At 30.6% G+C, this 60,948-nt stretch overlaps 3 protein-coding genes across 3 annotated transcripts; all 3 read right to left on the reverse strand.

Moving 5' to 3' along the window:
• Positions 1–35,588: 35,588 nt before the first annotated feature.
• LOC121204573 (probable indole-3-pyruvate monooxygenase YUCCA10) lies at positions 35,589–38,416 on the reverse strand. The gene is made up of 4 exons (XM_041074651.1): positions 37,729–38,416; positions 37,173–37,406; positions 36,052–36,174; positions 35,589–35,970 (listed from the first exon to the last, which is right to left on the reverse strand). Exons 1-4 carry the CDS (start codon positions 38,338–38,340, stop codon positions 35,806–35,808), a joined length of 1,134 nt encoding a protein of 377 aa, XP_040930585.1. The 5' UTR covers positions 38,341–38,416; the 3' UTR covers positions 35,589–35,805.
• A 12,840-nt stretch (positions 38,417–51,256) lies between these two features.
• Positions 51,257–53,703, reverse strand: LOC107947913 (uncharacterized). The gene is made up of 4 exons (XM_016882415.2): positions 53,693–53,703; positions 53,059–53,188; positions 52,515–52,640; positions 51,257–51,859 (listed from the first exon to the last, which is right to left on the reverse strand). The coding sequence occupies exons 1-4, from the start codon at positions 53,701–53,703 to the stop codon at positions 51,407–51,409; spliced, it is 720 nt and encodes a 239-aa protein (XP_016737904.2). The 3' UTR covers positions 51,257–51,406.
• Positions 53,704–53,862: 159 nt separating this feature from the next.
• On the reverse strand, positions 53,863–57,464 carry LOC107953327 (protein NETWORKED 3A). Its single transcript, XM_041075965.1, has 4 exons — positions 57,413–57,464; positions 55,552–55,658; positions 55,324–55,411; positions 53,863–54,597 (listed from the first exon to the last, which is right to left on the reverse strand). Exons 1-4 carry the CDS (start codon positions 57,462–57,464, stop codon positions 54,017–54,019), a joined length of 828 nt encoding a protein of 275 aa, XP_040931899.1. The 3' UTR covers positions 53,863–54,016.
• Positions 57,465–60,948: the final 3,484 nt, after the last annotated feature.

Genomic DNA, 60,948 nt, shown 5'->3' on the forward strand with positions numbered 1-60,948 from the left:
GGAGATGTAAATGCGGATGAAGGTGAGGCACAGTTAAGAAAAAAGCCAGAAAAGATTTTACGATATTTTCTACAATATCGAAGCTTCAAAGGCTGTTCATGTCGTCAAAGGCAGTCAAGTCTATAAGGTGGCATCATGATCAACAAACCGATGATGGATTATTAAGGCATCCTGCAGATTCCTTAGCTTGGAAATCATTTGACAGTAAATTTCCAAGCTTTGCAAGTGATCATCGGAATGTGAAGCTTGGGCTAGCAGCTAACGGATTTAATCCTTTTAAAATCATGAGTACTTCGTACAGTACTTGGCCTGTAGTATTGGTTCTTTATAATTTGCCTCCGTGGATTTGCATGAAGCAATATGCTTTTATCTTATCTATGATTATCCCTCGAGAGAAAGGTCCCGGAAATGATATTGACATATATATGTAGCCACTTATTGAAGAGTTGAAACAGTTATGGGCAGGTGTTGAAACATATGATGTCTTTAGAAAGGAGAACTTTTATTTACGTGCAACGTTGTTATGCACTTTTAATGATTTCCCAGCTTATGCCAATTTATCTGGTTGGAGTACCAAAGGAGGTTATCCTTGTCCTTGTTGTGCGGCGCAAACATGTTCAAAGTGGTTATATAATGGGAAAAAGTTCTCTTATATGGGGCATCGTCAGTGGCTAGATGAAAATCATAGATTTAGATTTTAGAGGACTCTATTTGACGGTACTGAATAGTTCAGAGAAGCTCCTGAGTAGACCATTGGATCTGAAATATTATTCATGTTGAAATATTATCAATTTCAGTTATGGGCAGATGAATCAACCACCTAACACGTAAACAAAGAGAAGATTGATGGATGAATCTGATGAAGATGATGATCCTAATGAGGCGGACCTGTAGAAAAAAGAAGTACTTTTTTGGAGTTGCCTTATTGGGAGCATCACATTTTACGACACAATCTTGATGTTATGCATATTAAGAAAAATGTTTGCGAGAACATCATTGGAACAATTTTGAATGTCGACGGAAAATCGAAAAACAATCTTCAGAGTTGACTTGATTTAGTTGACATGGGAATTCAGCGTGATCTTCATCCCCAAGTACTTCTGAATGGGAAATATCGATTGCTGCCTTCTATTTTTGCAATGTCGAAGAAACAGAAAGAAGTGTTCTGCATGCTGTTAAATGATATAAAGGTCCCAAATGCGTATGCATCAAATATATCTCGATGTGTGAGTCTTAAAGATCGAAGACTATATTCCTTAAAATCACATGATTATCACATCTTGGTGCAAGATTTACTGCCAGTTGCTTGTTATATGTCAAAAAAAGGTGACGTCTTGTATAATTGAACTATCCAATATAATAAAAGCTATTTGTGGCAAAGTTTTGAATGTTGAAGAACTTGAAAAAGTACAAGATTGAGCCGCTTTGACTTTATGCAAATTGGAGAAGATCTTTCCACCTTCCTCCTTCACTATTACGGTGCACTTGCTAATCCATCTCCCTCGTCAAGTAATACTTGGTGGACCAGGATTCTATCGATGGATGTATCCTATAGAAAGATTGTAACATCCCAAAATAGGGCCTAGTCAGAATAGTGGTTTTGGGACTACAAATTTGACGTTAAAATATTGTTTTTATGATTGTTATGAGGTTTAGAATATGAATATATGCATGTGTTAAAGTTTCATGAAGAAATTCTAAGTATAAGGTGTCCAATTGGAAATTAGGGACCAAATTGAATAAGTTGCAAAATTTGTGTTTTAGAAGCAATTTGTATGAAATTGCTTTGGATTATTAATTAGGAGGTCTTAAAGAACAATTTTCTCAATTTCTAAGTTTTTGGACAAAAATGGGCTTGTATGGAAAATTTTGAAGGAAATGCATCAGGGGCATTTTGGTCATTTGGTATATTAATGAAATAAAAAGGGAAAATAAGCCAAAAATCAACTCATTCTCTCCATGTTGCTGCCGAAAATTAGGGTTCTCCATAGCTAGGGTTTTCAAGCTTTCCAAGCTCAATAGTAAGTGCTCTCAAGCTCTATTTTTAATGTTCTTCGTATTTTTGAAATCTCGGTAACTTGCTCGCTCTATTTCTACTCATATTTCATGCTAGGGTTCATGTTTAGAAATTTACCCATGCATGAGAAGCTTGTGTTTTGATGATTTATGGAGGGATATGGGAGTTTAAAGGATGATAAACAACTTTTACTAAGTAGATTTTCATAAAAAAGGGCTTTAAAGACTATTTTGTAAAAGTTGTAGAAAATGGTAGAAAAATGTGAAAGAAAGGAAAATGTGGGCTGCTATGAACATGAAAAATGTTTGGCTAGGCTTGGGTAACTAAGAAATCCCATATATTGTATTATCCAAGCCTAGGGACTAAATTGCAAATATATGAAAGTATAGGGATAAAATAGTAATTTTACCCAAATATGAATTTTGGATCGTTTTGAGTAATGTATGTATTAAACGAGCTAATTTTGGTATTATAGATCAAGAGATTGGAGATACGGGCCTTGATCGGGGAAAGAACAAGGTTTACGAGGTTCAGGCTTGATTTCTAATATTTTGTACCGAGGTAAGTACATATGCAAATAAATACATTAATTATTGTTATTAAATGATTTATTGATATATGTATGCTTAATATGCTTATTTGGCTATGTTGATAATATAACATGTTTTGATGCTTTGCTATATGATTATGAGACGTTGGCTATGTGAAAAAAACCATTATGCGAGTACATTCGGTAAAGGTCTGAAAGTCTAAAATCCCGTTTGAACCTTAAGAATAGTTGAGGATACAAGTGACATGTCACTAGGATAGTCATGTGTGTTATGAGCTCACTTAATATGTAATACATGCTAGGGTCCGGGTGCTGGGTATCCTGAGTTGTGTTCGGATACTCTCTTAGCTCTTTGAGTAGCCCGTTGAGAGTAGCATGTGATGCAGTGATATAAGACACTTCGATGCACTTTCTGTTAGGTAGCCAAGGCACGTTCAGGCACTTCTGTGCATTTCCTCCGTGTGTCCGAATCATATTCCAAGTGTTCAACGGGTAACGTAATATGAATTCCAGAACTAAAATTTAAGTAAGCCATATGTGTACAAGATGGTACAGGCATGTACTAGAACCCTATGAGGACTTAGTATATGATGATATTGTGAAAGATGTGTATTTGGATAAGCATGTGCATATGAATATGGAAGGTAAGTATACATATGACATGATGAAAGTATTATAATGGATAAGTAACTATGCTCAAATTATCAATAATTGCAAAAATGTAGATTATTTGTATGTGTACTTACTAAGATTTATAGCTTACCCTCCTCTCTTTTCCCTTCTCTTTAGATACGTCAAGCTAGCTCAAAGGATCGGGAGACGTCGGAGCTCAGGTTACACTATCTTCAAGGATTTTGGGTATAAAAAAGGGTTCAATTATTTTGGTCATGGCATGTATAGGAAACTTGTTTATTTTGCGTATATGCGTCATGTTGAAGTAGCCAAATGTAATGGCTCATTTGGGAATTAATTCTTTTGTATATGGCCATGTGATTTGGCCCATATTAATGATTGGGATGTATCCCTAAGTTTACCTTTGCATGCATTCTAAGATGTGTATGTGTTGGTTTGATGGATGACTATTTATTTGCTAGTATGTGGTTGCATGATTTAGCACTCATAATGGATTGATAATAAGGAATATAGAAAACATGAAATTGGTGTGGAATGACTAAAGGTTGTGTGAATACAAATGGACTAGTATAAAAAGGGGTCATAGTGATGCTATAATGTTGCATGTTTAAGTGTCCAAATATATCATGGAATATGTCATTGAACATATGGGAGTGTATGATTGTTTAAGGGTGACCAATGGCTTGGAGAGTAACCTTCAAATAGTCCACACGGGTACACACACGGGCATGTGTCTAAACTGTGTGTGACACACGGTTAGGCCCATAGGCGTGTCGTTTGGTCGTATGTCCCCTGCACCTTGAATTTTAGGTTAACATGCATGGTAGTAAACACACAGGCAGAGACATGACCGTGTGTCTCAACTGTGTGGAGGACACGGCCTCTAGCCACGAGCATGTGCTTGGTCGTGTACATCAAATTTGTATGATGATGTTTTAAACAGAATGCTCTCTAAAATCACACGGGCTACCACATAGGCGTGCCATTGGCCGTGCAAGGAACACGGGCCAATGACACGGGCGTGTGCTCAGCCGTGTGAAAACCCCTGTAGGTTCGAATTGGAAAATAAATCCAATAATTCCACACGGATGTGGGACATCGGCATGTCCCCAAGCACACAGGCATGTGCAATGCCTCCATACGGGCGTGTGAGGCTTTAACCTAGAAATTTTCTTAAAATTTCTGCAAGTTCTCGGTTTAGTCCTGGCCCGCCAATAATGTATGTTTTGGGCCTTGTAGGCCCACAATATGGACAAACCGACTATTTGATTTGTTTTAGATTGGACGAAATTGTATGGCTCGGTTTTGTATATTTGGTTCTGTTCAAGTCCGGTAATGCCTCGTACCCTATCCCGACATCGGATACGGGTAAGAAGTGTTACAAAGGTGATAATTTATTTGTAAATTATTCATTCATTCACCTCTATACCTTTAGTTACAACTTTTGATAATGTTGTAAATCGTGTTTAGGTTCCTATGCAAATTGAAGTCTTGTTGTCGTAATAAGCGTTATCCAAAAGGATCAATTGCTGAAGGTTACTTGGCAGAGAAGTGTATGACTTTCTGTTCTCAATATTTAGAAGATGTTGAAACAAGATTGAATAGACCAAGTAGAAATGCTGGGCTCACTGATCATAACTTGGCCGAAACTTATTTATTTCAAAGTTATGCAGAACCAATCGGTAAAGTTGAAATTGCAGAATTAAATGATAGATCTTGGGTACAAGCACATCAATATGTTCTTTTTCACCACGATCCAATTGAACCATTCCAGAAGTAAGTTCTAGAATTTGATAAATATTCATCTTTTCAATTTGTTTGTCTTCAAACCAATTAAACCTCTTTTTAACATAGTGAATACAAACAAATCTTGAGATCTCGTTCACACTTCCGAAGATTACAACATCGAGAGATTAATAAGTTATTCACTGAATCTTTTCATGAATGGTTAAACCAAACGATATGCAATTGAAGCCTTCATTGACAAATAATAATGTATTCTCATAACGTTTATAAGTACTCAATTTACTTTCGATTCAATAGGTTTAGAGTAGGAAGGACATCAATGACGAAGTTAAATGGCTTTCCCAAGGTCGGAATAGGGTAGTAAAAAGATATAGTGCCTTCCTCATCAATGGATTCAGATTTCATACAAAATATCGCGAGAGATTGAGGAGAAATCAAAATTGTGGAATTGTTGTTAATTCTTCAATTACAAGTTATGCTAGTGCTAGGGACAGTAATCCTATTGAGGGAAATGTGGAGTATTACGGACTTCTTACTGACACTATTGAGTTGGATTACTATGGTAAATGGAAAGTTTTCGTATTTTGATGTGATTGGGCTGATGTCTATACTGCTCACGGAATTAAAAAGATCAATTTGGTTTTACAATGGAGAATTTCTCTCGCTTGATTCACACTGGACAACAATTGATAGACGAGTCATATGTATTTTCTTCTCAAGTGAGACAAGTTTTTCATTCAAAAGATCCAACTGATGAGGGTTGATATGTTGTACTCCAAAACACCCCTAGAGACTTGTTTGACATGGGCAATGAACGTAGAGATGACATCGTTGAAAGATCAAAAACTGTCTTTTCCAAAACAAAAAACTTAAATGAAAATATCTCTAATACTAGTATACAATTTCAATGGGTTTGCCAGGATGTGGATGAAGATGTTTACAAATTATAATGTAGTAAAATTTTACGATTTTTTAATTATATGTAATATTATAATTTAAATCTTAGCCTTGTTAAATATTTCAACTATTTTATATGTACTATTATTTTTGTAATTAGTTACTAAAATTTCAACTATTTTATGTGTATTGTAGAAAAAATGCCTAGAAGAAGATTACGAGATCTAAGTATTATTCAGAATACTCCAAATTCAGAAGAAACAAATAGTGAACAACAGACTACTATTGGATCTTCGAATGTTCTGGAAACACCTGACGAGCTTACAGAAATTCAAAGTAATGTTAAATTTAATTTACATGCGTATTGACTTTTATTATTAATTTCTTTTTCAAATTCTTATATTATAATATACCATTTTTCAGCTGAAAGCGGTGGGTCGCGCAGAACTCGAGGACGTACGCTACTAAAATATTTATACGAGTTAAATCCTGTCGAGCATGTCAAAGTATCTAGAAACAATCTTGGTCAGCTTGTTGGATCAGAAGCTCGACTTTTAGCAGGATATTTGGGCATTATAGCACGAAATGTCAATATGTTGTCGATAAACTATGAATCATGGCATCAAATGCCTGATAGTAACAAAAATCAAGCTCTCGATAATATTAAGGTAACAAAATATTAATGTAATTTATAATACTTTGGTTTAAGTTTCATTTATATTTATTTTCTAAACTTGTGTTTTTTAGGAGAGATTTGCTTTAGAGGTCTCGAATGCTTATATCAAGAAGGCATTGGGAAAAACATGGATAGACCATAAAAGCACTCTAAAAAAAGAATATTTTAAGAAAGATATAACCCCGAAGAGAAATTGCGAAATGTCCCACCGGGAATGCTGTACCAATGGGAAGATACGGTTAGATTATGGAATTCAAAGAAAGGAGAGGTATTACGTACTTCCAAACTCTTATAATTATTTTGGTTTATAATATTGACTATATACATAATAATAATTTCATAATGTAGGATCGTGAGCGAGTTGGAAGAAGCAGTAGGCAAAAACAAAAATTCACGCACACAACAAGGTCGAAAAGTTTTGCTTGTGTAGCTGAGGTCGAGGTATTTTGAATTTATTAATTGTGTCAAAAATTATTTTTTTCTATTAAATAATATTTTTACTACTATATTGTAGGAACTCTCGTCTGGTCAAAAAGCTGGACGCCTTCAGCTTTTTGACATTACACAAAGGAAGAAAGATGGATCTCCAATGACTTCTGAAGCTGGAGAAATTATGGTATATTTACTTAATAAAATTTTATTTATTTTAAACATTTATAATGTCTAATCATAATGGTTTAATTATAATGGTATATTCATCGTTAGTAGTTTTAAATAATGTTAAGCTATGTTGCATTTATTTTTATTATATATTTCGTTTCTAACTCTTTAATTGATTTATTAGGATAAATTAAAGGATAAAAAGGCAGAGCATGAAGCGATAGCTTTGAGTGATAGTTCTGTTAATCTTGAGGACATTGATAACAGAATTATTATTGAAGTTTTGGGTTCTGAAAAGTATGGTCGGGTTCGATTTCAAGGATCTGGTGTTAACCCAACCCAATATTTTGGATCCAGCTCGTAGCAATACATGCCTTCGAGGAGTCAAGTTCAAGCTGAAGTTCATAGGTTAAGAGACTAGATAGCTCAAATGCAAGCGAGCACAGTTGAGCAAATTGCTCAACTTAAAGCGGAGGCAACAGCAAGAGAAGCAGAGCAAAACAAAAAATACAACGAACTCCAGCTACAGCTTCAGAATATGATGAAGATGTTTCAACAGTAGAAGAATCCACCATCTTAAACGTTTATTTTCTTATTATAACAATGTTTTAACAATATAACTTTTAATATTACTGTAAGAATATTTTGTTATTTCATTTATTAATTTAGATAATATATCGTTCGTTGGATTTTTGAAGTATCATTTAGATTTGTTGTTATTGGTTGGATTTGATGTTACAGGGAAGGTTGTATATGAATGAAAATAGGATATTAGAAATCTACTAAAATTAGTGGCATTTTTTAGAAAAGTGCTGCTAAAGGTCACGTTCTTTAGCGGCGTTTGTATGAAAAGCGTCGCTAAAGGTCACTAAAGGTCACATTCTTTAGCGGCATCTTCGAGAAAAGCGCCGCTAAATGTTATGTTCTTTAGCGGCGTTTGTATGAAAAACGTCGCTATAGGTTACGTTATTTAGCGGCATTTTTGAGAAAAGCGCCTCTAAAGGTCATGTTCTTTAGCGGCATTTGTATAAAAATCACTGCTAAAGGTCACATTCTTTAGCAGCGCTTTCTAAAAAATGCCGCTAAAAGTCATGTTCTTTAGTGGCGTTTTTTTTATAAAATCCGCAAAATGTTAGTGGCGTTATCTTTAGCGACGTTTTTTGCGGCACTTCAAATAGTTTTAGCGGTGCTTATAGGTCAAAAAAAGTCGCTAAAAACCTATCTTGCTGTAGTGTAGCCAACCTATAAAAAGTAGCCGAGAAGACAGATGAAATAAAAAGATGTCGTGTTTTCATAAATACAGAGTTAACCCCTTCCGCCAAGTTGGTGGTCATATAACCATACCGAAAGCCCTTGTCAAAACTTTGAGCCCATTACCACGACTCCATGGTACCCAACCACTGTCAGAAAGGTGTGTTTGTTTGACCCTCCATGTCATTCTTAAGTCGAGTCATCCTTTGCCGAAAAATGTGTGGCTCTAGCTCGTACGCTGTGTATGTATTAAGAAAAGATAAGTTACAATCTCGCCCTAAAACATTAAAACATATATTGAAAAGATAAGGTTATCTTTTACCTATTTTCGCAACTTATCTTCACTAGTCTGCATTCTTATAATCTTAGCAGAAGTTAGCCGCGATGTGTCGAATGCAGTAAACGGATCTCCATGGTACACCGGAACACCTAATGGCGGTAATTACTCATTTTCCTCTATCGAAGATAATGCAACTATTATCGTTACTAATAACATACCTCTGCAGGTTCATAAAGAAGAATTCTCAAAATTTAGTGTTCTCCTTATCCATAATGGCAAACGCTATTGAGAGCACATTCTTATTCCTGTCTTAAGCAACCACAAAAAGTAGGATCTGTGTATATTTTCCATATAGTCAGGTCCTATCTACTTGCACAAACTGCTTGCAATGGGGAAATGCGCACATGCATGGATCAAACGTCCAAAACATCATTTGGAAAATTCTTTTTCTTGATTGTATTTGGTCATCCGAGACATAATAAGGTCGTGTCTGCAACTCAATAATAGTCCTCGGCACTTACTCTCGCATAGCGGAAAACCATCCCTGTAGCTCATTGTACGACGCATCGAAATCTTCGTATAATTGCTCAATTGCTATCTGTTTAGCTATCCATACCTTCTAGTATAATACTCGATACTGAAATTGTACCTGCGTTTCGAAAATTAGTACCAAAACTTTAATAGTTGGCATGTCCATCACTATTGACATGATGCACGAACATATAGTTTTGGAATCAAGTTTTCTATGATCTTCTGTCATACATGCTAAAGTGCATGTATGAGACCCAACAAATTTTTGTATCTCCCACATCTGTGACTTCTAGATAAATGCGGCTTGTACCCGTCAATTGCAGCCTTCTACTTAGCTCCAACACTCCTCAATATATAATGTCGGTTTAGACACTACGACTTTGTAGTACACTGATATATTCATGCTATACCGTTTAATGGTAAATACGCACTCTTTCTTTGTAACACCCCAAACCCGGCCTAGATGTTATGACCGAATCTGGCGATGTCACATGAGAGTGTTTTAACTAAACCTTTTTGATTCATAAACCATGCCATTTGTTGTCTTTTACTTAGTCGTAAATCATGAAAAAAAAGTCGTATTGTTTTGAAAACGTTTCTTTATTGATGAAGCATTTGAAACTCAATTGTTGATTATTATCTTGAGAACTCATTTTTATTTATGAAAATTCTTAGTTTATTTTAGGAAAACCATAATATTAATGTTATATTTTATAATCCACATCCACAGTTCAAAACCCAATTAAAATCCAAAATCACATCAACCCTCAACAAATAATAAACAAACCAAAGTAAAAGTCATAACCAAAATGTATGCGGACGTGGTCACCGTCGAGTCCTCCTCTGCACCGATCCACCTACTGCTGGGGATTACCTGAACAGATAAATAAATAAAGGGGTGAGTTTTCACAACTCAGTGTGTACATCCCCACAGTATAGCATGCAAGCAAACAGATAACAAAATACAATCATACTTCGGGCCTGGGCCCTAACAGAATCATTATCAGATATAGTCTTAAGGCTTCAGCCCATGTCAGATATAGCATGCAAAATAGATCAGATCAACAGAATATGCCCACCAGCCCTGCGCACCAACTCCGTCCAACCCAACACACTATATGGGGAAAAAATCGACCCACCCATCCCTACACACCATATATGGGGATACAACCGTCTTATCCATCCCTACACACCATAAGGTACCGCAATGCAGCACATATCATAAGTATGCAGCGTAGCTGCTAGATATTAGGCTCATGAAGCCCTACAGATACTCCCTTCTCTTCATCAAATCCACCCCGATGCAATGCATCATACAAATATGGCATGTTATAATGCAGACAAACGGGTTATACATTTATTTCCACAACAGATCAGATAATCATGCCAGGTATAACATGCTAACACATACATCACAGAATTAAGAGTCTAGATAAGTAGCTTACTGACCCTACGATAGGTCACAGTCGACTCAGACGACCCGTACAACCTTACAGAACATTTCCAACAAATTAGGCTCACACGCTCGTGTGCCCTACCCTTGTGGGTCACACGGTCCAAATTGGCCTTGCCTGTGTGGACCACACGGCCTAACCCAGATTCCCACATGCCTGTGTGGGCCCACACGCCTGTGTAGCCCACACGGCCCATTTGCCTGAGCCCGTGCCTTGCACACAGCCTATAAGCCATCACACGCCCGTGTCCGTCATGCCCGTGTGGCATGCACACGGCCTAGCTCGTCAATCACACGGTCATGTCTCACTACGTGGCCTGTCCACACGCCCGTGTGGCGTCGAAAGTAGCGTTTTTAGCTTTTTCCGAAACACAATTTTGAATTGATTGGAGTACACATCTGGTTTCAATTGAAGCCTAACGCAATCCCGAGCACTTTAAGACCTATAATCAGTATATCCAACCTATTAGAACCTCATAAATGAGTCTTTTCACCTAACCTCAAACGAAAAATCCACTCAACAAACGATCAACTTACCTTTGAATGGAAAGTAGCAAACCCGAATCCTTAAAGTGTTAATGGCTGTTCTTCAGCCCCTTGATCCACTCCTATCAAACAGAATAAACCTCTTACTAGACACTTAACTCGAGCAATATTCAAATCGAGCAAAACGGAAAACTTACCAATGAGGAGAACGTCAATGAATCGTAGAAGCCCATTAGTACGAAATCAACATGAATGGGAGGAAGGCAAGGGAAATTTCAAAAAAATAGAAAAGAAAAAGAACGTGGAGGGAGGAAAATAGTAGGGAATTACGGTAGAGAGAGTTTTTTGTTGAAACCACTCAGAAAAATCTGATAAACCCTACCACTATAGTATTTTAGTTCACCTCCAATTCTATCACGTCCTTAGTGGCAAAAAAATAATGCCCAAGCCAGCATTCGAACACAGGACCTCTAACATAAACCCTTGCCACTTAACCGCTAGACCAGTAGGCCCATTCTGTTAAGTTTTTACCAAAAAATTCTTATTAGCCCATTAATCAAAAGCCAAGCTTTATTTCAATAAAAACAAAAATTTTTCTCAAGTTGAGACTTGAACTTAGGACTTCCCCAACACACCCCCAACGCATTTAAATGCAATAGCAAACAGATATTATGCAAATTCATGCAAAAACATTTTCAGATATTTTCCTATGCTACCATTTCACAAAAGCTGAAACTACAGAAATTTGGGGTGTTACATTCTTACTTTTGAATCTCTGCCCACAAACAACTCATCAGGATCGAAATCTACAGCCAACCGGTGAGCAGGTAGTATATCAAGGTACTCCGAGAACTCGGCTACGTGCACTGTATCGGGGTCTATGAGCAACATGTGTGCCCCAAGATTATTGCGTATCACAATACGTCGAATCTGATTCTCGACTGAAGACGCGTTGATGTTCCTATCATCATTCACGCATTCATCATCAATATCATTCAAGACCTCATCCACATTGAGATCACTATCACTATCGACCTCATGATTAGAAGGATCACTATTATCGTATCCATCATCACCAACCACATCAGTCTTGTGTGTAGCATTAAGATCGATGTCGATCCCGCGTATAGTCGATTAACTATCAACGTACGATATCAGAATCACCATACATGGCTCTTGAGCTGCATGTTCTTCACCTAATAGAATGAGATCTTCAGTTGGCTCCACACTAGCTAACTCAACAAATAGCTGAATTGGTGCATTTTGGTCTCTTTGATTCCCACAATAAACAGTGACCATTGTCTCCACGTCTTTATTGTTTACAAGTTCTATTTTGGTGAATTTGATGGGATCTGCCGAAATTGGAAACTTGTAAAAAAATTTCAAGATCATTCTCCCACAACGTCTAACAATTTTTTCACTAATCTTTTCTTTTATATCATCAAACAAGACATTTATATTAAATCTTATTACTATTTGTTGGCGACGTTCAAATATACATCCAACTGTTGTTGTCAAAATTACTCTATTGAAATAAACGAATACGAAAAGCTGATTATTCATCTTCAATACTAATTCTGTTAAAGAAATAAATATTCTCAAAACAATTTCAAACAGCAAAATAATAATTACATAAAAAATTTAATGAATAAAAAAGACCAAAATTATATCAATATGCAAAAGTTTTCATTCATAACCTCAAACTTTTTTAGTTCTAGTTTCGTATATTTACAACCATATTTACTTTTTTTTTTGACATTCTCTACTCTCTAACATTTATCTTTACATTTAACCACTTAAACTCATTTCTACATTTTCTTCCACCTCCGATTATGTATCTTCCTCCGGGAAATTCTCTATATTAAATTATGAATTCTCTTCAAATTCATCTTCTATAATCCAATTTGAAAATTCCTCAATATCTTCTTCCTCTTCAATCTTTATAATGGGTATTGAATTTATAAATTCTCTTGGTAATTTTCTAATAACTACTTTATCCATCCATGGCATGTCAAAGACATTTTGCTTCCCAATCAAATTTTCCAAACCTACACTTTGTCTCGCTATTTTCCTTGCTCCATAAGAGATTATAAACTTCACGAAGTATATAACTATATTCCAATAGGTTTGAGATATCAATGTCTTCCAAAGTTGATCTAAAATGATTTGATGCTCCTGTTCTATTAATGTCCCTCTAAGGGTCAAGTATTGCACTTTATTCTTTCTAATCAATTCATGACCCTTCAATAATTGCATCTTTTGATTTACAGTAATAAGCTGTTGAACAATGTCTTCTTCTGGTTTCATTTTGTAATCTTACAATTCTCTTATCATCTTATAAGCTTTCTCCCTTTGTGCTGAAGTTGTTATCTCATCAGGTAATATCAGATTTATTGCCATTTTTACCAATATCTATGATAGAAAATAATTTTTTTCAGTTTTTATCTATTTTCCTCTGGTATCATCACTAACTAATAATTAATTTATAATAGTTACTAACAAAATAACTTTCAAATAAATTAAAAAAATTAAAAGATTACATTCATAACCTAATAAATCACAATAAACTATAAACCTTAAACAAACAATTAACCTAATCACAAAACTTACTGAAAAAATAACTTTAAAATAAATAAAAAATTAGTAAAAATTTACATTCATAACCTAACAAATCACAATAAAACATTAAATTAAACAAATAATTTATAATAATAACTAACAAAATAACTTTAAAATAAATTAAAATCAACATAAAATAACAATAAACAAACTACATAATACTAACAAAATAATTTATCGTCATCATAACCATTCTATTTAAAAAAATAAATAAAAATATCTTATCCTTCTTTTTTCTTCCTATTTCTTTCTTTCTTTCTTTCTTCTCCCTCTCTTCTTCCTTCTTTTCTGCTATTTTTTTTAAGTGTAATTCTCTTCTTCACTGGGACCATTAAATAGGAGCTCAAAATTGCTTCACTAGTGCTACCTATCAAACAGGGGTCACCAGTGCCGCCTATTAGATAGGGGTCACTGGTGTCACTTATCAAATAGGCACCACCCCTATATACTAATTCCGTAGTTATACAAAGCGCATACTAGACCCGAAACTTGCATACGAATGTGGTGTCGCCTATGAGAGAAGCATCACTAATAAAATAATATTTTTTTAAAAATAAAAAATAATTTTTTTAAAAAAAAATTTGTGGTGCCGCCTATGAGATAGGCACCATCGCTACTGACATAACATTTTCGTATTTAATCCTACTGGCATACAATTTTGTATTTAATCCTATTGACATTTCATTTTTGTATTTAATTTTTTTTACAATATTCAGGTAAAAAAGCCCAAACATCCATATTTCTAAGAAAATCTTGTTATATATAATAAACCATAGGGGAAAAGAATGAAAAATCTTAGAAAGGAAAATAATATATGACATTTAAAAAATATTATTCTAATGTGCAATTCATTATATTAAGAGTTGTGATGATGCCATAAAACCCTACCTACCATTCCTTATATTGAATTGATACTAAAGAAGATAAATAAAGTGAAATATACTTAAAAATGGTAATATGTTAGTATTAGAAGCCATTGATTCTGTAATTATTTTATATTTCAAAATAAACCTCAAAGTAGTAAAAATGTATATTTTTTTTATACAAAAAAATTATTATATTCTAAAACATTATTTTTTAAAATTCTTATATTTAAAGTAAGAGATAATATAACTATAACAAAACTAAATTGTGTCTTAATACTTGATACTAATAAGAAACAATCATATTAAATGTGAATGACTACTATTTTGATATTGATAAAAGGGTTTGCAAACCACACCACGCCACAGCTTACCAACTCTGAGTAGAGAATCAACACAAAAATATTAGAAATTAAAGTGGTTTAGTTGCATGTGTAACAGATCAATTGTAATATTTGTGTTACAATGAAAATCTTAGTGGCTCTCAATGGGTTTTTTTATAGAATAGCAGCACCAATGGTGATGAAAGCACAATCAACCTTGAGATTTTTACACTTTTGAAGGTTAACAAAGCTAAGATCTATTAGATACTTTAAAGAGAAATCAAAATACAAAGAAATGTTTTTGTATCTAACTCCAAGAAAATGAAAGCTACAGTAAAAACTAAATAAACTATTGGCTAAAACTAACTAAGCTGAGAAAGGAAAGGATTCTAAACCTAAAATGAAGAAGAGAATAAAATAGAAGCTAAAAAGATGATAAAATTTGCCTCATTTATGTTTGACAAAAAAAGTGTCTTTAATACAACCAAAATTCAATCCTAAAGTTTGATAAAAATGCCCTAAGATTTTATGAGCTTATTGGAGTTGGTGTTGGATATAAAATTACCCTTATATTATTTTTCACCCTATCAAGCTTTAGTGTCGCGACACCCAAGCTTTGGTGTCATGACATCCTTAACAATAGCACAAACTTGGCTTTGGGGATTCTCGATGTCATGACAAATATCAGTTGGTGTCGCGACATCTTTAATAGTGATCTTGCTTGGTGACGCAACACAACACACCTAATGTCACGACATCCTCGGCAGACCACTCCAGGTTCGCTTCTTGTTAAAGTCTTGCTCCCCTGACCGTCGTTGTCTCCCTACACAAACTCAAACACAACATTAGACTCCCAATGACACCATTTCACCAATGATTATTAACACTAGAAACTAAAATTTAAAAAAAAACACAGAAAAGACTCATAAATTGCTTGAGAAGAAACTCATCAAATGTTTGAGAGAGCCTAATTTGATGTATCATGTAACCTCCCCAACCCGACCTAGACGTTAGGCCCAAATTCAGAAGAATATAGCCACTAAAATGGCCTAGTAAGCTATTGGGATTTATAAAATAGTCATTTTAAAACATTTATTTATCTTAGAAGTAAACTTTGTCTATTTTCAGAAAAAGTCTCGAGTTAACAAAAATTGATTAAGTAAAACATCTTCCTTGTAATGGTGACTACTTTTGAAAACTTAGTTAATTTCTAATTTAATTATTCTCCAAAATTTTATTGATAATCTAGCAACAGAAAAGTGATTTTTGACTTAGTTTTAGTTAAGTAAAGTCAGAATAAATTCTATGCAAAATTAATTTCTAAATCTATATTTTATCATCCTAAATTTAAATTAAATATCATGCATGCTAAATAAACCCCACAGTTTAAAATAAAACAATACAATCTTTAAATAATAATGATATCAAAAATATTTTAATAAACGAAACTGAGTCGAGACCTTTCGAATGTCATGTTTGTGTCCTAACTTGGTGGGTTATTTGTAGAGATGGAAATAAAAATGGAGTGAGCTATGAAGCTCAATGTGAGTTCCATTACAAGAAAATCAATGCAAATAGTAAATAACTCATACAACATAACAAGTCTCAGAATAATCACATTCATATAGTCATTCAGAGTATCAATTCTTTAGATCAACATATCAATTTCACAATATTTTAGAATTCACAGTTTATGTATGTGCATGCTCATGAATGGCGATGAACTTTTAATTTATCAGAAAAAGGTCTTTCCCTACCACTACACACCACACTATGAGTTCCCAAAACTCATCCAGTCTTATAGCTCATAAATGGCAATGCACAATATTATTGTAAAAAAAGAAAGAAGACTAGAAGCTTGAAGATGGTAGAAGCAGTTAAAGCTTGAAGATGATAAAATGGTGGAAGCTTTGTACAAGGAAGCAATTGATTTTTTTTGGGTGTTTGGTTGATGAGAAAATTTAAGAAAAATTGGTAAAAATTATTTGATGAGAAGAAAATATAAGAAAATATGGTAAAATCAAAACAATTATGTTGATAGTTGGGGTAAAATAAAGAAAGTTCTATGTGGCAAGTTGTGATTGGCTAAATTTTTTTTTTCTATCGAGACTAACAATTTGAGTAAAATAGGTAACATTTAAATAGTTTAGGTACTAGTTTTAACTAAAAAAAAAAGAATTTAGATACCAATTTAAGAAAACTACTATAATATAGATACCATTTTATTGTTTAAGCCTTAAAATTTTAAGGCTTACCTAATGCTCAAAATTTAGAAGATTAGCCTTTTTTTTTTAATTTTTGAGGGAACAGACATATATTAAGGTTGAATGGGCAAATTACCATTCTCACTTTACAAATAATTAACAATCAAAAATAAAGTTAATTAAAATTACTATAGTACCCCTATTAGTTCTAATGGCTCCCAAAAGAGATGATTTTATATTATGCTGGGAATATGATCAAACATTGCGGGGTTTACATTTTTAATGGGTTGATATATTATTTGGGGTTTTAGGTTTTTTGCATTAATAATTGTTTTTGCATTAAAGATTAAGGACTAGTTTAGTTTTACTTTTGAGAAGTGTTTTTAAAAAGTGTTATGGAAAAGTGATTTTGAGAAGTAAATTTGAAAAGTTTATTTTAAGATTTAAGTGTTTAGTATTACTGTCAAAAAGTACTTTTGAGAATAAAATATTTATTTTAGACATAATGTTATAAAGTAATAAATATACATTTAAATAATGTTCAAATTAGTTAATATTATGATATCTTAGTAAGAATATAAAAACTAATTTATTATAATTTATTATTAATATTTTAATATATGAAATATAAATTTTAAATATTTTTAAAAAAAATTAATATTAATTATTCATAAAATTTAATTTGAATATATAAACCATATTTTAAATAACAAAATATAACCAATAAAAATTTTAAAATATTATATTATATATAAAAAATAAATTTTAATAGGAAAATAATTACATACAAAATATAAATATTATATAATATATATTATAAGGGTTAAAATTCTCATTTGGTTCAAAAGCACTTTTGTCAATAGCAAAAGCTAAAAAAAAAACTACTACTGCTTTTAAGTTTAAAAGCACTTTACAAAAACACTTCTACTCCAAAAGTTGTTTGTTTAGCATTGCTTCTTACTTGAAAAGTGTTCTTGACCCCAAAAGCACTTTTGAAAAGTAATGCTAAACAAAGCCTAAGCGTTTTTTGTCCAAATTAATCTTTAAAGTTGAAGATTGTTCAATTATTGGGACTTCAACTTTTTTTGGATCAAGTTAGTCCATGATATTTCTTTTAAAAAAGGTAGGACTCAAAAAATTTAAGCCTCGATGTTGGAACAATTGTCAAGTTAAGAAACTAAGTTGGACAAAAAAAAATTCAAACCCTATTGTGAGAACAATTACCAAGTTCATACTTCATACCCAAAAAATGAATTAATCTTATAAAATTTAAAAAGCATATTTTTTATAGATTTTATATTTTTATATAATGGTGATTTTTAAATTTAAAGTTTGGATTAAAGATTTTCAACTACCATAAATGAAAAAAAAATACAATGGACATTAAAATGATTATAAAATAACTCATAGTTCTAATAGAGAATAAATTAAAAAAAAATTCAGAAAAACTAAAATGTGAAAAATGAAATTGGCTTTGTCAAAATAGATGTCCCTCTAACCTAATGTTGTAATTATTTATATATTAAAAGAACTACTAATCAAAACTGAAACTGTATATATATATATATAAAAGAAAAAAAAAGGTTACTGAAAACTGAAATATTTATTTAGAATATTTAATATATATTTAGAAAGGAAAACAAAAGGTGCTATACTTAGAGCATTCAATTATTATAAGTTAATACTAAAAAATAATCATGGATTAAGTGATATGACAAGTATTGTTTATCTTAACTAATGGTTGATTGAAGATTCAATTTTGGTCTTGATTTATTAAATGGACAAAAAAAAATAATGAGAATAATTGAATGCTACTGGTGTTAAAACATCATTAGGAATTAATTGCGATTACTGTGTTTTAATTGCAAAAATAAAAATGGATTTTGTAAGATTTTCTTGAGATTTCATGCGTGCAATGTTGGTTTGAAAATAAAATATGTACAAATCGATTTCTTTATATAAAGAATTTGCTTAATGCTATAATGGTTGATGGTATATCATCATCCAAAATAATAATTTAAAAGGAATATTATCATGTATATTGTTAAAAAAATTTAAAAACACATCAACAGGTTTGGTGCATATTTATTTACCTATCATAATTAAGTTAAATATTTAAATTATTTAACAATTCTTAAATGAAAAATATATATATAGAATATATTCAAGCAAATAATCTTATATTTAATGCATTGTTTATGTATAAATTTATGTACTGATATTTAATTATTTGGAGATGTTATTGTCTGATTAATAGTTAATTTATCTATTCATGCAAAGATAATATATTAAATACAATTTTTTTTTTTAAGACTGTGAATTAGAATCTCAAGTTATGGTCTATTGATTGAGTGTTCATTTACCAAAAAATAAATCGAGTTCCAATGATCATTGTACCAAAAAAATATATGAACTATTTATTATCACTTGAGCGTAAAATGTTATTTTTTTAAAAGAAAAAAGAGAAAAAGATTTAATCACAATATAAACTTAACATTTACATAAAAATAATTTTTGAATCTTAACTTTAAAATTCATTCAAATATAGAAATAAAAATGCATAAGATTTACTTTAAAACTAAACTAAAATGGTAGGAATTGGTATTTTTTTGAGAAAACAGCTACTAAAACTTGTATGAAATTTAATAGTCACAACTATAAGGAGGAATCACAATAATTACAAAAAGAAACCTAAATTTAGCTACCAAGAAACCTAAATAAAATTACAAGAAGAAAATTTAGTTATGAGAAAATAAATTCATGTGATTTGGAGGAATCACAATAATTTTATGCATATGTGCAATAAACTTAAAGTGTATTTGAAGTATCATTTATATATGAATTGAAAAATTTTACTTGAAACTTAACTTAAAAAAGTTTTTTTCTCATCATCCTTCTATATAAAAATTGAAATAAAATCTCAAATCAAAATAGAATAAACTTTAAAATGACTTCCAAGAGTCAAATTTTCACATACCAAAATAAAAAGGGTTAATTAAAATAATTAACTAAGAAATGAAATAGGCTTGATGGTTAAATAGTCAGTGCCCTCTTTAGAGGTCCTAGGTTTAAGCTACCCTTTTTCCATTTCTCCTCCTTTTATTTTCAGCAACTTAGGATAAAAACCATACTAAAATAAATATATTAAGGAGTAAAAAATAAATAAATAACAGCAATTTTGGGTAAATTGCCCATGCCGCCCCTAGTAATTGTAAACCCTAAGTATTTAATCAATTAATTTCCTATTTGGTCTTCACTTTCCCTCTTTTCAAATCCTAATAGAATTGCTCTTCATCTTTTCTAGTTATCATCTTTTTCCTTTCTTTTCCTCTTCTTTACACTATATTTTGCATCTTTTTGTTGTTGATAATCTTTCTTTTCCATATCAAATAAATTTTCGTTAAATCGTTTTTCTACCGGTTGTTAAATTCATCATCAATAGCCTCCATATCTTCATCAAAGTTTGGTAAGCACACCCGTTTCAATCAATAGAACTTGTAATCTCATAACCTCATTATTCCACAAAGATCTTTCACTTGATTAGTTAATCTTTTTCGGTTCTAACCAAATCTTTTGATAAATCTTGTTAAATCTTGAAATCAACCATTAATTTATGTGAACGTGTCATTTGAAGGACATGATTTAGGTGAATCAGACCAGAACCAAGCGTGAGGAACATCGATCAGACCTCCGGCGACAAGTGTGTGTTCTTTTACAATAGAATCGGAGCAAACCGTGTGTAGGATTAGGGCCACATGGTCTCCCACACGGCCCTTTACACAGCCATGTGCCTTGCAAACCCTAGGCTAGTTCGTGAACCATACGATCATAACCCTTTTACACAATTGTGTCTCCCTTGTAGGTTAATTTTTGCTATTGCCACACGAGCAATCTGTTACACTTTGTCCAAAAATTTGTGAATTGTTCTATTTAGTCCCTGTATAGACCTTGAACTATTTTTAGAGTTTGATTACTCACGTTTGGACCCCTAATAATATGAATAATTGAAAGTTGTAATCTAAATAACTGAATTACTACTTTTATATGCATAATATGTGAACAATACACGCCTATTGTCTCTGTATTACTGATTGTATGTTCAACATGCCTTTTGATATCATTAAATTGAATACATGTTAAGCATGGATTTGCTACCATACTAATTTGTTATAAGAATGTCTATTACTATCATATTGATCTATTATAAGCATGCTTATTGCTACTGTATTGATTTGTTATAAGCATGTTTATTGCTACCATATTAAACTACTATAAGCATGCCATATTGCATTGCATGGGATGGGACGATATGAATGAAGGAGGTGTAAGTATTTTATTCGCATCGATGAGTGGTTTATTGATGCGAGTATCAATGGCCAAAATAAAGCTCATGAACATGATGGACTCAAATTTTCTCATGGCACAATAACGAGGTCAACGGCTAAGAAAATTCGAGCAAGATTGAACGGGATCATTCAAGACTCTGTTACCAAGGCCTAGATGCACACACGACTGAAAAAAATCAAGAAACTGAATCTTGGTCCAATTTTGCTGTTTCAGACAATTTCAAGAATCAAGAAAATCGAGATTTTAAATCTTGGAAATCTTGGTCCAAGAAACCGAATAATGCAGCCAAGGCGCATCAGATTTCATGTACGAGCTTGAACGAGCCAATTTCAAGAGCAGACGAATCACAAGACCAAGTTCTTGAAAAATGGACCATTAAGATGTCTCCAAGCCCATCCTAATGTTTGGAAAGTAATTTAATTGAATATCAAGCCAAATTATCAAAGTGGCCCAAATTGTAAAACATTTAAACTATAGGTTCAATTTTATTTTAATAGGTGGACCATCATGTAAGAATTTAGCCCAAAGAGTCCATTTAATTCCTTTGGCTGAATTCCCATTAAAAGTCCACATTTAGTATTTTTTTTATTTGATGAGTTGTCATGTTAGTTATTCCACTAGGGTTAGGAAAAGTTATTTTGGGGGCCTATAAGTAGCATGGACGTTCACCCTTATACACACAATTGATTTATGTTTTTTTTTGGAGTTAATAATAATTCTTTTTGAGTTTTTCTTTAAGAATTGCTCTTAAGTTTTTTTTAAAAGCTATTTTAACAATCTTTCAGGTTGTGGGAATTATCTTCAAGCTTTTTCTTGCAAAGATCTCTTTCTTGGAAGGGGAATTAGAGCTATTGAAAGGAGTTGTGGATTCTTAATGTTTCCAAAGCTTCTTAGGACGCCATCTTCTCTTTTTTATCCTTAATTTATCATTTCTTGCTTATTTAAGTTAGTTCTTGCTGTTTTGGCTTGTTGATTTTTTTTATTTTCGTTTTAGGTTAAAGTTGCTTTAAGAAAAATATTCTTCTATCTTGTTCCATCAAGAAACACATCAACATTAGGAGTTTTAATCTTTTCTTATTGCTTCAAGCATTCTTGTACAAAACAATTTGCTTTTGTCTTTAAAATCACTTCTAACAAATCTGTTTGTGTTTTGTTTTTCCAGATCTGGTTGGGGCTTTTTTTTGTGGTCCAAGGACGGTTTCTTTCCATCCAAGAAACCCTAATTCGTTCTCTTTTGGACTTTTTATCAGTCTATTCATCTTTCTTTTGTTTTAATTTCGTTAGACTCTCTTTTGTAACAACTAATCTATTTTTGTTATTTCTCATTTCAGTTTACGTTCGTCTAGAGATCTAGGATAAATCTGCGACTTTGACAAACTTTACGATTCACTTCTGCATTCATCCATATCATTCTTTATCATTTATCCTTATGAGTAGTTTATCTGCACCGATAAGTATTTTATCCACATCATATTAGTAGCTTTTATCTACACCAATGAATGGTTTATCAACACCGTATTAGCAACTTTTTTCAGCACGAATAAGTGGTTTATCCACACATTACTAGCAGCTTGTCTGCAAAAACTTCTTATCAAAAACTCTGGTGGTTCATCCACCATTTTTTATTACTAATGGTTAATCCACACCGTGGTGTAAAGGTAAAAGAGTCTTAGGGAAACTCCTATTGTGGAGTGTGATGGAGTTGGGTAGGATCTATTCTAATAAATTGAAACTGAATCATCATGCATGAGCATATGCATACTTAAATTGTGAATTCAAAAATATTATAACATTGATGTGTTGATCTAAAGAATCAATACTCTAAATCGTTTTATTGGTGTGATTATTCTAAGAATTTCTATTTTGTATGAGTTATCTGTTGTTTCAATTATTTAATTGTTATATGACTCACACTGAGCTTCATAGCTCACCCCCTTTAATTGCCATATTTACAGATAATCCATCAGGTTAGGACGCAGACATGGCTTCTGGAGGATCTCGACTCAGAATCATTTTTTCTATATTTAAAAGTATTTTAGATTTATTATTTATGTGAAAATTTGAATGTCGATAATAACAATGAATCACAAAGAAAGAGAGAAAAATAGAACACACCGAATTTTACATGGAAACCCTTTCAGGAAAAAATCACAGGCGGAAAAGAAGAAAATTCACTATGTCAAATTTGAATGATACAAGAGGAGAGACGAATACATCTATTTATAGGCTTAAAAACCTTATTCTAATCAAATATCAAATAGAAGAAGTAAACTTCTATACGGATTCTACTTGTGCTACTTTTACCGTACCACAGAGGCTTCAAGCCCCCGCAACCCCGGTTGCAACCTTAGTCTAGTTTTTTGCTTATTGGGGATCTATGATGAGCTGCGGCCTTCGCCCTCATAGATCCCTCTATCTTACCACTTGTATTTTATTTTAATAAGAATTTGTGTCACACAACTCTAACAATTTAAAATTCATGATATTCAAATATGGTATTGTTTTATTTATGAACCGTGGCATGAAACTTAGGTTTTGCTATTTATATAGCATGAGACATTTACTTTAATTATAAGAATTTGAAAAAAATGGATATTAATTAGCTATGCATGAAATTGGGTTTTTATTAAAACTATGATTAGATATCAATTTTCAATTGCATGTAGACGAGGTTTGAAAGATATATTTATTTATAATTCTAGAATAAAACTTTTGCAAAACAATCATTAAGATCAACTAATTTTTTAAATTAAATCGTACTCCTGTTTGAAACACGCTAAGTTTTCTTTGGAAATTAAAGAAAATATTTTAAACACTGATAGTTCTGCTTGGCCATTTCGGTGGTCAATGTAATCTTTCAAATTCGGACTTAACATCTAGGTTGGGTTAGGAAGGTTACACAAATAAAATATCATCTTGTAAATAAGATCTCAATTCAAAATAGAAGAAACAAATTAGAAAGGAATACTTACCATAAAATAAAATATCATCCCACTTTAAGAGTCTAGCCATCAATAGCAAGGTAAGAACAAATACATAATCAATACGAACAAAATTCTCTTTATGATATGAACAAAATTCTCTCTATGTTTTTCTTTTCAAGAATTTCTCATGAGTTTTCTTTTCAAGAATTTCTCTTGAGTTTTCTTTTAGAAGAATTTCTCTTGGAGAGGAAATTGAAGCCGTTTGAAGGGGGTTGTGGATTAATTTGATTTCCATGACTCCTTAGGACTTCTACATGTAACTTTCCATCTTTTCGATCATCATGTTTCGTTTTTTTTGTTATTATGTTTTATTCTTGTTTCATTAATCTTTAATTTGGATTTCTTGTTTTTTTCTATATCTTTTATTTCTTGTTTTAATTGTTGTCTTTTTAAATTCTTAAATCTGACTTGAATTTGTTTGTGTTTCAAGTTGTCTCAAATTCCAAGTTTTCCCTTCATTCGTCTAAAGCCCTAAGCCAAATTCGCGACTTGGACAAACTTACGATCCTCTTCCCTCATCTCCTTATCATTTGATATTAGTTTCTAGGGCGTTTTTGGTGTTCTTTGTATTTTTCTATAAATCGATTTCCAGCAAAACAGCTTCAAAACAATTTTTTTTACTCAGAAGACTTTTGGAAAAAATATTATTCAATGGGTAAATATTTTCCAAATGATCTTAAAATTTACATATTGTTATTTGACACTCTCTTAAAATATTAAAAAATATTTCCCACAAAAAAGTGACCGAAAAAGAGGAAAAAAATAGAAAACTACAAAAAATAAATAAAAAAATAAAAAATATTTTTTGAGTTGAATTTTGTATCAAAACTTTCTAGATTAGATCTAAATTATTTGAGAAGTCTCTAGTTTAAATTTCATGATTTTTGGAAACTAGGAACACTTTTAATGAAATTTGTCAAGTTACTTCACAATTTTCAAGTTTTTAGGATTTTCATTAGTTCTTAGCCTTAGGCTTTGTTTTCATTTGTTTTTGTTTTTTATTATTCCTTTACACATTCTAACACTTTATTATTTCTTGTGTTAGTAGATTAAAGCACATTGCACATTCATTCCTCTATACAACACAATTCTTTGGTGTCTAGCCGGTTTTGGACTCCTATTGTCATTAGGTTTGCTTTGCTAGATCGATTCTCACACATTGTAAGTTGGTTAATATAAACACTTTTAAAAGACTCACAAGATTAATTATTATCTTATTGAGAGTTTAATTCTATTTCTTAGTGCATTACGATGAGACTTGCTTAATTTTTCTTTTCTTTTCTTGAGTGTTGTGCTCTTTTCAGGCTTTCACAATGATTCATGATACTATGACCGGAAAGTTACAAAAAGATAAAAAGGTTCAAGATGTTTGAGATCAACAACGAGACACTATTCTAGACACAATCATCAAAAGTTTTTAACTTGTCTAAGTACCCAAATTGAGTGTTTAGGGCGATGATGATGGTGTTGAGGTTGAACAATCTCATGCTAGTGGAAATAATTCTAGGCGTGTCCCTCATGCTAATGGTGAGATTTTGGTTGGTAATGATTGTGGACTACCTTCTTTGGCTAAACCATAGTTCTCTATTCCACAATTTCGTTGAAAGGATGATTTAGAGGCTTATTGAGATGTGAAAGTTAGGCAAAAATTAGTATGCAAATTCAAGAGGAGATAGCCAAACGAAAGGAGGAATACGATTGATCTCTCACCTGTTGTTAAATGTTATTTGTGTAGTTCAATAGATCATGAGGGTTTACAATGCCCATTTCAATATCCAACTTGAGAAAGAAGTATGTATTATTTTGTGTCTTTTATTGAATCTTCTTACTCTAGTGGAAAAAAGATTTGTGGTGATGAACTTTGTGAACCAAAAAAAGATGATAGTAAAAAAAATTTCCTCAAATCTATGTATTTAGATGAGATAGAAATGGCATGTTCTCCTACAAAGATGTATTGTATTGAACTAAATTTTTCAAAAATTTCTCTTGAGTTTTCTTTTAGAAGAGTTTCAACAATTTTTTCATATTGTGGAGATTATTTTCAAACTTTTTCTTATCAAGTTTTATTTCTTGGAGGGGAAATTAGAGTTGTTTGAAGGAGGTTATGGATTCATTTGGTTTCCAATGCTCCTTAGGACTTCTACACGCCACTTGCCATCTTTTTCATCTATCTTGTTTCATTTTGTTTTTGTTATTATGTTTTGTTCTTGTTTCATTGTTTCTAATCTTTAATTTGGATTTCTTTTTTTTCTATATTTTATTACTTGTTTAATTGTTTCCCTTTTAAATTCTTAGATTTGACTTGGATTTGTTTGCATTTCAAGTTGTGTCAAATTCCAAAATTTCCCTTCATTCGTCTAGAGCCCTAAGCAAAATTCGCGACTTGGACAAACTGGCCATCTTTTTCCCTACGCGTCTTTATCATAGTGAAGTGAGAAAATTTATTATGCATGCAGAATTCTCTTTAGGAGTGAGCATTCGATCAAATCGAGTGAAAAAATTTCAAGTTAATTGAGTTGACGAGTCATATTTTATCATCATAATTCGATTTAAAATTTTTTCGATTCGAGTCGAGTCAAATCAAGTAAAATTCTTCAAGTTAAATTAAAAAATTAAACATGTCAAATTAAAATCTTATTACAGTATAACTAATTCTATGTTAGAGCATATAAATTTCAAACCATATATATTTGAAAACGTTTTCAAAGAATAATAATAATAGTAATAATAACAAAATATAAACTTAAATAATTGATTAACTTATTGATGTCCCCAAAATTATTATTTTAGGAAATTTTTAATTTTTTTAACTTTATATATTCTTTATATATATTTAAAAAAATTAAAAATATATTTTTTTGAATTTTTTATAAATATTTTGAATTTTGAAAATTATTTTGTAATTTTTGTTGAGAGAGAGAGAAACCAATTTGCTCATTTTCAAAATTAATAGGGACTAAAAAGGTATTTATACCAATTTGTTATTTGAATTATTTGAGTTATTTGAATTGTAAAATTCAACTCAACTCAGCTCGAAACTCGAATTTCTTATTCGAGTTGACTCAAATAACTCTAATAAGTCGAATAACTTGATTCGATTAATTCAAAATTCGATTTTTTTTTATTTTTTCAAATCAAATCTACTTTGCTCATCTCTACTTAACTCGTTACCATACCATAAAACTACAGTTTCATATGGATTTATCTCATCCCATTTCGTCTTATACGTCATCTTTCCAAACAAGCATTGACTTCCATTCTTGATACCAAGTATGCACATAGGATGAAATTTATTTATGTTTTTCTTCTTTGATGAAATAAGAAACGAAAGAAGAAAGCAAGAAGATGAAAGTTAAACCAAATACATTTCATTGTACGAGACTAAGCTCTGGAATTTATAATACAATGTGGGAATTGTTAACAAAACTATAACTATTGTTAACAGTTTAACTGACTTTAGGTGCTGATCCAACTAACTACTAATGTCTATAACATTTCTCAATATTCCTCCATCTACTAAATCACTGCCTGCAATTGAGATTGGCCAACCATTTTAAGACAAGACCGAAACTTTGAAAACAAAGGAGTTGACAACGGCTTTGTAAAGACATATGCCACTTGCTTTTGTGCTAAAATATGCCCCACACAAAGATTACCAGTAGTAACTTTCTCCCTGACAAAAAATAAATCTAACTCGACATGCTTGAATTTCGAGTATAACACCGGATTGGCAGACACAGCACAACACCTGAGCTATCACACCACACCATGGCCTTTCAAGAAGTAGACACATGCAGCTCAGTTAAAAGAGATTCAAGCCATACGACTTCACTAACAGTGTACGCGAGTCCTCTATACTCAGCTTCTGCGGTTGACCGAGAGACCACCTGCTGTTTCTTGGATCCCTAGGCAACCGGATTTCCTCCAAGAAACACACAAAACCCTGTAGTGGATCTACTATCATCAATATCAGTACCCCAGTTTGCATCTGAATATCCAACCAGGTCTAGGCTAGCAGCTAAGGTAAAATGAAGACCATAGTCCAAAGTACTACAAAGGTAACGAAGAATGTGTTTGACTGCTTTGAAATGTTTATCAAGTGGTCTTTGCATGAATTGACAGACCTTATTGACAACAAATGTGATGTCTAGCCGTGTGATAACAACGTATTGCAACGCTCCAATAATACTCCTGTAGTCAGGCTCATTTTCAATCGCACATCCATCAGTCTGAGACAACCTGGAGGAGGTGACCATAAGTGTAGGAGAACCATTAGCCCGATCCATCTTAGCCCTTGTTAGAAGATTGAGAATGTACTTCCGCTGACTCAAAAATAATCCATCAGTTGTGGAAGAGACCTCTATACCAAGAAAGTAATTTAAATGACCCAAATCTTTTAGAGAAAACTGAGTGTTCAAAGCAGAAACGAAACTGTCAATGCTACCTTAATGATTACCAGTAACTATGATGTCATCAACATAGACCAATACGTACAAAAGTACCCTTCAGTCTTCTTCACAAACAAGGAGCCATCTGATCTAGCCAAAACAAAATTGGAAGCAACCAAATAATCACGTAGTTTGGAGAACCAAGCTCGAGGAGCTTGCTTAAGACCATATAAAGCTTTCTTTAACCTACAAACCAAGTGCTGATCACCCTGCTGCTATTCAAAACCAGGAGGCTGAACCATATAGATTTCTTCAAACAAATCGCCATTAAGAAATGCATTATTCATGTCCACTTGCCTTAGTTGCCACCCAAACTTGACAGCCAAGGTCAAAACAACCCGAATTGTTACTGGTTTCACAACAGGACTAAAAGTCTCTTGGAAATCAACAACGACCTCTTGAAGATATCCCTTAACAACTAAGCGCCTTTTATAGCGAGCAATGGAACCATCAGAATATTTTTTGACCTTAAAGACCCACTTACAACCTACTGCTTTTCGATTAGCAGGTAAAGGGACAAGGTCCCAAGTGTTATTCTGTAACAAGACAGCATACTCCTACTGAGCAGCCCGAATCCATTCCTCGCTGGCAAAGGCTTCCTCTATAGCAGTCGATTCAGGTACACGAAACTTAGTAGAAAAAACCTTAGGCTTAAAAATCCCACTCTTCGAATGAGTCTGCATAGGATGAGAATTAACATGCAAACAGGTTGGACCATTGTGAGGAATAAAACTAGTACCAGTAACAGTAGTTCCTTGAAAAGAATTGTCAGTCGTTTCCAAGGGAAGAGAGTCAGAGAATGGAGAAGGAGACCTGGATATAGCTCCAACCACTAGTTGGGTTGAAGGAGTAGACGCACTTGAATTACCAGAGTTAAGACCAGATTGTTGAGAACAATAAGTTAAGACTGGAACGTGAGACTAGCAATGTTGAAACTGATGTGGAGAAGAAACAGTACCACTAGTGGAGCTAAGTGTGCTCAAGAAAGGAAAGGCAGCTTCATCAAACACGATGTGTCGTGAGATAAAAATTCTGCCTTTATCAGTGTCAAGACACTTATAACCCTTGTGAATAGGACTATAACCAAGAAAAACACATGACTTGGATCGATATTGCAGCTTATGAGTGTTAAAAGGCCTAAGATATGGAAAACACTGACACTCGAACACTCATAGATACATATAGTTAGGAGGAGTCTTATGTAACACTTCATAAGGAGAACGACCAGTCAGAACAAGTGTGCGAAGCTTGTTGATAAGGTGCACAACACTTATAAAGGCATGAGCCCAAAACTGCATTGGCATTTTGGCCTGAGCAAGCAAGGTGAGACCAGTATCCACAATATACCGATGCTTTCACTCCACTAAATCATTCTGTTTAGAAGTGTGAGGACAAGAGAGGCTATGATGGATTCCCATATAAGAGAGCACATTAGGAAAAGATCGAAACTCACCACCCCAATCCGTTTGTAGAGTCTTTATTTTGCAACCAAACTGAACCTCAATAAATTTCTAAAGCTGAAGAAACCTGTCCAGAGCTTCAGACTTATGTTTGATGAGATACAACCAGGTGTATCTAGAAAAGGCATCAATAAAGGATACATAATAAAGACTGCCTTCAGAAAAAACCGAAGCAGGACCCCATAGGTCAGACACAACAAGTTCAAAATGGGCAGTATAAACAGTAGAAGAAGAAGAAAAAGGAAGCTTGTGGCACTTTCCAATTTGACATGCAGAACAAACCAGATCCTTTTTACAATGTCTGGAAACAATATTACATTTTTGAAGAATAGTAGTAACAGTTCTATGACAAGGGTGACCAAGACGTTTTTGCTATAGGTCAAAAATTGAATCATTGGAAGGAGACTTCAAACAAGCAGCATAAGCAGGGACTAGAGAGGACCCGAACCTTGGATCTTTTGGCAAATCAAACTGGTACAATCCATCATGAATGCGCCCCACCAACAAGATTGTCCCAGTCTTGATATCCTTCACAAAATAATGGAAAGGATGAAACTCAAAATATACTTGGTTATTATTGGCAAATTGAGCAACAGACATTAAGTTTTTACATATTTGAGGAACATGTAACACATTTTTCAACTGAAACACTCTGTCAGAAGTGGCAAAAGAAGAAGAGCCAATATGAGCCACTGGAACAGACACTCCATTACCCATGAGAAGTCTATTTGTACCTGAGTATGGAGTTACTTCACCCAAATTTTCCAAATCGTTAGTAACATGATTCGATGCCCCCGAATCCGGATACCAAACCTTTGTGTTCAAGGATCTAGGAGAAGAGTGCCCTTTAGTGGAGACAGCATGAGCTTGGGACTCAGAATTAGACACAACGGTCTTGCGAGAACAACAATGAGAGCCCCCACACGATAGACTTGACGAGTCTTGAAATTGATGACAATATACCTGTATTGGCGGACTAGAAACACCTTCAAAAGTCTCATCAAAACGATAGTAGCACTTTTGAACCGTGTGGCCAATCTTGCCACACAACTGACATTGCAGCTTATTATGAGAAAACTGTCTTCATCGGCCCCGTCCTCGAAAAGACCGAGAGCTACCTCTGTAAGGTGGCCGAGAACCCTTGTCAAAACTCCTACCACATTTGTCTGTTAGTACAAAACTCCGGTAAGGAAAAAACTCGAACATGCTTTCATACATATACCCTTTTCCCACAAAAATTCCTCCCTTAGACAAAATAAACTTATCTGCCTCAAAAACAAGTTTGAAACCAAACTTATTCAACAGACTTCCAGACACTAAATTTTTCCTAACTTCTGGTACATAATATACATCATTTAAGGTTAAAACCTTTCTAGAAGTGAATTGTAGTTCAACAGACCCTTTGCCTTTAATTGTTGCGGTGGAAGAATTTCCCATGTACAATACATTGTCATGTTCACATTGTGTGAACTTTGTGAACATGCTTTTGTCTTTGCACACATGTTTGGTTGCTCCGGTATCAATCCACCATGTATTATCATCTTGTGCCATATTAATTTCAGATATCATTGCAACGAACTTTTCGTTATTATCAGCCTTAGAAGATGATTTCTTCTTTAAAAATCGACATTCATTCTTGAAATGTCCCGGCTTTCCACAATGATAGCATGAGCCCTTTTGTTTCTTTTTGAACTTAGGTGCTCTATCAGCCTGATTGAACTTTCTTTTGAATGGTTTAGTAGTTTGTACTTCCTCCGTAACATGTACTTTGGCATTTTCAGAATTTAGGTTCTGATATTGTTTTCGATACTCTTCTTCAATACGAAGATGATTTGCCAAAGCCTCAAGAGATATTTCCTCTTTCTTATGTTTTAGACTTCTTTTAAAGTCTTTCCAAGATGGAGGAAGTTTGTCTATTATAGAGGATACCAAAATCATTTCATCCATTTTCATATCATATTGCTTAAATTGATTCAGCATTTTTTCAATATCACGAAATTGTTCCATAACAGAACGGCCATCAACCATTTGATAATTATTGAAACGACTGACAAGAAATTTCTTACTTGTAACATCTTCGGTCATGTATCTTGCCTCCAATTTCTCCCATAATTCTTTAGCGGTGACGTCGTTTTGGTAGGTGTCGAACAAACCATCAGATAAACCATTCAATATGTGGCCCATGCACATGTAATCAGCATTGTTCCATTTTTGTCTTTCTCGGGTTGCAGCAACAGATTCATTTTCATTCTCTTCAGGTCTTTGAGTATCCAAAACATAAGCAATCTTCAAAGTTGATAACAAAAAGTGCATCTTTTTCTGCCATCGTCGAAAATTGCCACCATCAAAACGATCAAGTTTAACAAAGTTGGAAGCCAACTCCCTTAGTGTTCCACTTTCATGTGTTGTGGTAGTCATCATGAAATATAACCTTAAAATTGTTAATACAAAAACTCCGGTAAGGAAAAAACTCGAACACACGATCGGAACTCGAAAAGAAAAAGAAGAAATAGGACAGGCTCCAAGGCGTGTATCAAGCCACTATCTTGTTAGTACAAAACTCCGGTAAGGAAAAAACTCGAACACACGATCGGAACTCGAAAAGAAAAAGAAGAAATAGGACAGGCTCCAAGGCGTGTATCAAGCCACTATCTTTAAGGTTATATTCGCCCCCACTTATCTTCAGTGTGCAAACGAGTTCCAAGCAAATTAACCTCGAGGATACAATGAAGTCAATGACTATTTGCGTTTTGCACTGACGAGAATAGTCCACTATGCACTGAGTAATGTATAACAAAAACTCAATTTCTACAAAGGATTTCTGCAGCAATACTTTATAGAATAATCTAATAATATTAGAAAATGAAGGAAGAGAAGAAATAATATTAGAATTTGTTGATATGATTTCCAAATGAAATCCCATTCCTATTTATAGGAATTTTCATGTCTCTTCATAGAGACATCTTTCAATAGGTGTCTTTATGAATAAATAAATAATAATAATTATTCATTTAATTTTGTAACTATTCAAATAATATTTTTTGAATAGTTATAATTCTTTTTAAAAAAATCAAATGATATAACTTTTGACCAATGACCAAAAGTTTTATCTTTTGATTAATTACACCCATTCATTTATAGTTATTGGTATACTATAAATATTTGAAAATATTCCAACATTTGTCATCATTGTTACTATGCTGAGCAACATTAGCCTGCAAGGACATTTGAAACAAACTCTTATTGGAGAACTTCACAGTCAGCTAGCATATCAGCAAGTCGATTAAGAGGAATATTTATAGTAGAAGCCACAATGCAAATGGACTCATATTCAACAAATAAACCAGCAAGAATGATACTAACCTGTTCTTGTTCAGGAATAGCATTACCAGCAGCTATCAAGGTATCATACAAACCTTTAATCTTGGCAAGATATTCTTTGATAGACAACTGGCCTTTCTTCTAAGAATATAAGGAGTGTCTGAGAACAAAAATCGTCAAGGTAGACTTGGTAGCAAACCGCCGTACAACTGTCGTCCAGACATCAAAGCTTGATCGAGCTTCAGTAAGGTACACCAAAATATCATCACTAATAGTAGACAATAGCCAAGAAGCTAACAATTTGTCTTATTGTTTATGAAACAAGAAAGCTGGATTGGCAACAAGATTGCCATTTTGATCAACAATAGACTGTGGAGGAATATTGGTCGTACCAAGAACAAATTCATGAAGGCCATACCCCTCAAGAATCAACAAAATCTACTGTTTCCATAACAAAAAATTTTGATCATTCAACTTCACCATATCATACTTGGGAAACTGTTGAATTTTTTTCGAGAGATCATAACCAGGATTAGGAGAGGAAGCATTCACCGGTGTAGGCACATTGAAGGAGTGATGATTATCATCATGAGTACCAAACACCGTTTCTATTTCCATGATAGGAATATACGAAGAAGAGGAAAAAAAACCTAAGGCTCAGATACCATGATGAAATAAGCAACGAAAGAAGAAAGCAAGAAGATGAAAGCTAAACCAAATACATTTCATTGCATGAGACTAAGCTCTGGAATTTATAATACAAGGTGGGAACTGTTAACAAAACTATAACTGTTGTTAATAGTTTAACTGACTTTAGCTACTGATCCAACTAACTGCTAACGTCTATAACATTCCTCAATATTCCTCCATCTACTAAATCGCTGCCTGCAGTTGAGATTGGCCAACCACTTTAAGACAAGACCGAAACTTTGAAAACAAATGAGTTGACAACTGCTTTGTAAAGACATCTTCCACTTGCTCCTGTGCTGGAATATTCTTGGTTGGTGATATTGCAAGGTCATGTTCCTGTTCCAGCCATACCACCACTACTTTACCCAACGAGTGGACACTGTCAATGCCAACCCCTAGCCATCTGAAGCTAATCCTTATTCTAGTTAAGGTCACTTCCATATCTAAAGTAAGAGCATAGGTAATCCCTATATGCTATTGAGAATGAAGTTTTTTGTTGATTAAGGGTGTATATGGTACGTAATACTTTTTTACAAGGATAGCTAGTCTATTAGACTTGCAGCATATGGAAAATGAGATGATTTCATAAAACAAAAAAGACATTGAATCATTTTGCTTTTGGGGGTCGAATTTGTCTTATGGGAAAGCATATAAACTTTGCAAAAAAGTAAATTTATCTAGTGTCAAAATGTTTTAGGCCAGTAGAAGTCCAAACTTAAGCTAGAGCCAACAGGCTTTTCATTTGATAATTTGGGATTATGTTAACGGTTGGGTGACATGATTTGAATTGTGCCAAAACAAATGTAAATATGCCATCATTCTTCTATCTTTTTCTTTTTTAAAAAAAAAATAGATGTTAAATATGCCATCATTCTTTTATCTTTTTCTTTTTTTAAAAAAAATTAGATGTTAAATGTAAGTTTACACAAAGGAACCACTGAAGCTATTATAAGAGTACCAATCTGTATCATGTTTGTTTTTTTCTGTTCTTTTATGATAGCTCTTTTCTCTTAACAAGGGATCCTACCTTGTAGTTTTAAAACTAGACCTATGAATATCATGACCATATTTTTTTCAGACAATTGGAGTCAAATGGCATTCCTCTCATCTGATGATTTTGTATTCAGTTGAAAGTTGATGCCACCCAATGGGTCTGGAACTTTCTACAGTTCTCCTGTATGTGATATATTCCATACAATAGCACTACAGTATTATAACTCTATTGGATTTACTAAAGAAATGATTATTCATACAGATAGCTTAAACCCTAAACCACCTTGGTTTGGCTATATCATGCATCCATATTTCAACACATACATCCGTACATAGATGCATGCATGCATAAGTACATAGTCACAAGTGAACTAATATGTGTGTTCTGCTTGGTTTAGAATATGTAATTTGGTGGATCAAAGGAATCATTTAGTTACTGAAGTGAGTTGATATCATCGGCTATGTTGAGTGCATCGCTAGCCGCCCCATATAGCCCCCTTCTCGACAGACCAACGCAGTACAAGCCATTCTTTCCTTTCCAATGGTTTGGGAAACTCAGCTTGGAAATCCCATCATCATTCAGCAGGTAATCATCTCCCTGTTTCAGTTTATTATAGTAAAGCGCAGTTAGTTTGATGTTGTGGTTTGAGAAGGGAAAACACAGGGTATGATATGTTACCTTAAGCCAGACATTAGTGGAGCGCTTGAAGCCAGTGCAGAAGACGATTGTGTCGAAGGGATGCGTTGTGCCGTTCTCGAACACCACCTCGTTGCCTCTTATGCTACATATAGACGGCAACACCTGAAAAATATTATGCATTTTTGGATTATTTGAAAACCAAATATCTAAGCGAAACAAGATGCCGTAATTGGGCCCGGCCGGGGGCAGTCAATTTTTTTATTAAAAATTTCAGTCAAGCTCATATCAAATTTTCCCCTTTTGAAAATTTTACCAAAGTCTCTTTTATTTTTATAATTATTTTAATATTTTTAATTAGAATTTTTAGCTTTTAAAAGATTTTATAAAATATAATATTATTTTTATACAATGATTAAAACTACCCATAAGTCCTCTCAAGTCATGTTCTCTTATACTAGTGACGATGTCAATATCAATTGAGTTAAGGCTCAATCAACATAAAAAAAATATATTATAATATAAAAAAATGCAACTTTTGGGAGAAATGATTGTATGAAACTGTAATTCCACGTTATATTTATCCATTTTCAATAGGAGAATGATAAATCAAATTTTTCCTCTTAATTTTTAGCTTTTTTTTCTCCTTAAAAAAATTCAAATCTAACAAAAAAATATTAAAAATCAAAAAAAAATTTTGATTTGTTATTTTCTATTAAAAAAGAATAGAGATAACATAGAATTATAATTTTATACAATCTTTTAGAAGTTTTTAGGATAATTAATTTGTATTTTTTAAAATTGAGATGGGGACAAAAAATAATATAAAACTCATGTCACAATCGGTTATGATTGACCAAAGCAGTGAATAAATAAAGGGTAAAAGAGAGTTGAAAATGTAACAGAGATTCTTAGGTTTTAAGGAAATTAAGAAAGGCCTTTGTTAATTGCAAATGACATCACCAACTTTTTTTGTTCACGTTATTGTTACAAACCCTCGTACCCTCATTTCCTTTTTTCCTTCAAGAATACCAATCAATCGGTTATATTATCAATTTTCAGTTCGATTGATTTGACCATATGTACAACAATAATTAAAAATTCATTTTTTTTAATGGAAGTTGTAACATAGTAATTGGTAGAGAAAATGACAATAATATTACCCGAATCTCCTGGGACTTGATCTTCTTACATGTACCAATATCAGTAATAGGGTATTTTCCATAGGCAGCTTTCATGAAAAATGGACCTTCCTTGGGCCTGTAGATTCCGTACTTGGACAAGTCCCCATAAACAAGCTTGCTAAGCATCACCATTAACGAGTCCACCAAGTTTACCCGTATATACTTCACCAAAATTAACCCCAAGTAAATCATATCCCTTGAAAGAACGTGAACCTGCAAAACATATCAACCATTGCAAGTAATTTAACCGGTTTCATCACTTCAACCATTACAAACAACTACAAGTTAAATATGGTTTTAGTCCTTGGTAATGATTTGATATCAAGGCAAGTCATTAGTTGACCCCTTCACATTATTTAATATTTTAGTTTTAATAAAATCATTAGCAAGTTGAAGATACAACTTCCATCACAAAAAGATTTATATCAACATTATTTGAAAAAAATAATCCTATTAATTTATTAGAATAATTAATAAAATTATAAATTATGTGAAATTCGAGGACTATGGAACCAAAGTTCAACTTGTTAATTACCGGGCTTCGAACAACTAAAGAAGTTTGGGCACCATGATTGGCAAGGTCAAAAGCGATCTCCATGCCCGAATTCCCCGACCCCACAACCAAAACCTTCTGGTTTTGAAACGCCTTCCCATTTCTGAACCGCGTCGAATGAAGAACATCGCCGGGGAAAGTATTAAGCCCTTCAATCACCGGCGTAAAAGGGTCGCTCGTTTCACCGCTAGCCACCACCAAGAACCTCCCTTCCAACTCCTCCACCTCGCCAGAACCCAAGTTCCTGGCCTTAACAATCCATTTCCCGGTCTCTCCGTCGAACTCTGCTGACTCGACGGTCCGACGGTACAAAGGGCTGATCTTAAAACGAGAAACGTAGTCGTCTAAGTAGCTTACGAACTGTTGTCTGGAGACGAAACGTGGGTAAGAGTCGGGGAAGGGCATGTGAGGGAGCACGCAGAATTGCTTGTCTAAGTGAAGGTGGAGACGGTCGTAGGCGTATTTCTTCCACAGAGAAGCGATACAGTCTTCTCTTTCAAGGATTATGTATGGGATTGAGTGGTGGTTAAGGCAAGCCGCCATGGCCAGCCCCGAAGGGCCCGCTCCGACGATAATGACCTGTTCTTTTTGCATCCCCGACGATAATGACCGGCTATGTAGTAGCGCGATATCAAGCAGAATGGGTCGCTGCCTTGGGGATGGAAACACAGCTGTGGGCAGATATTTATACTATTATAGTACCACATTGTTTATTGAGAAATTATTTGTTACGGTTGGAGATTTTAGATTGAAGATCAAGGGTTGATAAATGTGGTTAAAGATAATAGTAAACTATTTAAAAAATAGAAGTATATGATAATTTTTTAAGATTATTTTATCACTGATTAATAGTGGCAGTTTTTAAAATTGACATAATAATTTTAATCATTAATATTTATATTTTGTAGTAATTTAGCGTTTATTTTAAAAAACTTAACTCTTAATTTTTACACAGAGTAATTTGGGTGACCAAAAAAAATAAATTTAAAAAATTCGATAACTATTTTGTAACTTTTTATAGTTATGTGACAAACAAATTAAGTGAAAATTAGTAAAATTTACCTTTTATAAAATTGTTTCTTAAAGATTTATAAAATTGTTATTGGACAAATGGGTTTAATGATTTTAGTTATTCTAATACGTGTTCATTTAAAGATTTTATATAAAAAGATAAAAATCTTTATATAAAAATATGTTTTAAGCTTTTTTTAACTATAAATTGATATTGATTAACTCATGACATTAATTTAATTAAGAGTATTTTAAGAATATTAAATTAAAAATTTATATTATAAATTTACAAGAAAGATTAATATGGCTTTAGCTATAATAATAAAAGTTGATGTAATGAAGATATTATAATTTGTAAGTATTTTTCAAAAGTTGATATAAAAATATAAAATGATGGAAATGATATATATTTTTAATTACTCATAAAGATGTGTTGTTAATTTGCAGTGATTACACGTAGTGACTTGAGATTTGACTTGCGGTGCTTTTAAATTAGGAAACTTATTTACCTATGCTCTTAGGATATACACACTTTCATTTGGATTATACTATCTTCTTGTAAAACCAATATTAATAACATCAAAATAAAATAAATTTTATTCATTAAATACAAAATTTGGTACCAATTAAACAAAATATACGAATATTAGGTGTACACATAGATTAGTTTGGCACCGACACCTTCCCCAATTTGAGGATAAATTACAAACCTAAAAAATTATAATTATTCCATTAATTATATTTAAGATTAAATTCTTATCAAGTAAGAATAAATTTAAAATTAAAATATAACTCACACATGATAATATTTAAATTATAATAAATTTTTAAAAAAAATTTATATGTGTTTTACACAAAGAGTGGATCTTAATTTGGGATTTCAAAATTCTAAACATCTTAACCCTACTATTAAATTAAAGTTTCATTCATAAAATTAGTTACCATTAATAAAAGGGATAAAATTCAAAATTACGCATGAATTGTTGTCTAATATGTAATGTTATAAATGATTTTTTGGTGAATATATTTTTTATTTTAAAATATCATATTAGTGAACTTATTAGAAAATTTAAATAGAATTAACAATTAAACTTAAAATTTAAAATATAAAAAAATTAAATTTCAAATATACAAAAAAAAATAAGTACTTAAAAGCATATTTTAAGCTATTATATATAATATCTATTTTAGTTACACCTAGGACATTGTTGTATGAATCTCATAGATTAGATTTTTTTTTAAAATTTTATATAAAAAATTAATTATAAGTGAATATGGTGTGATAGTTATTACAATAAATCATAATTTTCGATTTTAATGTCGTAAAAATATAAATTTTGTATTCAAATAAGAAAAAAAACATCTACTCATACTATTATTATTTAAAAATTTTACTTAATTTCTATGATGAATTAATCCCAAATTTATTTAAAAATATAATTATTTTATATATTGTTGCTGGAGTAAAAAAAAATCTATCTAAATTGATGTCATTTGTTTGTAGAGTATAATAAAATAATAATTAAAAAAAACGCTTGGCATTAGTTTATATATACTTGTTGAATTTTTTACTCTATTAATATTAGACAGAATAATTACTCTACTAAAAAGTTATTATTTATACCAAACAACAAATAATATTTAAAAATATTTTTATCTGAAATAAATATTATTTTTAAAGATATTTTTATTTTTTATATAAAATCTAAAAGGTACATGCATATAATAAAATTTGAATTCGACTTTGATTTCTTCAATTTTATTATTTCAACTAAAAATATATTTAATTTTTATATAAATATTCCGTAGAGGGATAATTTAGATATAAATTCTTGGATTTAACCTTAAAATTATAAAACATTTGAAGATATTTGCAGTTGCTTTTCCAACCATACAACTTTTTAGGGACGTCTATGCCACACACGGCAGATTATTTTATGCTGTTGTTATCGATGCTTTTATTTTTATTTTTTTAAAAGGTTTAAATGATGAATTAATATTTAAATTATACCTTTTTCGAATTTTATTTTGCTTTTTTTTTCTTTGGGATTGAAGTGATATTTAAATTATCATCTTCGGTTAAAAGTTTTCACATCACAATAAAAATCGCATTTATTTCAAAATAAAAATAAAAATTTTAAAATTTATATTTATTTAGAAAAAATATTTATAAATGTATAAAAATTCAAATTCAAATTTAAGAACATAAATTTAACAAAACTATACCGAAAAATTAAAATATATATTAAAAAATTCAACAAATCTTCGAAATAAAAGTTTAGAAATTTCAAATTTATAAAATATTATTTTTTATAATATATACATTTTAGAAACATAAATAATTCAAAATATATAAATTTTAGAAATAAATAATACTCAATTAAAAGTTAATTGACAATCAACAGTATTTTATGCCATGTTTCACTATGTGATTAAACTACATAAAGGTTTTCTTAATAAATAAATAAAAAACAAAATCATCAAATAATGTTATATTATCTTTATATTTAAAAATTCACATTGTTTAAAATAACATAAAAGATTTTAAAAGAATAAAGGCAAAATGTAAAAGAAAATTTTTCATACTTTAAATTTTATATTTAACAAACTAAATCAACTTCATACTTAATTTTAAGTGAGATACCAAATAAATTTTATAACTTATATTTACTACTTTATTTCAAATAACACTTAAATATTATCTTTTCATTTAAAATATTTAGATTTTTGCCTATGCGACTTTGACTTATTTTAAGAATGTTGACTCATCGAAATTTTAAGATCTCAAGTGAATTTTATGTGCGAGTTATTTCATATTTATTCTAATCTAAGTCTCACCAAATCGTCTAAATTTATTTTGGTTTAAATTTTCATATATTTTCATTATCAATCTATTTGTATATTGAATTGTTAATTCAAATATACTAATAACTATAATTATGCAATAAAAGTACCATGGAGATCTTGTACTAGAAGTAATATTTTATTTTGTCCCATCTACTCAAAAAATGGGCAAATTAGTCTTTGTATGTTAGAATAAAGAGAAAATTATTAAAAATTTTATCTATTTGTATTATTAAAAATTGGTGTGGTTGATGGAATAACTAGACAGTGACATGTGGTGTGCTACATATACCTCCAGCTGACATACAATGTAACAGCCTAATTTTCAGTGGTGGCGAAACAGTGATTCGAGATCACTAAATTCGAAAAATGAGTAGGAAATATTATTAGTTTAGTGAGTATAAGTTAAATGTGAAGTTAGGAAAAATTTTGAAATAGTGAATAGTGTACTAAAAATAAATATTAGAATAATTAGAATAAAAAACGAGGATCGAGACCTCGGGAATTTTAAATCGAGCCATAAATATTTTTATAAATATTTATGGAGTGTTAATATGTTAGTATTAAAGTTTCGTCAAGAAATTTTAAAGTTCTGATAGTTAATTGAACAAAAAGGACTAAATTGTATCAAATGCAAAATTGTGGAAAATGATAAATAGCTTAATTGATAAAAGAAAGAGGGTTTAAAACGAAAATAGACCCAAGGTATATTTGGGCTGGACGGCAAGGGCATGAAATCAGCAAGAAAATAAGGAGAATTAAGGACAAAATTGCAAAATTGCAAAATTTACTTAATAAAGCTAGGACTAAAGTGGAATTATCTAGATTTCTCTTTATTTTTCTGCATTCTCATCAGAAAAACGCCATGGAAGAGTTCTATTAAGCTGGTTTTTCATATTTTTACTTCAAGTAAGTTCAATTCTTGATTATTTCTTAAAATTTTTGTGTTTTAGTGACTTTTACAACTAGGTCCACTTGTTGAATTCATTAGTTTTTGATTCTATGAAAGCAATTGAAAGTTTCTATGCATATGTGCTGGAAGTATATGATTATTTGGCATGGAATTAGAGCTTTAAATTGTTTATATGTTGATTTTATTGAAAGAATTTAATAGAAAGTGAATGTTTGGGACCTAATTGTAAAAGAGTTTGAAGTTAGAGTTTTATGTGGAAATTATGAATTTCAATAGTTATGAAATAACTTATAATGTTTAGGAAAAGTATTAATTGAGAAAATTATTTTAATTTAGGGGTTAATTGAGTAAGGACTGAATTGTATGAATTGTGAAATTTGGGGCAAAATGGAAATCAACATTTTGCACTAAAACTGTTTTGGACAGCAACAGTAGTCTAACTTTGAAAAATCACCAAAAATTGTAGAAATATAATTAGAGGATGAATAAAATATAAAATTAAAGCTTATTCAGTCTAGTTTCTTATAGAAGAAATGATATAAGCAATAAAATTGTAAATCATGAGATATGATAAATTTTGTGAGACAAAGTCAGAATGATTTCGGGTTCCCCTGTTCTGACTTTGTAAAATCATAAAAAATTGGATAAAAATAATTATGGGCTTAAATTTATATTTTTAGAATCCTGAATGAGTCTATTTTTAAGAGAAATAAACGGGAATATCATTTGAATCCTGTATGAGGAGATAATTAATTTTTAGCGAAGAAGAGTTGGAACTGTCAGACAGCAGAACAGGGGAGACTTCAATAAATAAAATGTATTAATTGGCCCAACCAAAAATTATGAAAATTTTATGGTAAGAATATATGTGAATCTAGTTTTAGGAAAAATTAGCGGATCTTAATTTGTAGTTTAGTAGCTTCAGATATAAATAATTTAGTGACTATGACACGGGTGGATAGCTTGAATATTCACATAAATAATTAGTGAAAATTATGGATAAGGTTACTTACAAGTGTGTTATTTATACCAAGGATGTGGATGGAGAGGAGGAAGAGGAAAAAATATATGAATGACTCGTGTATAAATTGATCACATGCCCGATTATAATCGATAAGTATTGAATTAGAAACGATATAATGTTTTATTTGGAATATTTATTATGAAATTATGATTATCGCTATAATACAAAAATCGAACTTGTGAGTTTATATAACTACATTTAGTGACCATTTGTTAATATTATTAAATTTCAATATTATTTTATGAATGGTGATTAATATTTATGTATGTTAATTGTTGAAGATAAGTAAATTATGTACAAAAGTTATGAAATTGAACTGAGAATTTCGGAGGAACGGAACGCAGGAAACGAGTACGATCTTTCAGTGAAAAAGATGAATTGACGGTAAATTATTCAGCATTTGTTGCGAATTCTCGTTTTTGCTTTTCGTTTAGCTCTTATGAGCTTCTGTTAACTCATATGAGTTTCAGTCAACCCTTTTGGGGTTTCAGTTCAACTCTGATGAGCTTCAGTTAGCCTTCGGGCTTCCGTTTAGCACTTATGTGCTTCAGCTAGACTTTGGGCTTCAGATCACGATGTACTCAAATCCGTAAGCCGTTCCTTGAATGGACAAGTTGGTAAGTCGTAAATGTAACGTGTGGAAAAAGAAATGTAAGTAATGTTATCATTATTATTATTGAGCTCAATTATGTGATTTTGTCATTCAGAGATTGTGTTTGACAGGATATGTTAGTAAATTATGAGTATGTGAATCAAAGTGACAGAATTTAAACACCTAATGAGTTTGAGCTCATTCACACGAATTTGTCATTTGAAATTGTGATTGACAGGAAGAAACAGTGAATTGCATGCTTATCAATGGTTACACATAATTATGTGAAAAACAAGAAAAATGATGGTTATTGATATATGAAAACGTGAGACATTGATATATGAATGTGGAATATGTTTGATAAATGTGTTCATTCTTAATTATGGAATTATGTACCTTATGTGTGCTATTTGCATAAAGATGATATTTCAAATACTTTGGTGAGTAAAGCTTAAATATGAAATAGTATGAAATCGAGACAAGTTGTTATGAAAATATATTTAAATTATCTGTAAGTGTTTTGTACTCCTCAGTAATGTCTCGTACTCTATTCCGGCGACGGATACGGGTAGGGGGTGTTACATACAATAACCAATTTTTAATATTAGAAATGAATGGAATTTTTAATAGAAGAATCAGTTTGCTCTTTCATCTAATATACATAAACTAATTTACCAATTTTTAAATAAAATGAGTAAAATGTAATCTGATTCTTAGTACAAAAGCCTCAATGATAATTTTACCTAATTGTACTCATTTTCACACATAACCTCTTAAAAAATTCACCATATTAAGAGTGCATTGGGTTCTCAAAAATGCAATCAAGATATGAAACTTTTTGACAAATTCATTACTGCACTTGAATTTTCTCCAAGTTTTGATAATGAGGTTGTAGCAACCGTGTCAATGATCCATCCATATGTATGTGTCACGGGCTGCGAATTAAAACTTGTGAATAATGCACACAGAACAACTCATAGAGATTAATTGATTAAATGGGGCTCATTTGACCTATTTGAACTGGCCCAATTCGTGGAACACATGGAGAAGTCCATCTACTTGAAGCATTGGTGACCTAGTAGAACACTCCAGTAAAACTGGAGTTACCATGGTGAATATTGTAAATCTTAAGGGATAAGATTATATAGAGTTTAAATCTTTAGGACTCTCATCTTGTAGATAAACATTAATCTTAGCCATTAATGTAACTCGATCTATACTGTTAGATCTGGGAGAGCTCAACTATAAATAAAACCTTCCTTTTTCATTTGTAATCATTTTATTCATAACGAGTGAATATATTTGAGAGCATTTACTCAAACACCTTATGTGCATTGTTTTTGTGTAGCTTTTCAGTTCTTTCATTGCTCATTTTCTTTGAGTTTGCTTCCGTTTTATTTTGATGCCTTAGAGAATTTCCTTTTTGAATTCTCACTTTTTGAGAATAAGACTGACTTAGGCAGATTTCAAGCAAAGAAATTACTTAAGGCCACGCGATTTACCAAACTAAAGTTCTAGCTCTATGACAGTTGGTATTTGAGCCAGTGTTCGAAAGTGCCAGTTGAGATAACGAAAGGAGTAGACGAGCAGATTGGGACTAAAGAGACTTGTGATGGAATGGGTAGGAAAAATAGCAGATCAATGGATATGTTGTCGACTTTGGAAAGTTGAGTCGTTCATCTTAAGGAATCCATAGGTAAAGTGAAGGAAACACTCAAGGTAGTTGAGGGACTCACCGATTATATACAAAAAAGTTAATTAATGAATTTAACATTTATCATTTGTGTCAAAACAAAAATCCAAATTTCAAAAAATATAGGGACTAAGAATGACCAAATTAAAGAATATGAACTAAATGTATAAGTTTATGCATAATACAAGACTAATAACATAATTTAATCAATTAAATTTAAGTGTTATCATTTTAGGCCAAAACTAAAATTAATCTATTTAAAAAATATAAAAACTAAACTTAATCAATTAAAATATAGATGAAATCCAAATTTAAGCATATACAATAAACTTAAATATGTGGTCTCATAGTTAATTAAAAAAAAAGGGAGTGGGGCATCAACTGCATCATTTGGATTTCGATGATGATTTCAGGATTTGGGTATGAATTTGGGCAAACATGTTACCCTTATTTTAGGTAAACTTTTTATTTTTTCTCCTTTTCAAGCTCAACTTGATTTTTTTTTTTGAATATTTATAATTTTTTATAATTTTTTCTCATTTTTAATAAAAAAGATAAATGTGTTTTAATATGTTCAAACTTATGTTCCTTTATATTAATAATATTATCAATATCAATTGAACTAAGACTCTCGACAACTTAAATTTTAAAAATCTAAATTTTGTATTTAATTTCACAATCCGTCATTATTAAAAATGTTATTTTTTAATCCATATTATTAACATCGTTAAAAAGTTACAATAATCAATTAATATAAAATATTCTTTAAGAACACGTAAATATGAAATTATATATTTTAAAAAGTTAAAAAATGTGATTATTAAAATAGTTATTTTCCATTAATATCTATACTTATATATTAGTAAACGTCTTATCATGATATATAATAGTAATTGTGTAGATTCAAGATGATGACGATAATAGATTATCTTATATTTAACTTTTTATACATTACTAATGCAGTGAGTCTTTTAGGAATTTTGGTAGTTATTTCTTAGTTGATCGGTGGTCATTATCAAGTTAATTTAATGATGGTAGGATTAGGATGCAAATTTCAACGATTTAATTAAGTTGATGCATCTTTAGTTTATTTTTAAATATTCTAATATTTAAAGAAGTTGGTTATGTTAATGTAGGAGGAAAGTTGGATTAAGTGGTGAATTCAAAAGGAATGATGATTTGAGGATAATTTAAGAATGTTGTCATTATCATCCATCACACTTTTCAAACTTATTAGCTATAATCTAATTGGCTTTGTTTCAAAGTAATGTGGAGGTTGTTTAAATTGCTTTAAAAAGCAAGGCTGCTATATAAACACATCCTCCCATACTTTGACTTTTACTACTTCAATCTTATTACGTAAGCGCCTTTCCCTGTTTTCACTTCCTATCTCCTTCCTCAATTTTTAATTTACTTTTTTCAATTTTTACAATTACGCCTCTTTTTTCTCAAAATTACTCTCTTTATGTTACATTAAAACAACCCTTTTATTAAATTTTGGTACAATAATAAATTTAACTCTCAACTTTCATATATTTATTTAATTGAATCCTATTCTTTTTTTTAAAAGTAAATTAAAAATTTTCGAAACTAATAAGACTAAAAGATCAAAAAGGCCTTAGTAAAAATTTTAAAAAAAATTAATTAAGCCTTTTTAAAATTTGAAACTTATTTAAAAAATCACAAAAGTTATAAAAATTTTAAAATTGTAATTTTTTATTAAAAAAGATAACAATACCAACCCATTAAAATCTAATGATTATAGGATTTAAAAAATTGACCCCATTCTTTTATAGATCAATATTATTATTTTTTAATAAAAAATTTAATTTTAAAATTTTTATAACTTCTGTGATTTTTTAAATAAGTTTCAAATTTTAAAAAGGCTTAATTGATTTTTTTAATTTTTTAATAATGCCTTTTTTTCCTTTAGTTTTATTAGTTTTAAATTTTTTTAATTTACTTCCAATAAAATAGTAGGGATTAAATTGAATAAATATGTAAAGGTTAAGGGTTAAATTTGCTATTATCCCTTATATATAAACACCTAATATTAATGGAGGGGTTGTTTTGCTAAGTCATCTAAACATAGAGGATCTAATTTTTCTTTTTCTTTTTTCTTTTCAATAAAAGTGCTAAAATGTAATGTAAGGTGTAATACAAGGGGTTTTATGATACTTTTATCTCTATTTTTTTTTTAGTATTTAAAATTTTTACATTAATTTCCAAAATTAACTATTTTTCTTAAATTGATCTTTGAACTGAGTGAATCATGTGATTATTTTGAATCTAAATTAATCGCAAATACTCTAAGTGAATTAGTGAGTGTAATTAAAATTTGATAGAAAAGTTTAAAAAAAAAATAAAGAGTTTACTGATATCAACATGCATTAAAAAATGCAAATATGTTTTTTTTATTCAACTGACACGAAATATATATATATTTGAATTTTGAGAGTAACATGCAAATATTTTAATTATTTTATTGCAAGCCCACTTGAAGATTAAGCGGTTGAGCAGGCATTGACCAAATATTTTCCATCTCTCAAAAACAATACTTGTTTCATAACTAATAATATTAAGTACTAAGAATTTAATATTAAAGAATTAAATATAAGTTTTATGTTTTTAAAATTAAAATTTTCGATAAATGGAATTTTTAATATTTTAAAAGTAACGTGTTTAAAAGATCATATTAAAAGAAATAAAATACAATTGAATAAATTGAAACTTTTTACATTAAATATAACTTAGTTACTCGTTTATTTATTATTTTTCACACTTTTTTTTTTGAAAAATTGGGTAAAATATACTAGGTCACTCTAAAATAGCATTATTTCTATTTTGATTATTCTAATTTTTTTTGTCAATTTAATCACTCTAATAAAAATAATTGCTCAAACTAGTCGTTGCTGTTAAAAATTTTGTTTTTTTTTTACTTTTAACTAAAGTTAGGGTCTTCTTTATAATTAGTTCAATTTTTTTTTGTTATTTGCAACATAAGCCTAAAGTTTTTAAGTTTTTTCTTTTTCCTTCCTCTTATTGTTTGTTTCGTGGGAAAAGTAATAGAAGATGAAGATAGTTTTGACTCTTTTAAAACAACCCAACCCCACTCTCATGGACGACAACTAGTAAACGAGGTCGTTACTACTCTTATTAGTATTACATGTGCAAAAAATAAAAATTAAAATACTAAAACTTCAAAATTTTAATTAGTTAATATTTTAACTTAAAAAATAAAGAAAAACTCACGTGATTTATCTTCGACCCCATCAATTTCCTTTTAATTTTAAAATTATAAAAAAAAAAGTTGAATGTGGTTGGAGATCATTTGCGGAATTATCATTTACCAACTATTCTGACACTTCTTCTATTGCAGCAACGACGTTTTAGATGTCGAAACCTCTTCTTTCTTTCTAATGCTATTTTTTTCATCGCTAATCGATACTTTTTTTTTTTTACAATTTCAATAGTTTAAAAATTACAGTAAAATTGTTTATTTTGGTACAACTTGTTACTAAGATGAAATAGATTGTTTTTAATAATTACTTGATTGTTAAGGCTTGCTTAATTTCCTGAAAAATTAAATTCGCAAGATGAGCTTGATTACCAATGATTAAGAAGAACCCCCATGGCAAACAAGGCTAGAACCAAGACAAGAGAAACGAGGATGAAGATGTCAAGTTGAAGGTGAGAGTGGGGTTGGGTTGGGTTGTTTTAAAAAAAGTCAAAACTATTATCATTTCCTCTGTTATTTTTTTCAGGAACAAACAAGAAGAAAAGGAAAAAGAGAAAACTTATAAACTTTAGTCTTATGTTGCAAATAAACTAAAAATAATATTTTGGATTAATTGTAATGAGGTCCTCAAATTTAGTCAAAAGTAAAAAAAAAGTCATGTCAACAATCTGTTAGTGAATTAATAGAACTTTAAGTGATGAAAAAATAAGTGTTAAAAAAATTTTTAAGTACTGAAAATTTAATTAGTGAATTTAAGTTATAAAATTTTATTAATATATTACTTAAAATTAATTATTGTTTGATAAATATAAATTTCAAAATATAAATAGTTATATTCAAAAATTTATTCCTAATTCTTAAACTTTTCACATTTTTCTAAACAAAATTTAAATTTTAAGCATAAAGCTTTTATAGAATAATATAATATTAAAATAAATAGAATGAAATTGAATTAATTGAAAGTATTCTCCATTAAGTGATAAGTAGCTTTTCTTTACTTATCATTTTTCACATTTTTTTATAATAAAAAAAATTCTATCGAATTGTTTTTATTTTAGATTATTAAATATATAGAAAAATTAAATCATTTAAACTATTCACTTGATTTAATTTTTCCGATTTATCAAACAATGCATTAATTTTTTTTCAATAGGTTCAAGGCCTTATTATTTAAACTTACAATTTTCTGAACAACTTGATCTTTGAATTTTTTTTTTGTCTTCATTAGTCCAAAAATTTAACAATTTGGTCTTTAAACTTGAATTTTATTAATATGTGATGATAACGTGACATTTTGAAATTGTGTCATATTATTACTTGAAAATTAAAAATATATATATTAAAAAATCAAAGTTATGATGTGACACAATCTTAAAATGTCACATTATCACACCTTAATAAAATCCTTAAGTTGAAAAAATGTCTAAGTCTAAGAATTAAATATTACTTTATTCCCAAAAAAAAAAATTATAGATGACTAGGAGGTATTTGGTGATTCTAATAGAATGTGATACCTTAAAATATTATTGGTGGAATTTTTTTTAATAACATTTAGTATACATTAAAAACTGTTGACTAAAATTATGAGAAGCGTAGGCTAATAGGTTTACTAAACATTTTCTGGGCAACATGATGATAATTCACACAATTACACTTCTTAATTAAAGTCAATGTTCATGTATTTTAATATTTTATTATTAAATATGTAATAATAATATTTTAATTGATGACATTTAAATTTATAACCTTAAGTGATGTAAAAATGATTCAAAATTTTCGATTAAATATAATTTATTTTAATATTATTTTATTATTTACATGTAATATATATATATTTCGAAAACATAATGTAACTTAAATATTGGGAGAAGAAAATACAAATTTTTATTAATTCACTCTTTAAAATTAATCTGGATTCGAATAGTTGTTGTACTAAAAAAACCTATTAATTGCATTTTGCTTTTATATAAATAATGAAAGAAAATGGATTTGAAAGAAGGCTTTTTTTTTTTTAAAGATAACCTAAATCAAAATAAAGAGAATTTCTTTTATTGCTTTCCAAAGATAACTTTTCCTACTTTCCAACTATATTAAAAATTAAAAAATTTTAACAATGATCAAGGGAATCACTTTCCAGTAGAATTATTGCTTTAGTTCAAATAGTGAACTTAACAATGATGAAGCCTAATTGGAAATTTTTGGAGCAAAACCTAATAATTTCAAAGTATAGGTATGTTGTTTACAAACTCGATTACTAAAGCTCAACAATAGGCTTGCACATTCAAATTTCTACTTTATGAAATACAACAGTCAAGCATATTCACAAAAGGTAAAGATAAATTTATTCAATCAAGATAAACTTTAATATCAATTCCATTATCAATTTGGGATTGAACCACAGCTCTGATTTTGCCTTCAAATTTATCCCTCTCCCTGGGAGTATAAGAAGCTGTATACACATCGCCTTCTCTCGCTCTCTCGGCCAATATCCTCCCGATCGCCAAGCAAGCCGGAATGTCCGATCTGGATCTCAGTACTGCTTTAATGTCCTTTGAGTTTGTGCCTGCAACTGCAACTTGCTTACATGTCACCCTATGTGTAACCGAAGCAGAAACAAAGCGCTTTGAGATGAAGACATCGAGTGTAAACGGTTCCATGTAGGCTTCAGTTTGTTGTTTGAATGAGACATGCTTGTTCGGATTCTTCGACTTCTTTTCTTTCTGATAAGTGTACGGCCTGCTATTATCATCGTCAAGAAAATCCTCTACTCCAAAAAAACTTTTTTGTGAACAATGAACCTGTACTGAGAAAATGTTGTATAAAGTTGGCAACTCTGAACTTTACAAGCTGCTAATGAAGCAACACTTTGGCACCGGCTGGCATTGCACCTTAGCCTCAAACATCGAAAGTGCCTCGAACCCAAATTAAAGTTCTCTTTAATGAAGAAAATCTATCAGTTGTGCCCCCTCTCATGGTACTACTTCCCTATTGGTTACTCTTGTACCCATTCTTATACACTACCATCAAGTCACCCGTTATATAGTAAGGCATTGTGAGCCAGGCCAATGGCCCCCTCCTCCATCCCAAAGGCCCCATGACATATTTCTACTAGTTCTCCGAACTGCCTATTGTGAGAACCATCCGATTCTAGCACCCCAAACTTTTGTTTTGTAACAGTTACCAAGCAGTATTTAGCCTTAATTCAGTTAAAATTCACAGATTTATTTCTTTCATGCTTCGTATACATAAAGGACTTGACAAAGCAAGTTGCAAAGTAAGATTTTTATTTTTCATGTTTCAACGTACTTTTGTTTCTTGAAATATCAAACGATGAAAACAATCTCTGGAGACCAATGGTTAATGGGTTTGGATTTGATTTGAAAATTCTCGAAGGAGGACGAATTGGGTATTTCCACAAAAACTGAAACAAAATTTAAAAGAATAGAAAGTTACCTGTCCAGCATGAAAAGAACTGGTGGGCACGTACATGCAAGGCAAAATAAGTTTATCTCCAGAATCTGAAACTACCCTTTTCCTCAAATTCCATATTACTTGCTTCAACATCTCACAGACAACACCCTGAAAACCAGAAACAAAATGTAAAACATACATATAACACTTCGCAGAGCGTATAAAGAAGCATTATATCGAACAGTTAACGTGCATTGTTAAACAAAGACTATTGCCAAATGTGATCCAAAAATGAAAAATTATAGTCGATTTCGAAGTAAAATTGATATGTTTTTTAGGTGGAATAAATGAAAGTGAGATCAAGAAGAGTTTGGGAATGTGTAGAGCCGGTCTAGCCCAGTGAACAAACTTCAATGAAAAGGAAAAAGAAAGAAAACATGGAATAGACTATCTTTTTTGTTTATTAAAAAAAATTAAGGTAAATTCTTCTTCATCGTATATGTAAATTTAATCAGGAAAAATGGAAATTACGCAGAAAAAGAATAAATTTTAACTAATGAGGAGAAAAAAGAGTAAAGAGAGAGACCTGTTTGGATTCTGAAACAATCCTTGTTAGCAGTTTTGCGCAGTCAAAGGCTTTCGATGTCTCCACTCCACAGGTGATCTCCGATTGGATTTTGTGCAAATCGTAGCCGTACACGATGTTACTATATTCCCTTTTATAGTAAAAAATAAAAATAAAAAGAAGCTTGAATTTTTTTTAAAATATTTAATGTAATATTTGAACTATTAATATTATTTTATTGTGGTACTTAATGTTAACACCGTTGGTAAATTACTAAATTAGTTAACGAAAATTCCACATGTAAATTCTCTTTTTTCCAAATTATCAAGGCTAGACTCATTGATGGTGTTAACACCAAACACTATAATAAAACACATATTAATAGTTTAAATATCGCATTGGATATTTTATGAAAATATAGATACCACAATAAAATACATATTGATAGTTCAATTACTATATTAAACATTTTTAAAATACAAATATCACATTAGACATTTTATGAAAGTACACATATGATATTATCTCTACAAGTCTTTTCATTTTATATTGAAAAAATTAATAATATATATTATAATTGCTATTAAGTTTTGGTTGTTATTATACAATTAAAAGTAAGAGTTTAAAGTGGAGTTGTTCACAATTTGAGCAGAACATTAATGTCATATTAACATATTTTATATTTGTTTAACTCTAATTTGACTTGAAACATGAATCTAAAATTATATTTAAGTTCAGCCATATTTAAAAATGGTTAATTCAAGCTCATTTTAAGCCTATCATATATATTTTTTAAATTTTTTATTCATTAAAATTTTTAATCTAAGCCATAATCCAAAGATATTAAGATAAATATAATTAGTGGTATTACAAATTTCACCCTATTAAAATGATATATACTGAATGTATATATATAAATGAAGAAATGTGACCTAAACTAAAAACTATCAACAACAGTAACTGTAACATGAGACTCACTTCAGGGAACCACTAAACAACATCCCAAAAATTCCTTTAATTTGCTGAATTCCCATTTCATTGGGGATTCCTTAAGTTTTTTAAGCTCCATATTCTCATCCTTGAGCACTTTAATGGCCAAACTCAATTCCCTAATCACTTGTCTCTTTTCTTCATCTTTCCCCAATAATTGAGCCTTCACTTTCTTGTTATCTTCTTTCAATCTCTCCACTTCTTCCCTTAACTTCATCGCTACTTCTTCATTTATTATATTCATATTGTATTTATGTTGGCTTTCAGCGTCATCAATTTCGGATTCGGCATAGTCTTCAGAATCCATAGTATCGGAGCAACTATCATAGGCTTTATCCGATATGTGCTTCATGGAACGAAATGATGCTCCTAATGTTGTTACGACATGAGTTCCGTGGCTGAACTTGGCTCGATCGTACCGCTCGGCAAGCGAACGGTGAGTTCGGTAGAGATCTTCCACCAAGCTAATCAGCTCGGGCCGTTTCTTGCAGTACATTTCGGCACGTTGGGCAAAGGAATCTGCATCTTCGTCGATCAATTTTAGCATTGCCTTTGTCTTCTTATCCAACTCTGCCATTCACATATAAACCAATTAAAGTGGTCCATGTTGTAATTTTCTTTTTTGTTTTAGACTTTAAATTTGATAATTGGGCTCACTTCACTATTTGGATTTTTTTTGTTTGTCTACTTAGTACTAGAATGAGTCCATTTTAGTCCCTTAATTTGGAATACATAAAAAATTAATAACATGACAATTTAAAATTATATCACATTATCAAATCAAATATATTAACTAAATTCAAATTTAATAATCAAAATTCTAATATCAAAATAGACTACAAAAAGTTAAATGTAACCCTTTTTTTTTTAAATCGGACTGATGGTTGAACCAATCAGGTCGTTGATTGTCAATCTGTTTGGTTCAATTCGATTAAAAAATATTAAAAAATTTGATTTTGCTCAATTCAATCGGTCCGTACCAATCTCCAAGTCAACCCGATCAAAGCCTTTCTCTAAACTAATACCATGACCAGTTCACGATCCAACTAGTTCAATCCGATTCAAACATTAATGTAACATTAATGTATAATGCCAGTAGTTAATCCGCAAATAATTATTAAAGATTAAATGCTTATTCAGATTATTTAAAAAAAACCTTTTAAATAACTTTTTTATTATTTTTGTTGGAAATGAAATCGTTGAAATAATTACTAAGTTAAATAACAAATTCTAGAGTGACTATATACCTATAAATTAACCTAATGAAAAAACTAAAAAAAGTGATAAGGGTTTTACCGGAAAGAGTGGAATGAAGCCATGGAGAGCGGCTTAAGCCGTCATGATGACTATGAAACCACCACCGCCGCCGCTGTGAAGCTTCCACCTTGCACATCCCGAAATGATTAAACGATTAGTAATAAAATTTTCAACAATCAAACTGGCCAAATACAAAAAAGATTTAATATGGAAAGAAATCTCTGTTTGGAATTTTAGAAATAATAGCAAGGAAAGGAGGGGTTTTACGGTTGTAGGAAAATGGGCGAGAGCGTTTCTCTTTTGTCTCTTTATTGGTTGCTTTCGTTTCACTGAGTCAGGAACTCGGGACTCAACGGGCCAGCCCAATTGTTGCGCTTATGAAGAAAAAATCTATTTCCATAACGGTCGGATATATATCATATAAAATTCGTAAACTTTCCCATTTTGATGTCAAAAGCGAATTGAGGCCTTGACTTAACGGTAAATGGAATGTTCGGGAATTTTGAGCTTTTAGGTAAATTATATCCAATGTCTTTAAAGATTGTGTTGGGATAAATAATTCCATTGGAATAATTTCTTAGGTTTTATAAAGGAAATCATCGCTTGTTTTAAATTTACAAAATCAACAGAGTTGGCATTTGGGAAATGTTGATTGATAATGTCTGTTTGGGATCATCGCTTAGCGTTTGTAGAAAAATCACAATCTTTTCATTTTTTTTAAGGTATTTCATTGAACGGTAGTAAAATTATCAAGTTGTCATATAGCTAGGCAAAGCAATACGTTTCTACTAAAGGGGGCAAGACAAACGACTCACACGGTAAGGTCCCACCTCTATTTTTAACTAATGATTATGTCCTTTTGAGTACAGATGGTTCCGTTCTAGAGGAAGCCGGATTCGGTACGTGATCGAGACGGAGAGAGGATTCTTGGATACAATAAATATTTGGGGAATTGTTTTGTTTTTTTACGCTCAGTAGTAGGGTATTCTGGAAGGTCTATCTTCTTTGATTATGGAGCGAGGATATGACAGTGTATTGATTCAATTTGACTGTCTTGAAGCAGTTATAGCTATTTAAGAGGGATCTATTGAAGGGTCCAACTCTACATTGGTTTGAAGAATTCATCAGATATTGTTGCGTTTTAAACAATGGGACATTAAGCACATTTCTAAAGAGGATAATCAGGAAACAGACCATTTGATCAAATTGGTCCAATATAGAGATTATAAGTTATGTTTGTTTGCGACCTTTCCGTTAGAGGAGTTGGTCTAGTTTTTGTATTTTGTTTTTAATTCTACTTTTTCACCAAAAATGACTTCTGAAAATGATTTTTGGAAATTTTTTTACTTTCTTGGAAAAATTAATATTTTTTAGTGTTTGGATGAATATGTATAAAATATTTTCTGTTATTTGACAGATTTCTTAAAAATATTTCATAAAAGTTGTTTTCAATGAACAGACATACATTTGATATTTTCTTATATTTTCATTGTTTAATTGAGTTTATTTTATATCTATAAATTTATATTTTATATTGTTTTTGCATATATTAAAAATATTTTGTTAAATTCAGGTTCATTATAATGTTATTTTTTAGTTACACGACTACCAAGTGAGTATTTTTTATTTAAAAATGTGACATTAACAAAATTGACAAAAAAATTTAACAATGTCAATAATTGTACTTGATTTTCAAATATGAAAAGTAGAGGGATTAAATTCTTAAAAATGAAAGTACAAAGACTAAATTGCAAATTTATGAAGAGTATATACACTTATGACATATTTTAACCTTTATACAAAACATTTATTATTAAAATATTAATATTGAATATTTTCAATAATATGTGAAGAATATTATTTCAAATTATTATTTTTAAAATTTATTATTAAAATAAAATTAAAATATTAAATAATTTATTAAAATAATAAATTATATTAATTATATTAATAATTTACTAAATGACTAAATATAAATAATTAAATATGTATTTTGAATAATATTGAAAATATAATATTTTATATTAATATTTTTAATATTTTTAAAAATAAAAATAAAATTTATTATCAATATAATAATAGTAAGTTTGATTTAAGTTAATTTTTATATAAAAATAAAATTACCTACATGGGAGCTCTTTTTCAGAAAATGACTTTCGCTTTTCAAAAGGGTAAGTCATTTTATAGGAAAAAAGACTTATTTTATGTTGAATTGTAAGTCATTTTTCGTTGATCAAGTTGTTTTCTATGAAACAAGCACAGGAAAATGCAGAAAACGTTTTCCATAAAACATTTTACATGTAAACAAACGAATCCTAAATTATTAATAAATTTATATTTTGGTAATTCAACTTTAAAAAGTTACAAAATGGTTACTGAATTATTCAAAAGTTTTCATTTAAGTCACTAAACTGTTCGAAAGTTTCTATTTAAGTCACTAGACTGTTAAAGTTTCTTTTTTCTTTTTTTTTTGTTATAAATAAAGTTTAGCTAGTGAGCTCTAAGTGGCAATTTGACGATCAATACAATGGATCAATACCATCAATGAGTAGAAGAAAATACTTTAGATCCAAGTCGATCTGATAGTTAGCATTGGAGATTGGAGAAGAAAGCTATTTAGATTTTAATTCGTAAATTCATGACATTTAAAGTTGTTTCATGAAAAGAACTAATTTGTAAAAAAGAAGATGAAGGAAAGTTTTCAATTAGTGCAGGCGATGCGAAAGAGAAGATCATACCAAAACAATTTTAATAGCCTAGTCACTTAAATGAAAACTTTCAAATAGTTCAGTGACCATTTGTAATTTTTTTGAAATAAGTGTCCAAAACATAAACTTATTAATAGTTTAGTAACTTTGGGTTTAGTTTTGCTTATAACTTAAAAAAATCAATAATGAACGTTAGATATACAGTCAGCCCTATCTATAATAGTTACCGGCTATAACACCATTTCGCTATAATAACCAAGTTACTAGTAGAACTGATTTTTTATGTTTTATTTTAATCCCCCATAACAACTTTTCACTTATAACAACAACAACCATAGTTATAAAGTACATTTTTTTGTTAAATTAGTTCTATGTAACAACATATTGTCGAAATTTTTAAGTGAAATTTTAGTTATTTCACCTAGGCAAATCTATTAATTATAACTTATTAAATAAAAATATCTTAATTAAAATATTATTTCAATAAAATAATTAAATTTCACAAGAAAAATCTATTAATTATATTTTATTAAATAAAAATCATTCAATGAGTGGAATTAAAGACATCAATTCAATAAATTATTAAGTTCCCTAATTAAATATTCTACCATGAATTTGGATCATCATAAACTTATAAATTGATTACTTAAATTTAATAACTCGCAATGAATTAATTAATTTAATTTCATAACTTGTACCGATTAATTGAACTTGTTAGATTTATAAACTCCATAATTAATCATGTGAAAGAATGTAAAATAAAATATGTATAAAAGTAATAATGTGTTCACTTTCTATATGTCTTTTAACTTTGTTGATTTGATTTTCATTTTCCTTTCTTTTTAACATAATTTCTACTTTCTTTATTTGATGAAAATTCACAATATGAATTCTTTTGTATGTTTACGATAATTGTCTATCCATAACAGCATGTTGTTATAGGTGTATAACAACCGCTTCTCTATAACAGACAAAATCTTAGTAGACAGATAAAGCCATAATAGAGAGGGTTGACTATATATAGTTGGTTATGTTAATTACATTAAACATCTTTGAGCTATTACTTGAATTTGAAATCAAACTTTAAACTTAAAAACATTTTAATTGAGTATTCAAAGTATCAATATTGTATTAATCACATACTTCCATTTGCTTAACATCAACATGAGAGTTAAAAACCAACTAAAAATTGATATGAAGCTTAATTAAAATAAGTTATGTGTACATGCTGCATGAACGATGTCATTGAAATTTAGGATGACAACTTTTTTACCATACTTGATCCAAGCTATTTGAGTGATAGGTATAAACATGTTTACAATTTGTCCACATGTTTTAAATATACTCTATATCATATTCGAGCTAGCATTAATCCCAAAGATGACGGCTAGGCTAACAAAATAATTTAATTGATATGATACTAATACTTTAAGATTCGATGAAAATAAATTAAAATTTAAAAACTAATTTAGGGTTTAGATCATAACTTAGAGACATTTGTGTAATTAATCTATATTTGTTCTATACAAATTCACTTGATTTTTAAGAAAATTCCATGTATTTGATAAGGTGAACAAAAATTAGTCTCTAAACTTCAACAACTTTTTTCAAAGTGATCTTAGAACTTTTTTGTCCATATTAGTCCCGTAACTTGAAAAATATTCTCAATTTGGTCCTTGAACTTCAATTTCCTTAAGATATAATGACATGACACTTCGAGATTGAGCCATGTCATCACCTAAACATTTAAAAATTTTATATGAATTCTAAAAAAAAACCAATAAATATTAAAAATTTATAAAGATATTATAGGTTTTTTATTTTTTAAAATTAAAGTGGTGACGTAGGACAATCTGAAAGTTTTGCATCATTATGTTTTAATTGAATCAAGTTTATAAATTAAATTGGGAAAAGCCATCAAGTTCAAAAATTAATGTAGCTGAAAGAACAATTTAAGGACTGAGGTGGATAAAGTTGCAAACCTAGTAATTAATTTAAAATGTTGTAGACTTTAGCTTAATGACAAGGTTTGACTTTAAAATTTGTGAGAGTCCATATTTGAGTCCCACTTTATGTAAATCATGTGTGAATTCTCTTTTTAGATTTTATTCTAGTTTAAAGTCTTATAGCGTGTGAATTTTATCAAATTTTATTTTAATTTAAGTTTTAAATTATTCTAATTATTGATTTAAACGAGCTTTATAATGATTCGTTTTGAATTTTTTAATTAAAATGTGTATTATTTCTACTTGTAACTTGTAACAGCCTAATTTTTAGTGGTACTAGAAAGTGCGGTTTCAGAACTCCATTTCTGTAAATCGGGTCCGTAAGTATTAAATATGATCATTTGTGAAATTGTTATAAAAGAATATTAATATTTGGTCAATCAATTTTGTCAATTAAATAGTTAATTTAAGTACAGAGATTAAATTGTAAAAGTTCAATCGCTATAGGTTTTTAATTGACCAAAGACTTAGAGACTTAAATTGCAATTAACGAAAGGTTCAAAGTGGTAATTAAACTATTTTATAACATAATAAAGTGGAAGATGGTGGAATACCCTGCTAATTGTAATTAAGTATTGATTTTTACTAATTAATCCATGGTTAAAAAAATTAAACTAGATTAACTAATGGTTTATTAAGGTATAAAAACCAAATTAAGTGGAATTTTTGTCATTTTCTTCATTCCCAACTGTCCACCATAGCCAAAACTTGAAGAAAATTCCTAAGAAACTTCAAGACATTCAACCATCAAATTGTAGGTAAATTCAAGTCATTTTCTTGTAAATTTTATGTTTTTGAGGTCATGGGAGCTTGATTCAACTAGCCCATGTACCAATTTATAAAAATGTTAAAGTTTTTGAAAGTTGTCATTATTGATTTCTTGAAGAATTTGGTGTTAAATTGACAGATTTTAAGTTTAGATTATAAAAATGACTAAATTGTAATATTTC

Source organism: Gossypium hirsutum, chromosome A08 (assembly GCF_007990345.1).
Source record: "Gossypium hirsutum isolate 1008001.06 chromosome A08, Gossypium_hirsutum_v2.1, whole genome shotgun sequence".
Classification (NCBI taxonomy): domain Eukaryota; kingdom Viridiplantae; phylum Streptophyta; class Magnoliopsida; order Malvales; family Malvaceae; genus Gossypium; species Gossypium hirsutum.

Bases quoted from the DNA above. Each gene is read 5' to 3' on its own strand.
- LOC121204573 (XM_041074651.1), bottom strand. From the start codon at position 38,340: ATGCAAAAAGAACAGGTCATTATCGTCGGAGCGGGCCCTTCGGGGCTG. The intron at 37,407-37,728 runs GTAATTAACAAG...TATGTTTTGCAG, and splicing joins CTTTAGTTGTTCGAAGCCCG to GTTCACGTTCTTTCAAGGGA. The intron at 36,175-37,172 runs GTAATATTATTG...AATATTTTTCAG, and splicing joins TCAAGTCCCAGGAGATTCGG to GTGTTGCCGTCTATATGTAG.
- LOC107953327 (XM_041075965.1), bottom strand. From the start codon at position 57,464: ATGACTTACCCTTTTGAAAAGCGAAAGTCATTTTCTGAAAAAGAGCTC. The intron at 55,659-57,412 runs GTAGGTAATTTT...TTTCTTCATAAG, and splicing joins TTCTGAAAAAGAGCTCCCAT to CGCAACAATTGGGCTGGCCC. The intron at 54,598-55,323 runs GTAAAACCCTTA...TGTGAATGGCAG, and splicing joins GCTTCATTCCACTCTTTCCG to AGTTGGATAAGAAGACAAAG.
- LOC107947913 (XM_016882415.2), bottom strand. The intron at 52,641-53,058 runs GTCTCTCTCTTT...TCTGGTTTTCAG, and splicing joins TTGTTTCAGAATCCAAACAG to GGTGTTGTCTGTGAGATGTT. The intron at 51,860-52,514 runs GTAACTTTCTAT...TTCTCAGTACAG, and splicing joins GTTCTTTTCATGCTGGACAG to GTTCATTGTTCACAAAAAAG.